We start from the raw sequence: 72,089 nt of genomic DNA, 5'->3' as shown, positions 1-72,089 counted from the left end.
GAGCGCGCCATCGGCGTCGGCGTGGGAGTCTTGGAGGCTCTCGCATCGCCTTCGGGCGGGGCGGTAGCGATCTTGGAAGGCCCCGTGCCACACGCGGAGGGCCTGGCTCCGTCTTTGGATTTGGCGGCGTGCGGCCCGTTACCAGGCGCACGAACATTGCCGCCTCCCAAACTCCGGCTGCTGGGACGGTGTTGGTGTTCGCGAACGGCGCCCTGGGTCCTTTCTGCGACCGGTCCGCTGCTCGCCCGCGTTAGGGCGGGATGTCCGGCCTCCGACAGGCCAACCGCCACCGTCATCTTCTTCTTGGGCGCCATGACGATGAGGAAGCGTCGAACTAACTGCTAAAGCCGATTCTCACAACTGCGCCCCCTACCTGGCGCGCCAAAGATGTCGGTGGGAACAACACCTATGGGATCACAAGAATCCCTACTACGGTTGCGGGGCGCGGGGTCGTGAGAAGAGCGGATCAAACAGATAGCACACGGTTCGTTTATCCAGGTTCGGGCCGCGGGGATGCGTAAAACCCTACTCCTGCTTTGGTGGATTGTATATCTGTGTTCTTGAGCTAGCTATGGGGCGTGAGGAGCTCCAAAAAGCCGAATCCTCCTCCAGGTCACCTCGGGCCTCCTTGTATAGGAAAGGGGTTGCCACAGTAGCACCAGGAGGTGGAAAGGGAACAGTGATGCGAGGTTATCCATCGCATTACATGACAAGGCGCATTTAATGCGTCTTGCCCAGGTGTCCTTGCTTTATCGGGGACGGGGGAGAGCCCTGTCTCGTCCGTCTCCGCTCCCTCTCGCGTCGACACGCTCCCTGGCCAGCGGCGCCCGCGGTGCCATGTAGGCAGGCAGGCAGCTGAGGTGGCGCAGTGCTGGGTCTCCACGAAGATCTACATGCCGCCACGCAGGTGCCTGCCCAGCTGGTTGGGTCGGCAGCTGCATGCGAACGGCGGTGGAGGTTTGACTGGCATGGGCCTGATGGTGGCCTAACGGGTGTTCTTGGCAAGGGCCTTGCCGGGGCCCCGGCAAGGGTCTTGCCGTGGCGCCTGCTGTCATCCCCGGCAAGGCTCTTGCCGGGGGCCTTGTGGTCCTCCTTGGCTGGGATCCCGCCAAGGATCGTCATCTTCTGAAGGGTGTATCTGATCTCGAATGTCTTCACAAAGATCTGCATGCCACCACGGGGATGTCTCCCGAATCCTTGCCCCATGGGGGTAGTGGACTCAAGGGTGACTCACTCCGTAGGTGTGGGGCGAGCTGCCACGGCAAGGGTCTTGCCGGGTTTGCAAAAACCGCCTCCCGGCAAGGATCTTGCCGGGGGGTCCGCTTTGTCCCCTTTGCTCTTTGTGGTCTTGGTCTTGACATCGTTCTGCTTCTCTTGAGCTTCGGCCTTACCTTGGCTCGCCTCCCTTTCCTTGCTCAGTGTGGTGGTGCCCGTGGCTCAGACCGCCCATGCACAGTTATAGGGGTACAAAAAGCGTACCCCTCTTTTTGTGCACCGACACCCGCCGTTGGTTTCAATTGCCGTCAATGGATTTCTGCCCCTCCGTTGCCGCCATAGCGAACTCCGCCGAATTAGGGTATGAGTTTGATCCTTTGTGCTATTCTTTTAACTCCGATTCGTAGCACATTACTTTGCCATGATCATGACCACGTATGCAATCAATCCCTATGCCTAGATTACCCCAATGTCACCTCAGGAATCCGCGAGTTGAGTGCCAAAACATATATCAATTGAATCGATACGATACCCCATTGTCACCATGAGTATTCATATGCAAGACATATATCAAGTGCTCTCAAATCCATAAAAGTATTCAATATGGTAACAACGAAATCTCAAAGGGAAAAACTCAATTCATCACAACAAGATAGAGAGGGAAAAACACCATATGATCTGACTATATTAACAAAGCCCGCAATACATCAAGATCGTGACATCTCAAGAACACGAGAGAGAGAGAGATTAAACACATAGCTACTGGTACAAACCCTTAGCCCCGAGGGTGGACTACTCCCTCCTCATCGTGGTGGCCGCCGGGATGATGACCATGGCCACCGGAGATGATTCCCCCCTCCGGCAGGGTGCCGGAAAGGGTCTAGATTGGTTTTCGGTGGCTACAGAGCCTTGCGGTGGCGGAACTTCTAATCTAGGTTAACCCCGATGGTTTTTAGAATATTTGGAAATTTATAGGGTAAAGAGGGGGTGCGGGAGGCCACCGAGGTGGGCACAACCCACCTGGGCACGCCTAGGCCCCCAGGCGCGCCCTGGCGGGTTGTGCCCCCCTCGGGGCACCCCCAGGTGCTTCTCTGGCCCACTGGTGGTCTTCTGGTCCATAAAAAATCCACAAAAAGTTTTGCAGTGTTTGGACTCCGTTTGATATTGATTTCCTGGTATGTAAAAAACAAGCAAAAAACAGCAACTGACACTAGGCACTGGGTCAATAGGTTAGTCCCAAAAAAATGATATAAATTTGCTATAAAATGATTGTAAAACAGTCAAGAATGATAATAAAACTGCATGAATACTTCATAAATTATAGATACGTTGGAGACGTATCAGCATCCCCAAGCTTAATTCCTACTCGTCCACGAGTAGGTAAATGATAAAAGAAATAATTTATGAAGTGTGAATGCTAGCAAAGTGCACAAGTTTGATCAGTGACAATTTCAATCACTTTTCCTAGCATCATAACAACAATTCTTTCTTATAAAACTTCTCATGTTAAAGTAGCAACCAATTCACATGTTAAGGTTCAAACAATGAACTCTCTTGAAACTCAACAACCTATGTTCTTAGTCACCAAGCAATTACATTTCAACTTATTCAACGGAGTTTAAGTAAGAGCTCCACATACTCAACCATCTTACAGTCTTCTATGATTGCTAACACTCACCGCGTACACATGAGCAAAACGTTTCAACCGGACACATAGAAAGATAGGGGCTTATTGTTTTGCCTCCCAACGTATTCACCTCAAGGGTGGTGTCAACAATAATAACTCATGCTACCCACATCCAACTGGATATATGTGCCTAGATCTTTCCTCACCACATGATGCTTGCCAAAAGAGAAAAATAAAAAGGAGTAGAGGGAAAAACTTTGACTCTTGCATGAAAATAAATACATAAAAGTAAAAGATAGGCCCTTAGTAGAGGTTGCCATGCGCTTATTTGTTTGTACGCTCAACCCCTTAGTGCAAAAGAATGTCACGCTAAATTTCCCCTTATGATAGCAACCTTTATTATGTACTCTGTCGCTTTTATTCTTTGCCATCACAAGTTCGTACAACACTCAATTTTCTCTTACACTAAATGATCTAACATTTTTAGAAGTAATTTTTATTGCCTTATTGCACCGATGACAACTTACTTGAAGGATCTTGCTCAACCCTTTGGTAGGTATGGTGGACTCTTGAAAATAAGATTTGGGTTTAAGGGTTTTTGGATGCACAAGTAGTATCTCTACTTGGTGCGGAATTTTTGGCTAGAAAAGATGGGGGACAAGCACCACATGTTGAAGGATCTATGACAATATAACTTCTATGTGAATATGAACAAACATAAACCATTATGTTGTCTTCCTTGTCCAACGTCAACAATTTTGGCATATAATATTTTGATGGGGGCTCACAATCACAAAGATTTCCAAGATAGTGTATTTGCATGTGAAAGTTCTCTTCCTTATACTAATTATTCGTGAATTGCTTGTGTGACCAATATTGTGATTGTAAAGCCTCAAAAGATTTCACTTTCTAAACCCAATGTGAAGCTACCGCTAGGCATGATATGATTTCAACTTCATGACATTCAATTTATTCAACAATTTACTCATAGGATATAAGTGAAGCACAATAGTAGATGAAAAGCTACTCCAAAAAGATATAAATGAAGATCATGAGCATAATATTTCTTTCTCTAAAATTAATTTAAGTGAATAAAGAGAGAATTTCTTTAAAAATACTAAAGGACACCGTGCTCAAAAATATATAAGTGAAGCACTAGAGCAATTCCATACAAAAGAGCTTCGTTGACGAGATGTGAATGCCGCTTACCTAGCCTCCCTGGCAACTATTTGAGGACTCTATTTTATTTAAAAACTTTAAGATCTAAGTATTTTATTAAAACATCAAGAAAAATGGAAATAAAATGGCATTTCAAGGATAGCACACATCATGTGAAGAAGCACAAACTTAGGCTCAACCGACACTAACCGATAATTGTTGAAGAAGAAAGGTGGGAAGCCTAGCCTCTATTTTATTTAAAAACTTTAAGATCTAAGTATTTTATTAAAACATCAAGAAAAATGGAAATAAAATGGCATTTCAAGGATAGCACACATCATGTGAAGAAGCACAAACTTAGGCTCAACCGACACTAACCGATAATTGTTGAAGAAGAAAGGTGGGAAGCCTACCGATGCATCCCCAAGCTTAGATGCCTGAGACTTCTTGAAATATTATCTTGGGGTGCCTTGGGAATCCCCAAGCTTGATCTTTTTTGTCTCCTTAATTCCTCCCATATCATGGTTTTTCTAAATCTCAAAAGCTTCATCCACACAAAACTCAACAAGAACTTGTGAGATAAGTTAGTATAAACCAATGCAAAACCTTATCATTCCCTACTTTAGAAAATCACTAAAATTATTATTCAACATTGCATACTAAATGCCTCTGCATATTTAATACTCCTATCCTCAAATAGAATCATTAAACAAGCAAACATATGCAAACAATGCAAACATAACAGCAATCTACCAAAACAGTACAGTCTATAAAGAATGCAAGAGTATCAATACTTACCTAAATCCAAAAGTTATGAAAATTTACCACACTTTTGAAAATTTATCATAGATTTTTTTGCAAAATGTTTCAACATTTTATCGCATTCTGACTTTTCTAGGGAATTTTTGCAGCAGCGGTAAACTTTCTGTTTTCAAACAGCAACATGTAGACTTGTAAAATAAGCATAGTAAAGGATATCAATGCCACTTTTATTGAAATAAAAGATGTAAAACATAATTATAAATAACAGCTAGCAAATCTTAACAAAATAAATTGACGCTCCAAGCAAAACACATATCATGTGACGAATGAAAACATAGCTCCAAGTGAGGTTACCAATAATGTTGGAGACGAAAGAGGGGATGCCTTCCGGGGCATCCCCAAGCTTAGTTGCTTGGATATTCCTTGAATATTAACTTGGGGTTCCTTGGGAATCCCCAATCTTAGGGTCTTGTCACTCCTTATTCTCCTCATATCGACATCTCACCCTAAACATGAAAACTTCAATCACACAAAACTTAACGGAACTTCATGAGATAGGTTAGTATGATAAAGAGCAAACCGTTTCACTTTGGTACTGTCAAAGACAAGATTCATAATTGTTTCCACACAATGCCTAATGTAGCATATCATTTCCACAATTCATATTGAGCAATATAAGCCACAGAAATTAGAAAACAACAAACTATGCATTGAAAACAAAATCTGTCAAAAACAGAAGAGTCTGTAGTAATCTGTACTCCAACAATACTTCTGCAACTCCAAAAATTCTGAAACATAGGAAAACCTGGGTAATTTGTCTATTAATATCCTGAAAAAAGAATCAGCATTTTATCACTCTTCTGTTAAAAATTAGAATTTTTCTCCTGAGTGCAAAAGTTTTTGTTTTTCAGCAAGATAAAATCAACTATCACCAAACATAACCCCAAAGGCTTTACTTGGCACTTTATTGAAATGAAAGAAATAAAACATGATTACTAAACTAGCCTAATCATGTGAACACACAAAAACAGTAGGTAAAAGTGTTGGGCTGTCTCCCAACAAGCGTTTTTCTTTTATGCCTTTTAGCTAGGCATGATGATTTCAATGATGCTCACATAAAAGATAAGAATTGAAACACAAAGAGAGCATCACTAATCATAGGGCAATCACATTTAAGCCTAACCCACTTCCTATGCATAGGGATTTTTGTGATCAAACAATTTATGGGAACAAGAATGAACTAGCATAGGAAGGCAAAACAAGCACAACTTCAAGATTTTCAACACATAGAGAGGAAACTTGATATTATTGCAATATGTGGAAGCATATGTTCCTCTCTCATAATAATTTTCAGTAGCATAATGAATGAACTCAACAATATAACTATCACATAAAGCACTCTTTTCATGATGCATAAGCATAGAAATTTTCTTACTCTCCACATAAGCAAATTTATTATCATGAATAGTAGTGGGAGCAAACTCAACAAAATAACTATCATGGGATTGAAAATTAAAATCATGATGACAAGTTTCATGGTTATTATTATTCTTTATAGCATACATGTCATCACCATAATCATCATAGATAGCAACTTTGTTCTCGTAGTCAATTGAAGCCTCATCCAAAATAGTGGATTCATCACTAAATAAAGTCACGACCTCTCCAAATCCACTTTCATCAATATAATCATCATAAATAGGAGGCATGCAATCATCATAATAAATTTTCTCATCAAAACTTGGGGGACAAAAAATATCATATTCATCAAATATAGCATTCCCAAGCTTATGGCTTTGCATATCATTAGAATCATGGATATTCAAATAATTCATACTAACAACATTGCAATCATGCTCATCATTCAAATATTTTCTGCCAAACATTGTATTGACTTCTTCTTCTAACAATTGAGCACAATTTTTTGAACCATCATTTTCAAGAAAGGTATTATAAATATGATCAATAATATGATGCAACCTCAATTCCATTTTTATGTAGTTTTCTTTTATAAACCAAACTAGTGATAAAACAAGAAACTAAAAGATTCGATTGCAAGATCTAAATATATACCTTCATGCACTCACCTCCCAACGACGCCATAAAAGAGCTTGATGTCTACAACGCAACTTTATTCTTGTAGACTCGTGTTGGGCCTCCAAGCGTAGAGTTTTGTAGGATAGTAGCAATTTTCCCTCAAGTGGATGACCTAAGGTTTATCAATCCGTGGGAGGTGTAGGATGAAGATGGTCTCTCTCAATTGACCCTGCAATCAAATACAAGAAATCTCTTGTGTCCCCAACACACCCAACACAATAGCAAATTGTATAGGTGCACTAGTTCGGCGACGAGATGGTGATAAAAGTGTAATATGGATGGTAGAAATATATTTTTATAATCTGAATAATAAAAATAGCAAGGTAGCAAATAGTAAACGGGCACATAAACGGTATTGCAATGCTTGAAAATGAGGCCTAGGGTCCGTACTTTCACTAGTGCAATCTCTCAACAATGCTAATATAATTGGATCATATAACTGTCCCTCAACGTGCAACGAAGAATCACTCCAAAGTTCCTATCTAGCGGAGAACATAAGACGTAATTGTTTGTAGGGTACGAAACCACCTCAAAGCTATTCTTTCTGATCGATCTAACCAAGAGTTCATACTAAAATAACACCAAAGCAAATTCAGATTCATAATATTCAATCCGACACAAAGAACTTCAAAGAGTGCCCCGAGATTTCTACCGGAGAAACAAAGACAAGAACATGCATCAACCCCTATGCATATATTACCCCAATGTCACCTCGGGAATCCGCGAGTTGAGTGCCAAAACATATATCAAGTGAATCAATACGATACCCCATTGTCACCATGAGTATTCATATGCAAGACATATATCAAGTGCTCTCAAATCCATAAAAGTATTCAATCCAGTAACGAGGGAAAAACTCAATTCATCACAACAAGATAGAGAGGGAAAACACCATATGATCTGACTATATTAACAAAGCCCGTGATACATCAAGATCGTGACATCTCAAGAACATGAGAGAGAGATAGAGAGAGAGAGAGATTAAACACATAGCTACTGGTACAAACCCTTAGCCCCGAGGGTGGACTACTCCCTCCTCATCGTGGTGGCCTCCCGGATGATGAAGATGGCCACCGGAGATGATTCTCCCATTCGGCAGGGTGCCGGAAAGGGTCTAGATTGGTTTTCGATGGCTACAGATCCTTACGGCGGCGGAACTTATGATCTAGGTTAACCCCGAGGGTTTTCGGAATATTTGGGAAATTATAGGGTAAAGAGGGGGTGCGGGAGGCCACCGAGGTGGGCTCAACCCACCTGGGCGTGCCTAGGCCCCCAAGAGCGCCCTGGTGGGTTGTGCCCCCCTCGGGGCACCCCCGGGTGCTTCTCTGGCCCACTGGTGGTCTTCTGGTCCATAAAAAATCCACAAAAAGTTCCACGGTGTTTGGACTCCGTTTGATATTGATTTCATGCGATGTAAAAAACAAGCAAAAAACAGCAACTGGCACTAGGCAGTGGGTCAATAGGTTAGTCCCAAAAAATGATATAAAGTTGATATAAATTGATTGTGAAACATCCAAGAATGATAATAAAATAGCATGAATACTTCATAACTTATAGATACGTTGGAGACGTATCAAGGGAGTACTTGAATAAGAATTTTTCAATGAAAGACCTCAGTGAAGCTACTTATGTATTGGGCATCAAGATCTATAGAGATAAATCAAGAGCTTAATAGGACTTTCACAAAACACATACCTTGACGAAGTTTTTGAAGAAGTTCAAAATGCATGGATCAGTCAAAGAAAGGGTTCTTGCCTGTATTGCAAGGTATGAAGTTGAGTAAGACTCAAAACCCGACCACGACAGAAGATAGAGAGAGAATGGAAGTCATTCCCTATGTCTCAGCCATAGGTTCTATAAAGTATGCCATGCTATGTACCAGACCTATTGTGTACCTTGCCATGAGTTTGGCAAGGGGGTACAATAGTGATCTAGGAGTAGATCACTGGATAGCGGTCCAAATTTATCCTTAGTTACCTAAGAGGGCTATGGAGATATTTCTCGGATATGGAGATGATAAAGAGTTCATCGTAAAGGGTTATGCAAATGCAAGCTTTGACACCGATTCGGATGACTTAGAGTCTCAATCTAGATACATATCGATAGTGGGAGAAATTAGCTAGAGTAGCACCATGCAGAGCATTGTAGACATAGAAATTTGCAAGATACATATGGGTATTAATGTGACAGACCCGTTGACTAAACTTCTCTCACAAGCAAAACATGATCACACCTTAGTATTCTTTGGGTGTTAATCACATGGCGATGTGAACTAGATTATTGACTCTAGTAAACCCTTTGGGTGTTGGTCACATGGCGATGTGAACTATGGGTGTTAATCACATGACGATATGAACTATTGGTGTTAAATCACATGGCGATGTGAACTAGATTATTGACTCTAGTGCAAGTGGGAGACTGAAGGAAATATGCCCTAGAGGCAATAATAAAGTTGTTATTTTATATTTCCTTATTCATGATAAAGGTTTATTATTCATGCTAGAATTGTATTGATCGGAAACTTAAATACATGTGTGAATACATAAAAAAATACCGTGTCCCTAGTAAGCCTCTACTAGACTAGCTTGTTGATCAAAGATGGTTAAGGTTTCCTAACCATGGACATGTGTTGTCATTTGATAACGGGATCACATCATTAGGAGAATGATGTGATGGACAAGACCCACCCGTTAGCTTAGCATAATAATTGTTCAGTTTATTGCTATTGCTTTCTTCATGTCAAATACTTATTCCTTCGACTATGAGATTATGCAACTCCTGGATACCGGAGGAATACCTTGTGTGCTATGAAACATCGCAATGTAACTGGGTGATCATAAAGATGCTCTACAGGTATCTCTGAGGGTGTTTGTTGAGTTCGCATAGATCGAGATTAGGATTTGTCACTCCGAGTATCGGAGAGGTATCTTTGGGCCCTCTCGGTAATACACATCATAAGCTTGCAAGCAAGTGACTAAGGAGTTAGTTACAAGGGGATGTATTACAGAACGAGTAAACAGACTTGCCGGTAACGAGATTGAACTAGGTATAGAGATACCGATGATCGAATCTCGGGCAAGTAACATACCGGTGGACAAAGGAATTACGTATGTTGTCATAACGGTTCGACCGATAAAGATCTTCGTAGAATATGTAGGAGCCAATATGGGCATCCAGGTTCTGCTATTGGTTATTGACCAGAGAGGTGTCTCGGTCATGTCTACATAGTTCTCAAACCCGTAGGATCCGCACGCTTAATGTTCGATGGCGATATAGTATTATGTGAGTTATGTGATTTGGTGACCGAGTGTTGTTCGGAGTCCTAGATGAGATCGCGGAGGAGTCTCTAAATGGTCGAGAGGTAAATATTGATATATAGGATGATGGTATTCGGGCACCAGAAGTGTTTCAGAGAGTACCAGGTACTTATCGGGTCACCGGAAAGGAGTTTCGGGCACCCCCGGCAAAGATATGGGCCTAATGGGCCACAGGGGGGACATACCAGCACCTGGTGCGCCCCTTCTTTGGACAACAGGCCCTAAGGGAAGGAAAGGGGGGAGGGCTATCCCCTCATGCCTTTCCCTCTCATGGGAGAAAGGAAAGGGGGGTGGGCGCCACCCTCCCCTGCCTTTCCCCGCACCTATATAAGGCAGGGGAGCGTGGCTTGGGAGGGACTCCAAGCCTCCTTTGGCTGCTCCCCTCTCCCTCCCACCGGGGCGCCTAGCACACCCCAGATAATTGCTTAGCCGTGTACGGCGGCCCCTCCACCGTTTACACCCCCGGTCATATTTTCGTAGTGCTTAGGCGAAGCCCCGCGGAGATAACTTCACCGTCACCGTCACTACGCCGTCGTGCTGCCGGAACTCATCCACTACCTCGTTGTCTTGCTGGATCAAGAAGTCAGAGGACGTCATCGAGCTAAACGTGTGTTGAACGCGGAGGTGACGCACGTTTGGTACTTGATCAGTTGGAGTGCGAAGAAGTTCGACTACATCAACCGCGTTGTTAAACGCTTCCGCTTATGGTCTGCGAGGGTACGTAGACACACTCTCCCCTCTCGTTGCTATGCATCTCCTTGATAGATCTTGCATGGGCGTAGAAATTTTTTTGTTTTCCATGCAATGTTTCCCAACACATGCGTGGTATCCCTTGTTTGTCTATCCTGAAAGGTTACTAAGAGCAGGCCAATCATTGATGGTGACAAACAGCAACGCATGTAGGTCAAATTCCCGCTGTTTGTGCTCATCCCACACATGTACACCTTTTCCATTCCACAGCTGCAGAAGTTCTTCAACTAATGGCCTTAGATACACATCAATGTCATTGCCGGGTTGCTCAGGGCCTTGGATGAGCACTGACATCATAATGAGCTTCTGCTTCATGCACAACCAAGGATGAAGGTTATAGATACATAGAGTCACGGGCCAGGTGTTATGATTGCTGCTCTGCTCCCCAAAAGGATTAATTCCATCTACACTTAAACCAAACCATACGTTCCTTGCGTCACCTGCAAAGCCCCCCTACTTTCTCTCGATTTTTCTCCACTACGACCCATCAGCGGGTGCTCTCAACTTCTCGTCTTTCTCACGGTCTTCCTTCTGTCATCGCATCAACTTGGCATGCTCTTTGTTTCTGAACAAACGTTTCAACCGTGGTATTATAGGACCATACCACATCACCTTGGTAGGAACCCTCTTCCTAGGGCGCTCGCCCTCAACATCACGACGATCATCTCGTTTGATCTTATACCGCAATGCACCGCATATCGGGCATGCATTCAAATTCTCATACTCCTCACCATGGTAGAGGATGCAATCATTAGGGCATGCATGTATCTTCTGCACCTCCAATCCTAGAGGGCAGAGAACCTACTTTGCTTCGTATGTACTGTTAGGAAATTCGTTATCCTTTGGAAGCTTCTTCTTCATTATTTTCAGCAGCTTCCCAAATTCCTTGTTAGATACACCATTGTCTGCCTTCCATTGCAGGAATTCCAGTGTGGTACCGAGCTTTGTGTTGTCATCTTCGTAATTTGGGTACAACACTTTTTTGTGATCCTCTAACATGCGCTCGAACTTCACCTTCTCCCTTTCACTTTCGCATTCTCTTTGTGCATCAACAATGACCCGGCGAAGATCATCATCAGGCACATCTGGTGCCTCTTGATCTTCAGCGTCCCCCGTTGCAGTATCACCGTATTCAGGGAACATAGGATAGTTGTCATCATCCTCTTCTTCATTGTCTTCCATCATAGCCCCTCTTTCTCCGTGCTTGGTCCAGACATTATAGTTTGGCATGAAACCCTTCTCAGGCAGGTGAAAGTGAAGGGTTTTCGGGGAAGAGTAATCATTCGTATTCCCGCAGACAGTACATGGACAATACATAAAACCATTCCGCTTGTTTGACTCAGCCACTTGGAGAAAATTATGCAGGCCGTCAATGTACTTGGAGGTGCGTCGGTGCACGTACATCCATTGTCGGTTCATCTGCGTACATTATATAATTAAGTGTATCAAAAGCCATTACAGAACATCTGTTGGGGAACGTAGAAGAATTTTAAAATTTTCTACGCATCACCAAGATCAATCTATGGAGTCATCTAGCAACAAGGGAGAGGAGAGTGCACCTACATACCCTTGTAGATCGCGAGCGGAAGCGTTCAAGAGAACGGGGTTGATGGAGTCGTACTCGTCGTGATCCAAATCATCGATGACCTAGCGCCGAACGGACGGCACCTCCGCGTTCAACACACGTACGGTTGGGAAGATGTCTCCTCCAACTTGATCCAGCAAGGGGGAAGGAGAGGTTGATGGAGATCCAGCAGCACGACGGCGTGGTGGTGGAAGCAACGGTGATCTCGGCAGGGCTTCGCCAAGCTCAGGGAGAGGGAGGAGTGTCACGGGAGGGAGAGGGAGGCGCCAGGGGCTAGGGTGCGGCTGCCCTCCCTCCCCCCCACTATATATAGGACCCCTAGGGGGCAGCGGCCCTAGGAGATGCAATCTCCAAGGGGGGCGGCGGCCAAGGGGGGTGGAGTGCCCCCCAAGCCAAGTGGGGCGCCCCCACCCCTAGGGTTTCCAACCCTAGGCAGAGGGGAGGCCCATGGGGGGCACACCAGCCCACTAGGGGCTGGTTCCCCTCCCACTTCAGCCCATGGGGCCCTCCGGGATAGGTGGCCCCACCCGGTGGACCCCCGGGACCCTTCCAGTGGTCCCGGTACAATACCGATTACCCCAAAACTTTCCCGATGGCCGAAACTTAACTTCCTATATATAAATCTTCACCTCCGGGCCATTCCGAAACTCCTTGTGACGTCCGGGATCTCATCCGGGACTCCGAACAACTTTCGGGTTACCATATGCTAATATCTCAACAACCCAGGCATCACCAACCTTAAGTGTGTAGACCCTATGGGTTCGGGAGACATGCAGACATGACCGAGACGACTCTCTGGTCAATAACCAACAGCGGGATCTGGATACCCATGTTGGCTCCCACATGCTCCTCGATGATCTCATCGGATGAACCACGATGTCGAGGATTCGATCAATCCCGTATACAATTCCCTTTATCAATCGGTATGTTACTTGCCCGAGACTCGATCGTCGGTATCCCAATACCTCGTTCAATCTCATTACTGGCAAGTCACTTTACTCGTACCGTAATGCATGACCCAGTGATCACATTGAGCTCATTATGATGATGCATTACCGAGTGGGCCCAGAGATACCTCTCCGTCATACGGAGTGACAAATCCCAGTCTCGATTCGTGCCAACCCAACAAACACTTTCGGAGATACCTGTAGTGCACCTTTATAGTCACCTAGTTATGTTGTGACGTTTGGTACACACAAAGCACTGCTACGGTATCCGGGGGTTGCACAATCTCATGGTCTAAGGAAATGATACTTGACATTTGGAAAATCTATAGCAAAGGGAACTACACGATCTTTAAGCTATGCTTAGGATTGGGTCTTGTCCATCACATCATTCTCCTAATGATGTGATCCCGTTATCAACGAGCTAGTCAACTAGAGGCTCACTAGGGACGTGTTGTGGTCTATGTATTCACACATGTATTACAATTTCCGGATAACACAATTATAGCATGAACAATAGACAATTATCACGAACAAGGAAATATAATAATAACCATTTTATTATTGCCTCTAGGGCATATTTCCAACAGTCTCCCACTTGCACTAGAGTCAATAACCTAGTTACATTGTGATGAATCGAACACCCATGCAGTTCTGGTGTTGATCATGTTTTGCTCTAGGGAGAGGTTTAGTCAACGGATCTGCCACATTCAGGTCCGTATGTACTTTACAAATATCTATGTCTCCATTTTGAACACTTTCACGAATGGAGTTGAAGCGACGCTTGATATGCCTAGTCTTCCTGTGAAACCTGGGCTCCTTGGCAAGGGCAATAGCTCCAGTGTTGTCACAGAAGAGAGTCATCGGGCCTGACGCATTGGGTATGACTCCTAGGTAGGTAATGAACTCCTTCACCCAGATTGCTTCTTGTGCTGCCTCCGAGGCTGCCATGTACTCCGCTTCACATGTAGATCCCGCCACAACGCTTTGCTTGCAACTGCACCAGCTTACTGCCCCACCATTCAAAATATACACGTATCCGGTTTGTGACTTAGAGTCATCCAGATCTGTGTCGAAGCTAGCATCGACATAACCCTTTACGACGAGCTCTTTGTCACCTCCATAAACGAGAAACATATCCTTAGTCCTCTTCAGGTACTTCAGGATATTCTTGACCGCTGTCCAGTGTTCCATACCGGGATTACTTTGGTACCTTCCTACCAAACTTACGGCAAGGTTTACATCAGGTCTGGTACACAGCATAGCATACATGATAGACCCTATGGCTGAGGCATAGGGGACGACACTCATCTTTTCTCTATCTTCTGTCATGGTCGGGCATTGAGCCGTGCTCAATCTCGTACCTTGCAATACAGGCAAGAACCCCTTCTTTGACTGATCCATATTGAACTTCTTCAATATGTTGTCAAGGTACGTACTCTGTGAAAGACCAATGAGGCGTCTCGATCTATCTCTATAGATCTTGATGCCTAATATGTAAGCAGCTTCTCCAAGATCCTTCATTGAAAAACACTTGTTCAAGTAGGCCTTTATGCTTTCCAAGAATTCTATATCATTTCCCATCAACAATATGTCATCCACATACAATATGAGAAATGCTACAGAGCTCCCACTCACTTTCTTGTAAATGCAAGCTTCTCCATAAGTCTGCGTAAACCCAAACGCTTTGATCATCTCATCAAAACAAATGTTCCAACTCCGAGATGCTTGCACCAGCCCATAGATCGAGCGTTGGAGCTTGCACACCTTGTCAGCATTCTTAGGATTGACAAAACCTTCTGGCTGCATCATATACAATTCTTCCTTAAGGAAACCATTAAGGAATGCCGTTTTGACGTCCATTTGCCATATCTCATAATCATAGAATGCGGCAATTGCTAACATGATTCGTACGGACTTCAGCTTCGCTACGGGTGAGAAAGTCTCATCGTAGTCAACCCCTTGAACTTGTCGATAACCCTTAGCGACAAGCCGAGCTTTATAGATGGTTACATTACCATCCGCGTCTGTCTTCTTCTTAAAGATCCATTTATTTTCTATGGCTCGCCGATCATCGGGCAAGTCAGTCAAAGTCCATACTTCGTTTTCATACATGGATCCTATCTCGGATTCATGGCTTCCATCCATTTGTCGGAATCTGGGCCCGCCATCGCTTCTTCATAGTTCGAAGGTTCACCGTTGTCTAACAACATGATTTCCAAGACAGGGTTGCCGTACCACTCTGGTGCGGAACGTGTCCTTGTGGACTTACGAAGTTCAGTAGCAACTTGATCTGAAGTTGCATGATCATCATCATTAACTTCCTCTCTAGTCGGTGCAGGCACCTCAGGAACATTTTCTTGAGCTGCGCCACTTACCGGTTCAAGAGGTAATACTTCATCGAGTTCTACTTTCCTCCCACTTATTTCTTTCGAGAGAAACTCTTTCTCTAGAAAGGATCCATTCTTGGCAACAAAGATCTTGCCTTCGGATCTGAGGTAGAAGGTATACCCAATAGTTTCTTTAGGGTATCCTATGAAGACGCATTTTTCCGATCTGGGTTCAAGCTTTTCAGGTTGAAGTTTCTTGACATAAGCATCGCATCCCCAAACTTTTAGAAACGACAGCTTAGGTTTCTTCCCAAACCATAATTCATATGGTGTCGTCTCAACGGATTTCGACGGAGCCCTATTTAAAGTGAATGCGACAGTCTCTAAAGCATAGCCCCAAAATGGCATCGGTAGATCAGTAAGAGACATCATAGATCGCACCATATCCAATAGAGTGCGATTATGACGTTCGGACACACCATTACACTGAGGTGTTCCAGGCGGCGTGAGTTGTGAAACTATTCCACATTTCCTTAAGTGTGTGCCAAATTCGTGACTCAAGTATTCTCCCCACCGATCTGATCGCAAGAACTTGATTTTTCCTGTCACGTTGATTCTCAACCTCACTCTGAAATTCCTTGAACCTTTCAAGGGTCTCAGACTTGTGTCTCATTAAGTAGACATACCCATATCTACTCAAGTCATCAGTGAGGGTGAGAACATAACGATAGCCACCGTGAGCCTCAACACTCATTGGACCGCACACATCAGTATGTATGATTTCCAATAAGTTGGTTGCTCGCTCCATTGTTCCTGAGAACGGAGTCTTGGTCATTTTACCCATGAGGCATGGTTCGCACGTGTAATGATTCGTAATCAAGGGACTCCAAAAGTCCATCTGCATGGAGCTTCTTCATGCGTTTGACACCTATGTGACCAAGGTGGCAGTGCCACAAGTATGTGGGACTATCATTATCAACCTTGCATCTTTTGGTATTCACACTATGAATATGTGTAACATTACGCTCGAGATTCATTAAGAATAAACCATTCACCAACGGAGCATGACCATAAAACATATCTCTCATATAAATAGAACAACCATTATTCTCGGATTTAAATGAGTAGCCATCTCGAATTAAACAAGATCCTGATACAATGTTCATGCTCAAAGCTGGTACTAAATAACAATTATTGAGGTTTAAAACTAATCTCGTAGGTAAATGTAGAGGTAGCGTGCTGACGGCAATCACATCGACCATGGAACCATTCCCGACGCGCATCGTCACCTCGTCCTTCGCCAGTCTCCGCTTATTCCGCAGCTCCTGCTTTGAGTTACAAATGTGAGCAACCGCACCGGTATCAAATACCCAAGAGCTACTACGAGTACTGGTAAGGTACACATCAATTACATGTATATCGCATATACCTTTAGTGTTGCCGGCCTTCTTGTCCGCTAAGTATTTGGGGCAGTTCCGCTTCTAGTGACCACTTCCCTTGCAATAAAAACACTCAGTCTCAGGCTTGGCCCATTCTTTGACTTCTTCCCGGCAGCTTGCTTACCGGGCGCGGCAACTCCCTTGCCGTCCTTCTTGAAGTTCTTTTTACCCTTGCCTTTCTTGAACTTGGTGGTTTTATTCACCATCAACACTTGATGTTCCTTTTTGACTTCCACCTCCGCTGATTTCAGCATTGAACATACCTCAGGAATGGTCTTTTCCGTCCCCTGCATATTGAAGTTCATCACAAAGCTCTTGTAGCTCGGTGGAAGCAACTGAAGGATTCTGTCAATGACCGCGTCATCCGGGAGATTAACTCCCAGCTGAGTCAAGCGGTTATGCAACCCAGACATTTTGAGTATGTGCTCACTGACAGAACTATTTTCCTCCATCTTACAACTGAAGAACTTGTCGGAGACTTCATATCTCTCGACCCGGGCATGAGCTTGGAAAACCATTTTTAGCTCTTCAAACATCTCATATGCTCCATGTCTCTCAAAACGCTTTTGGAGCCCCGGTTCTAAGCTGTAAAGCATGCCGCACTGAACGAGGGAGTAATCAGCAGCACATGACTGCCAAGCGTTCATAACGTCTTGGTTCTTTGGGATGGGTGCGTCACCTAGCGGTGCTTCTAGGACATAATCTTTCTTGGCAGTTGTCTGTGTCAAAACCGGCAGATCTCGGGTAGGGGGTCCCGAACTGTGCGTCTAGGCTGGATGGTAACAGGAGGCAAGGGACACGAAGTTTTACCCAGGTTCGGTCCCTCTCGATGGAGGTAAAACCCTACGTCCTGCTTGATTAATATTGATGATATGGGTAGTACAAGAGTAGATCTACCACGAGATCGAGGAGGCTAAACCCTAGAAGCTAGCCTATGGTATGATTGTTGATGTGTATGTTGTCCTACGGACTAAAACCCTTTGGTTTATATAGAAACCGGGTAGGTTTAGGGTTACACAAAGTCGGTTACAATGGTAGGAGATCTGCATATCCGTATCGCCAAGCTTGCCTTCCACGCCAAGGAAAGTCCCTCCCGGACACGGGACGAAGTCTTCAATCTTGTATCTTCATAGTCCAGGAGTCTGGCTGAAGGTATAGTCCGGCTATCCGAACACCCCCTAATCCAGGACTCCCTCAGTAGCCCCTGAACCAGGCTTCAATGACGACGAGTCCGGCGCGCATATTTTCTTCGGCATTGCAAGGCGGGTTCCTCCTCCAAGTACTTCATAGAAGATTTTGAACACAAAGATAGTGTCCGGCTCTGCAAAATAAGTTTCCACATATTGCCATAGAGAGAATAATATTTACACAAATCTAATCTGCTGACGTATTCTGTAGCGTGGCATCACACCACGTCCAAGCTTTTATTCGAACCGTTTTACTGTTCCATCTCAGCGCGTTATGCGAGGCGGTTTTCTTGGCACGTCTTGTTAAAGCAGAGATCGTGTCCCCTTATTCCAGGAATCTCATCAATACGGGCGTGGGTAACCCAACCGCTTCTAGGACTCCTAGATTATAGGCAAGTCCAAGCGGACACGGAGAGGACACTTGATATTCACCCTCTTTATAAAGGGGACAAGGCTTTTATTTTTCCCTCCCGTGCTCAATCGAACCCTTCCCCCACCTCAAGCTCAAACGCCTGAAGTTCGGGTCAAGTGCTCCAAACCTTCAGTCATGTCCGGATCTAGCCTTCAAGGTCGATGGGTGCCTTCCTCCGTCACAGAAGAAGACATCAAAAAGTTGAGGGAGGCCAGATATCTGACCGCCAAGATTTTGCATCGGCTACCTCCCCGAGGGCAGGCCATCCCCACCCTCGAACCCAACAAGAACGTCGTGTTCGTCTCCCACTTCCTCCGAGGTCTAGGCCTTGCTCTGGATCCTTTCGTAAGGGGTTTGATGTTTTACTACGGGCTAGACTTCCATGATCTAGCTCCGGACTCCTTTCTTCATATCACGACATTTATTGTCGTGTGCGAGGCCTTCCTCCGGGTTACCCTCACTTTGGCCTATGGCTCAAGACCTTTGAAGTGAAGCCGAAGTTGGTCGAGGGGGAGCATGCAGCGTGTGGAGGTGCCTCAATACGCAAGATGACGAGAGTTCCGCGGCCCAAAGGTTCCATCCCAGAGGTGTCTGAATTGTGGCAACAGGAGTGGTTCTACATCACGGCTCCTAGAAGTGCCAAGTGGGCGGTCCCCCTGTTTTCTGCTCGGGCCCCCCACCACAACTGATGTCATGGATCAGCAGAGGTCTGAGCTGGGGGCCAGCCAAGGACGTGCCTATACTGCAAGGCCGCATCCGAGATCTCTTCAATGGAGATTTCAGTTTGGTTGCGGTGATACAGGTTATGCTGGTTCGTCAAGTCCAGCCTTGCAAACGCCGGCCTCTTCGTCTGTGGGAGTTCAATCCCGAGGGACCGCATGCCATTCAAAATTTTCTCGGCCTGACGCACGAGGAGATGTACAAATCATTCTTCGGACCTCAGACGGAGTGTCCGGAAATCACCGAGGACGTGGGCCTGAGTAGTAACCGCACCGCCGAACAGGTAAGGCATCTTCTGGCCGAACATACTTTCTCTACTTTGTTACGAAGTTATCTCTGAGAGTTCGCTTTTTGACCAGGACTGGCTAACAAAGGCGAAGTTTATTCGGTGTTCGGCCCCCCTCCCTGAGGGTTTGGAAAATCCGGTATTGGAAAAGATGCTCCAGACCGCACCTTGCCCGGAGCCCTTGAAGGAAGATACTGTGGAGGATAATGCGGGCGGACACGGGCCCCCAACGCTGCCCATTCTAGCCGAGGGAGCAAGCGTCTCCATAAGGGAAGGCGACCAGAAGAGGAAAAGGACTACGCCTAGGGATTCGGAAGCCGAAGCTTCCAAACAGGAGAAGAAGTCTCCCACAGAGGGTCCCACCTTGGGGGGCGTTGTTGCCGCACAAAGTCCGCGGGGGGATCAATCCTCCCACGAGTCGTAAGTGACCCGAAATACCTTTGATAGTACAGATATGCCATCTTTTTCTTCTGAGAAGATAACCACCGCATATATTTTTGCAGTTCGGGCCTTAGCCCCTCTCAAATGAGCTCATCTTTGGGGGATCTTCTTCCAGATATGATGGAGAGCGAAACGCCTCCTCCGGACTCCTCTGCTCTGGAAGCGAGCGACCCTGAAGTGTCGTCGCGGAGGGCCTCTCCGTGTCCGGTGAGGCTAGAAGATAATCCCGTTGACCCCCGAAGCTCCCAATGTCCGGCTCCCGAAGAGAGCAGACAAAAGAGTCTGGCACCGTCTAGTGTGTGATCGGATGTTCTGAGGGAGTTGGTGGGGCGAGCGGCCATCTCAGATGAACACCCTGTGCTAATGAATACGGCGATGGAATATCGTCCGCCGAAAGCGGATTGCATGAAGCTTTTATGAGTCTACTGACAGGCTTTGAGGTACGTAAAAGAATGTATGATAGTCCTGCACATGCTAGGTGTGCCCTGTGTAGATAGTAGCCCCTGAGACTCTGGTTGTCGTCGGAAACAATGACGAACAGAGGATCATATTCCCAGGTAATAACCATACTGCCTCTATGTGTAGGTGATGGAAGCTCCGGTGGCTAGCCAGACTAGCGAGTTTGCCCATTTAGAACGGTAGTTGGATGCGGCAGACGCCGACATCGAGCTTGTTAACAAAAGGCTTGACGAGGAACAGGGTAAGTGTCAATATCTGGTAAATGCCACATAGGAAGAGCAGCATGATGCCAGTATCTTAAATATGTTGTGACTGCAGATGGAGCTGCCACCGTTGAAGCCTTGCGGGCAGAACTTGCCCGAGCCAAGGAACAAGCGAGGTTAGGTAATGCGGCTGCTGTGAAGGCGGCCGAAGAGTTGCAAGCCGAGAAGGCCGCGCATGGCGAGACCCGAGACAAGATGGCCAAGATGGCTGTGGAATTAAAAGCCACCGCCGACCGTTGTCGGGTTCTCGAAAAGGAAAACCAAGCGAAGGCATCGGACCTTGAGAAGGCTGCTGCGACGAAAAAGGATCTCCGCTCTGCTATGAGGGCAAAGAAGGAGGAGCTGCGGGAAGCCGGGGATATTGTAGCTGGGAAATCCTTTATGTTGCAGAGGAAATTCGGAGATCCATGGTATGCCCCTCTGGATCGGCTGTGGAGTTCGGAGGATGTGTATATGGATTTGGCGGCGAGCGCTGCCGATGCGGCCAAGTACTTCCAGGGTCAGACGGGCCGTGGAGTTGACCAGCTGTTTTGGAGACAATTCCATTCTCCCGAGCGTCCACTTTCATTGACTGACCAATTAGCCGAATGGGCCAAACTAAACAGGTTGTCCGGACTCTCTATGAGGTCTATTGTGGATCAGCTGTGGCCGGGAAGGTCAAAACCGAACAGCTATTTCAGCTTGGTGCAGAAGTTCCTTGATGTGGTGCCGCGCATTAATGCGATGAAGAGGTCGGCATGCATAGAGGGCGCACGGATGGCCTTTGCCCGTGTTTAGGCATACTGGGCGGAGATGGATGCTACCAGTGTTGCAGTGCGGGATTCGGCTATAGGTCGAAAGGCTGTTGAGCACTATTTTGAAGAAGTTCTTGAGGGTGCCCGTTTGATAGAGACCCAGTGCTCGAAAAATATTATGTTTGAGTGATATGTAATCTCATTGTAAGCGAAATGCTTTTATAAATTTTTATAAGGCTATTTTTATACTTTTGCCTGAAAGTAATATGATGCCTCCTGGGCGGCCGTTTATGTATACATGTGTATAACCTGAAAGATTGCAGTCGTTGGCTTCAGCCCCCATGCATATAATGCGGAGGTGCTCGCAAAAACACGCGTTCACACTTAACCCAACGTCTTGGTCCTATTAAGGAGGTGATAGCGGAGCGAGCGAGGCAACCAGACTATAATGCTTTAGCACTTTCACTTAGCCATAGGAGTTTGACAGTGGGGCTACTAGATAGCCCCTGGTAGCTCCGCACTCTCCCGGTTCCGGGGTGTGTACATGCCTGGCCGGAAATGGCCCTTTCATTAAGGCGGAGGAATTCTAACATTCCCACAGGTCATCGAGTGGTTGACCAGTCTCACGCTATATCATGACAGTCAGTTTTTGGCTTTCTCTACTGAGGTGCTCATCCGGATGAACCAGGGCACAATCGCAGTAGTTCTCCTGGTGCTACCTTAGCCGGTAAAGCGAAACGTAAGGCACCAAAACACAGGAGCCGGGAAAACCCAACATTTGACCAAAGACAATGATTCGGAGATGATGCATATAGGGCCAAACTCACGACGCCGAACACTCCCTAAGGTATTCGGTCTTTGTGGTATAAACCGGGCCTAAATAATGGCCTTTGTAAGAAGCCCCTTGTGTCCAGGTACATGCATTGTTCTAGCGTGGCCACATGCCAAGACGCCAACATCCTTCTCAATGGTGGATATGTATCAACAAGAGACAGTAAAAAGGTTTACGCAGGGTCTTAATCTAAAAAGAATCCTTGGAGCGGGTCCCTGCTGCACGTCTGCGCCTGTGTCTCCGTTATGCCGTATCCTGGACGGGTGTAGCACGATGATCGTCTGTAAAAGAGAGGAAGTTAAGTGAAAAAGTTGTCGTGCAAAAAGATAGTTTTTAAAGAAACCATGTGTAATTCAAGATGATAAGAAATTGCCACTTGTCTGCGTGCGTTGAGCCCCTTGTATTGACAAATAGGGGTGTGACCACTTATTTCCGTATAAATAGCGGCGCCGGACTTGATTAGTTGTATCTGAGGTCTTGACGACCTATTGGATGCTTTCGTTTGTCCGGGCGCCTTTAGTGTGCGGTGGCCAAGGCAGCCTCACTCTCTTCGGCGCGCAGAGATCGCTTGATATTTCCGTGCACTGTAATGATGCCACGTGTACCGGGCATCTTGAGTGTGAGGGAGGCGTAGTGCGGTATTGCATTAAAGCGAGCGAAAGCTTCGCGTCCGAGCAGTGCTTGATAGCCACTTTGAAACGGAGCGATGTGGAAATTTAAATGCTCGCGACGGAAGTTATCGGGGGAGCCGAATATAACTTGTAGTAAGAGGGAGCCCGTACAATGAGCCCCTGGGCCTGGCGTTACTCCTTTAAAGGTAGTATTGCTATGGCGAATTTGTGTTGGGTCTAACCCCATCCTGCGGATTGTATCCTGATATATTAGGTTTAGGCTACTGCCGCCGTCCATCAAGACCCTTGTGAAGTGATATCCGCCAATTACTGGGTCTAATACCAGGGCAGCCCATCCTGCGTGTCGGATACTTGCTGAGTAATCACGATGGTCGAAAGTGACCGGTTGAGATGACCAGTGGCAGGACTTCGTAGTGATAGGCACTTGGGTATACTTTCCTGGGGGCGCCGTATTGTTTGTTCCCTTGATTATGTGTAACACGTTTACTGTTTTGACTTCTGGTGGAAATTTCTTTTGTTCCGCCGTGTCTTGCTTGGGAGGCTCGTCCTCGTCTTCACTTGGTGTATCCTCCCCCTTATGTACGGCGTTGAGCTTGCCGGACTGCTTGAAGACCCAACATTCTCTGTGGGTATGATTAGCAGGTTTACCAGGGGTACTATGGATCTGACATACTTGGTCCAGAATTTTGTTGAGGCTGGACAGTTCATCCCTGGTGCCTTTAGGCGGCTTTTGACCTGGCCGAGAGCTTTTGAATCCGGCATTTACTGCCGTGCCCTTCGTGTTGTCTTCTTTATTCCGGCATTTGTTATTGTTGTTGCGCCGTGATTTCCCATTTCCATCTCTAACTTCAGATGTACTGGGGTCGCTGGTGCTGCATCTGGCTAGCCAGCTGTCCTCCCCCGCGCAAAAGCGGGTCATGAGGTTTGTTAATGCGACCATCGTTCTCGGCTTGTTTTGGCCGAGGTGTCTGGCGAGCCACTCGTCACGGACGCTATGCTTGAAAGCTGCTAAGGCTTCAGCGTCCGGACAATCGACAATCTGGTTCTTTTTAGTAAGAAACCTGTTCCAAAGCTTTCGGGCTGACTCTCCGGGTTGTTGAGTTATATGACTCAAATCGTCCGCATTCGGAGGTCGGACATAAGTCCCTTGAAAATTTGCCCGAAAGGCGTCTTCGAGCTCTTCCCAACTTCCGATGGAGCTTTCAGGGAGTCCTTTGAGCCAGTGACGAGCTGGCCCTTTGAGCTTGAGGGGTAGGTACTTGATGGCGTGGAGATCATCTCCTCGGGCCATATGGATATGAAGGATGTAGTCCTCAATCCAGACCCCAGGGTCTATTGTTCCGTCGTATGCCTCTATGTTTACGGGCTTGAATCCTTCTGGAAATTCATGGTCCAGCACCTCATCGGTGAAACATAGGGGGTGTGCGGCACCCCTGTAGCTGGGTGTACTACGTTGTTCGGATGTTTGTTGTATTGCATTGTATGCTGGGGCGCGCTTGCGTGGTCCATAGATGGATCTTGTTACACCGTCCTTTGGGTGCGAGCCCTCGCATTGGTTGCGTGTTGTGTGGTGAGCGATGTTGTATGCCGCTCTGTATTGGTAGAGGGGTCGTCTATCCGACCAGGTGGCTGCTTCGATATTTGGTTGTGGGGGTTCTGAGGCCTCCTCATCGAATTCGGGTAGCAGCTTCCGCTTCGGGTAGCTCTTGAAGGGGCGATTGTCGCCGTACCTTGCTGCAGTGTTGAGTATTTTACTCCATCTGAATTGGAGTGTGTCTTGCGCGGCCTTGAGCCTTTGCTTCTGCTTTTTCAGGCTCCTCGCGGTGGCAACAAGCCTTTTACGGGCAGTCTGTTGCTCCGGGTGACTGTCCGGCGTTATGTCGTCCGGACCATTATCCTTGATAGGATTTGTTTGTTCGGTTTGATTATCTGGATTGCCGTTGTCCGGCAGCGGTTCACCCTACTCCAGCTGGGTCTGTGTGATCGCTATTTCTGTCGAGGCGGGATTTGGGGCGGCGCTTGCGTCGCTGCTTTGACTGATTTTCGAGGGAACAAGCCTTCGGTGCGTCCTTCCGCTCCTCGTCGTCATCTTTTGGTGCGTCCACCATGCATACGGCATATGATGAGGTGGCGTTCCAGGGCCCAATAGGCGCTGGTTCTTCATCGTCTCCTTCATCGGCGTCCATACCGTCGATGTCTCCGGAGTCGAAGTCGAGCATGTCGGTTAAATCGTCGACGGTGGCTACAAAGTGGGTGGTGGGTGGGCTTTGAATTTCTTCATCGTCCGCATCCCAATCTCGCTGACCATAGTCCGGCCAGGGCTCTCCTGATAAAGAGAGAGACTTCAATGACTTCAGGATATCGCCCAGAGGCGAGTGCTGAAAGACGTCCGCGGCAGTGAACTCCATGATTGGCGCCCAATCAGATTCGATCAGCAAGGACGCGGAGGGTTCGGAGTCCGGAGAGGAGTCCGGCTCCTTGGAGTCATGAGTCTCACAGAGTACGGGGCTGGTGCTTGGCTCAGTCGCCGTTGGGGTCGCAGCCCCCGAGGTGGCGTCCAACCGTCCATCCTCGATCGGCGCAGTTGGCTCCGAATTAAGAGTCGGAGCCAATGCGGGTGCGGCCTCCAGGGCACTGTTCGGCGGCAGAGCTAGATCATGCTCGTCGTGACAGTGCGGCGCGCTCGGCAGTGGCTCGAATCCATCGAAGATCAAGTCCCCGCGGATGTCAGCCGTGTAGTTAAAACTTCCAAATCTGACCTGACGGCCAGGGGCGTAGCTATCGATCTGCTCCAGATGGCCAAGCGAATTGGACCGCAGTGCGAAGCCGCCGAAGACGAAGATCTGTCCGGGGAGGAAGGTCTCACCCTGGACTGTATCGCTATTGATGATCGTAGGAGCCATCGAGCCTGACGGCGACGACACAGAGGAACTCTCAATGAAAGCACCAATGTCGGTGTCAAAACCGGCGGATCTCGGGTAGGGGGTCCCGAACTGTGCGTCTAGGTTGGATGGTAACAGGAGGCAAGGGACACGAAGTTTTACCCAGGTTCGGGCCCTCTCGATGGAGGTAAAACCCTACGTCCTGCTTGATTAATATTGATGATATGGGTAGTACAAGAGTAGATCTACCACGAGATCGAGGAGGCTAAACCCTAGAAGCTAGCCTATGGTATGATTGTTGATGTGTATGTTGTTCTACGGACTAAAACCCTTCGGTTTATATAGACACCGGGTAGGGTTAGGGTTACACAAAGTCGGTTACAATGGTAGGAGATGTGCATATCCGTATCGCCAAGCTTGCCTTCCACGCCAAGGAAAGTCCCTCCCGGACACGGGACGAAGTCTTCAATCTTGTATCTTCATAGTCCAGGAGTCCGGCTGAAGGTATAGTCCGGCTATCCGAACACCCCCTAATCCAGGACTCCCTCAGCAGCTATGAGGATGATCCTCAGGTTCCGGACCCAGTCCGTATAGTTGCCGCCATCGTCTTTCAGCTTGGTTTTCTCTAGGAACGCGTTGAAGTTGAGGGAAACATTAGCGTGGGCCATTTGATCTACAAGACATAGTGTAAAGATTTTAGACTAAATTCATGATAATTAAGTTCATATAATCAAATTATTCAATGAACTCCCACTCAGATAGACATCCCTCTAGTCATCTAAGTGAAACATGATCCGAGTCAACTAGGCTGTGTCCGATCATCACGTGAGACGGACTAGTCAACATCGGTGAACATCTTCATGTTGATCGTATCTTCTATACGACTCATGCTAGACCTTTCGGTCTTCCGTGTTCCGAGGCCATGTCTATACATGCTAGGCTCGTCAAGTCAACCTAAGTGTATTGCGTGTGTAAATCTGGCTTACACCCGTTGTATTCGAACGTTAGAATCTATCACACCCGATCATCACGTGGTGCTTCGAAACAACGAACCTTCGTAACGGTGCACAGTTAGGGGGAACACTTTCTTGAAATTATTACGAGGGATCGTCTTATTTAATCTATCATCGTTCTAAGCAAATAAGATTCAAAACATGATAAACATCACATGCAATCAAATAGTGACATGATATGGCCAATATCATTTGCTCCTTTTGATCTCCATCTTCGGGGCTTCATGATCATCGTTGTCACCGGCATGACACCATGATCTCCATCAGCGTGTCTTCTTGAAGTTGTCTCGTCATCTATTACTTCTACTACTATGGCTAACGCTTTAGCAATAAAGTAAAGTAATTACATGACGTTTATGTTGACACGCAGGTCATAAATAAATTAAGACAACTCCTATGGCTCATGCCGGTCGTCATACTCATCGACATGCAAGTCGTGATTCCTATTACAAGAACATGATCAATCTCATACATCACATATATCATTCATCACATCCTTTTGGCCATATCACATCACACGGCACATGCTGCAAAAACAAGTTAGACGTCCTCTAATTGTTGTTGCAAGTTTTTACGTGGCTGCTATAGGTTTCTAGCAAGAACGTTTCTTACCTACGCCAAAACCACAACGTGATATGCCAATTTCTATTTACCCTTCATAAGGACCCTTTTCACTGAATCCGATCCGACTAAAGTGGGAGAGACAGACACCCGCTAGCCACCTTATGCAACTAGTGCATGTCAATCGGTGGAACCAGTCTCACGTAAGCATATGTGTAAGGTCGGTCCGGGCCGCTTCATCCCACGATGCCGCTGAATCAAGATAAGACTAGTAACGGCAAGCAAATTGACAATATCCACGCCCACAACTGCTTTGTGCTCTACTCATGCATAGAAACTACGCATAGACCTAGCTCATGATGCCACTGTTGGGGAACGTAGCAGAATTTTAAAATTTTCTACGCATCACCAAGATCAATCTATGGAGTCATCTAGCAACGAGGGAGAGGAGAGTGCATCTACATACCCTTGTAGATCGCGAGCAGAAGCGTTCAAGAGAACGGGGTTGATGGAGTCGTACTCATCGTGATCCAAATCACCGATGACCTAGCGCCGAACGGACGCCACCTCCACGTTCAACACACGTACGGTTGGGAAGACGTCTCCTCCAACTTGATCCAGCAAGGGGGAAGGAGAGGTTGATGGAGATCCAGCAGCACGACGGCGTGGTGGTGGAAGCAACGGTGATCTCGGCAGGGCTTCGCCAAGCTCAGGGAGAGGGAGGAGTGTCACGGGAGGGAGAGGGAGGCGCCAGGGGCTAGGGTGTGGCTGCCCTCCCTCCCCCCACTATATATAGGACCCCTAGGGGGGCGCTGGCCCTAGGAGATGCAATCTCCAAGGGGGGCGGCGGCCAAAGGGGGTGGAGTGCCCCCCAAGCCAAGTAGGGCGCCCCCACCCCTAGGGTTTCCAACCCTAGGCACAGGGGAGGCCCATGGGGGGGCGCACCATCCCATTAGGGGCTGGTTCCCCTCCCACTTCAGCCCATGGGGCCCTCCAGGATAGGTGGCCCCACCCGGTGGACCCCCGGGACCCTTCCGGTGGTCCCGGTACAATACCGATTACCCCCGAAACTTTCCCGATGGCCGAAACTTAACTTCCTATATATAAATCTTCACCTTCGGACCATTCCGAAACTCCTCGTGATGTCCGGGATCTCATCCGGGACTCCGAACAACTTTCGGGTTACCGTATGCTAATATCTCAACAACCCTAGCGTCACCGAACCTTAAGTGTGTAGACCCTACAGGTTCGGGAGACATGCAGACATGACCGAGACGACTCTCTGGTCAATAACCAGCAGCGGGATCTGGATACCCATGTTGGCTCCCACATGCTCCTCGATGATCTCATCGGATGAACCACGATGTCGAGGATTCGATCAATCCCGTATACAATTCCCTTTGTTAATCGGTACGTTACTTGCCCGAGACTCGATCGTCGGTATCCCAATACCTCGTTCAATCTCGTTACCGGCAAGTCACTTTACTCGTACCGTAATGCATGATCCCGTGATCAACCACTTGGTCACATTGAGCTCATTATGATGATGCATTACCGAGTGGGCCCAGAGATACCTCTCCGTCATACGGAGTGACAAATCCCAGTCTCGATTCGTGCCAACCCAACAGACACTTTCGGAGATACCCGTAGTGCACCTTTATAGTCACCCAGTTACGTTGTGACGTTTGGTACACCCAAAGCACTCCTACGGTATCCGGGAGTTGCACGATCTCATGGTCTAAGGAAATGATACTTGACATTTGTAAAAGCTATAGCAAACGAACTACACGATCTTTAGGCTATGCTTAGGATTGGGTCTTGTCCATCACATCATTCTCCTAATGATGTGATCCCGTTATCAATGACATCCAATGTCCATAGTCAGGAAACCATGACTATCTTTTGATCAATGAGCTAGTCAACTAGAGGCTCACTAGGGACGTGTTGTGGTCTATGTATTCACACATGTATTACGATTTCCGGATAACACAATTATAGCATGAACAATAGACAATTATCACGAACAAGGAAATATAATAATAACCATTTTATTATTGCCTCTAGGGCATATTTCCAACAACATCATGAATAGAGAAGTGACCAAATTAACACAAGTTAATCATGACATTAAAACCAAAGTACACTAGTGATCAAATGTTATTACTGAAAAAATAAATACATAAAGTTCATACATAGTTCTCAAAGAACAACATACAGCTCTCTAGAGCATCTAATTAAAACATACATTGGAACTAACATAGAACTATGTAAAACATTTAAATGCAACAACAAATGCGATCAAAATCGCAACTAAGGTAACAATTGATCCAACAACACAATGATACCAAGCCTCATTATCAATGGCATATTTTCCAATCTTTCTAATCTTCAAGCGCATTGCATCCATTTGGATCTTGTGATCGTCGACGACATCGGAAACATGCAACTCCAATTTCATCTTCTCCTCTTCAATTCTTTTCAATTTTTCTTTCAAATAATTGTTTTCTTTTTCAACCAAATTTAACCTCTCGACAAGAGGGTCGGTTGGAATTTCCGGTTCACATACCTCCTAGATAAAAACATCTATGTCACATTGGTTGGCATAATTGTCATAAACACTAACTGAAACAAATAGTTATAAAAGATAATATAACACATCCGAATCATAGACCAGACAAGAGCCGACGGGGGCGGATACCAAAACCATGGCACTATATAATAACAAACAATAATAAAAGTAAGAAAATTATACAAGCAGCTATCTAAACCATACAAGTAAGAATGTTTTCTTTTACAAAGAAGATAAGAACAAGAGGCTCGCCACGGTGGTGTCGGGGATGAGATCAGCGCGGGCAATCAACGATGGTGAGGACGGGGATGGGACGGGACGGACCGCCAAACCTAGACAAATCTTGGGGAAAATGGAGCTTGGAGGTCGAGCTTGAAGAGGAGAAAGCTTAAGTGTGGATCAGGCATTTCATCGAACACCTCATGTGCATAGGAGGTGAGAGCAGAGCAGCACACAGCTCCCACACGCCGGCCGGCCAAAAAACAGAGGAGTGAGCGGGCAGGGGCGAGCATATATATAGGCATCTCTTTAGTCCCAGTTGGTGGCTAGAACCGGGACAGAAGACAGACCTTTAGTCCCGGTTCCAGCCACCAACCGGGACTAAAGGGGCTGCCGTAGGAGCGAGGACCTTTAGTCCCAGTTCATGTCTAGAACCGGGACTAAAGGGGCCAGACGAACCGGGACTAGTGCCTGCCGTGGCCCTGCCGGCTCCCTGGCCGCTTGAACCGGGACTGATGCACCCATTAGTCCCGGTTTGTAACTCGACCAGGACTAATGCTCTGATTTGACCAGGACCAAAGCCCTGTTTTCTACTAGTGATTGCCAGATATGGTCTGCCCCTTCTACTTTAGGCAACAATGTGATCACCCCATAGTTTAGCCGCTTCACATCAATCCGCCATGTGTGAAATCTAGGACCAACGTGAGGAATTGGGGACCCGCAATATTCCATAACTTCTTATAGAAGGTGACTAGAAAGCCGTCTAAGCTAGGGGCAGTATTAGAATGCATGGAACCAAGGTTATTAGCAATCTCATTCAAGGAGAACGAAGCGATCAGCGAAGGTTATCCCCACTATAAACCCTCCTGTCATGTTCCCATACTGATAAGAGCAGCGGTGCCATAGTTGGTTCAATCGATCCGAGAAGATTGCGATAGAAACCATAAATGTGTCCTCGAAGGTCACCCTCATCCGAAATAATCACCAAATCATCCTGAAGGAAATGAATCATGCATCGACGCCTCCTCCCATTGGCCACGACATGAAAGAACTCAGAACTAACATCCCATTCCACCACCCATTTTTGTTGGCCCCGCTGCTGCCAATACATTTCCTCGCACCTAAGAATGAAAATCATCTTGTCCTCCATTGCATATCTTCGAGCCCACTCATCATGTGTGACCCCCCCCCCCCGGGGTCAGCTATGCAGTTTAAATCTGCCAGCTTAGCAAGCAGTGTCTGTTTGCGGGCCTTTAGAGCACTCCCCACATTGGCCCCCACCCATCCCCTCGGTTATGTCGAAGTTGGCGAATACAATGTTGCCACATGTCCAAGGAATAACAAAAAAGGACCGCAACAATGCGGCGGGCGCGACCTAGCCCGCAACCAAATATCCACTACGCTGTCCACAAATCCCGGTTGTAGTAACCATTGTTTCTTGAAGAAGAACCTTTTCGATGATTGTCATGGTATTTCACCAAAACATAGGATTAGAGGACAATGATCGGATCCTAGGCGGGTTTCTACCGTGAGAGAGTACCTCGGGAACTTGCTCTCCCAATTGGTAGACACAAACACCCTATCCAGGACGCACCGCCCCACGTCGTCCCGGTTATTCCACCAGATGAACCTAGTGCCAATCATATGTAGCTCGATTAGCCCGAGTTCCGCAACCCAATCATTAGACATATCCACACTCCTCTGATTATTTATATGAAGATTGCTCTTACCCGTCGTCCCTCGGGTTAAGTTAAAATCCTAACGATCACAAAAGGGCATGTCACTGCTTGAATTTTTGTGTAGAGCTCACCTAAGAACTCGGCAGATCGGGCACTATCCACCAGTCCATGTACCAACAACAACTCCCATCTGAAGGCAATATTTTTTTTTTGAATTATCTATGCCAAGAAAAATTCTCCCCTGGTAAGTTTTTTGATTAAGTGCTGATAACTGTGGTCTTTAGAGGATGGAGAGAAGAGAGATTTTTGGGATCTTCAGAGAAACCTATCATGGTGGTGAAGCAGCTTCTGGATTGGGAGACAAGAGAATTTTGGCGGTCGTTGAAGCTGGTAAGAAATCCTTTCTTACGGGGGTAAGAGACAAAGAAGGGTGTGGTGGTGTGGGTGGCGTGGGGGGTTAATTGCTCGGCGCTTTTGGTTCGAGTGGTGGTGGTGCGGGGTCGTGGTGGGTTAAGTTTGAAGCACGTGACGGCTCGGCATCGCGATATGGGAATTGTTGATATCTATCGCTATACACATAATGATCGTCAGTTAGTCCGGTCCTCAAATTATATGATGAAATATTTGTGATGTTGTGTTGTATCGATATGGGGGGTATGTTGTGTACAACTAAGGAGGGAGACTTGTCGATGTTATCTCTAACTCAGACCCAAATAGTACTATATTTCTAACACACGGCAGCATCAGTGTGACCAATTGTCTCCTTAATCCTAACCTCCAAGGGAAACCCTGAGAAGCAGGCGATTGCCTCGGATACCACCATACCGATACGTGAGTAGCAGCTAGGGACATGGCGCGCGCACACGCCCAAAGCGGCTGGGACTGAGAGCATCAGCATCGTATGCTAAAGCCGGCTTTCGCCCCCCTCACATGCATGGGAGGTGGGTGCTTTCTGGGAGATTTGGAGATAGCAGCAGTGGCAATAAAGGGCCGGAGCAAGCATGATGTAATAAGCCGCTTTTTCTAGGGGCCAGCAAAGGCGACGGTAGAGCTGACCGACTGACCCCCACACCAGAGCCAGAGCCACATACTACCTCGTAATCTAATCCTGCCTGCAGCTGCTCTGCAGGGGAGGGTGCCTGCAGAAACCCGGATATCTCCTCGCTTTCTAGGATTCCTTTTCGGGAATTCGGGCGAGAATGGAAAATCCGCTCTTCTGTCCGTCCTCCCACGGGCATATGGTTGGCTGCGTATCTGCGCGCCCGAGATAAATAAGACCAGACGCGACCGTGATTTTCAAGTCAGTGCTACTCGACGGCTCAGTAAAGAAGAAATGATAACTGTACATTTCATCATTCACTCAATCACCGGGGTAAAGTCCTCTCAGTTGATTTTACAGATAAGCGAGATGGACTGTACGAAGATGCCAAGGACAGTGGAGAAGAAATGATGAATAGATAACCGAGCAATTCATCATTCGTTCAGTAACCGGGAAAGTCCTTTCAGCTGATTCTACAGATAAGCGAGACGGATCGGACGAAGAGGACAAGGAGAGAAAAGGAAATGGACAAAGTCCACTCCATTTCAATTTTATCCTCGTCTCCCCACAGGCACACGAACGCAGCGCAAAGCAGGAGCATGAGCTCGGAGGAGAATAAATTCTTCGCTTTGTTCTCCTAGCTCTGCTTTGCTCCTCCTTTCTTCTCCGCCCGAGCAGGCGAGCACCCGAGAGAAGGGCAGCAGCTCCCCCCTCCCGGCGGAAAGCTGGCCTTTGTACCCATCTTTCGTCCCCGAAAGCCTACGCGCCCCGCGCGCCTCTCCCATCGCCATGCTAGCTAGAGCTCCGCCTGCTTCCCGGAAGCTTCTCCGGTCGATATCTAGCCATGCACCGGCCACCACCACCAGCACCACGTACGTACGCCGGCACGCCTCCCGACGCACGCGCCGGGCGAGCGCTAGCCCATCTCCAGCTCCACCACCATCATCATCTCCATGATCTCCATGCATGCACAGCTCGCCTCGCCGCTTTGCCGCTTTCTGACAAAATTCCGCGCCCTTTTTGTCGACGGGCACTGAAAGAGAGGAGGAGGGGAGGGAGGAGGGGCGGGGAGGAAAAGGCCCAAAGCCCCGGGTGGGTGGGCGTGCCCGAGCCGAATCTTGGCATTTCTAGGGATTCTGATGAGGCTTTACGGTCTTTTGGCTTGCCGGCGAGGGGAGCGTGTCCTTGACGAGACCGACCCGCCACCACCCTGTGGGGAGGGGGAGAGAAGCTTCGGCGCTGCTTCCTCTGCTCATTGCCGCCGCTATTTATAGCCCACGTACGTAGTACGTGGTCATCACTTGCACAGCCAGCTCAGACTCCTACGCCGCCCACGTACCTCACTCACCTCAGGTGAAGCTAGCTAGTGAAGTGAGCTTAGGCAAGTCAAGTCCGTGATGGATTTGAAGAGGGTGCTGGACATCGTGGAGGAGGAGGTGGTGGACGGCGACGAGGAGGAGCTCGCCTCCCCGGACGCCAAGCGCCGGCGAACGCTTCTCAAGTGAGTGCATTCTTGCTTCTCTACAGAATGGTGTCAGGCTTTGAGTTTGCTTGGTTCTGACGATGCTTGGCACCTTTTGCTCTGTGCAGTAGTAGCTCGATGCAGGAGGCCATTGGCGCGCAGTACATGCAGAAGCATCTGCCCAAGCTGGAGCCCTTTCTGCGCCGAGTTGTAAGCACATTTCTCTCCATGTTTGTTTACTCTGCAGAACTCGCTTCTTCGGCAGCAATGCGCTGACTCTGTTGCGGATTCAGGTGCAGGAAGAAGTGCACAATGTTCTTATCCGCCACATCGATTCGGCTCACAGGTTAGTGCCTAAATACTACTGCTGTGTTTAGTGATTCAATCTTCTGTGAACAGTTACATGCTTCATTTACATGCTATCCAAGGTTACTACTAAGCACTACTAGCGACAATATTATGAAGCAGATATAACTCTGAAGATCATTTTCACTGTTGAATTTGCAATTTTAACAAAGTCGTTGCAAATAATATGGACCTGAATATACTACCCGTAATGCTGTTGAAAATCCTTTAAATTGCCACCATATGGTTGTTACAAACATTAGGCAGTGCAGTAGCGGTAGTCCCTTTTTAAACTTTATAGGGCTGCTAATTCTACTTTGGCCGAAAGTGTTAAGTTATAGGCTCCTTCCTGTTTTTCTGGCTAAATTTCTGCTCTGCATTACTCAGGCTTCCACTTCAGTTAAAGACGAGCAGCAAAAGATACAAGCTGCAGTTCCAGGGCAACCTGCCTCAGACCCTTTTCACGGGCAACAGGGTAGAAGCAGAGAACAAGCAGCCACTTCGAATTGTTCTCACCGACGCCGTCAACAACCAGCTGATCACCTCAGGCCCCTTGTCCTCCATGAAGGTGGAGCTCCTCGTTCTCGACGGCGACTTCAACGCCGACGAGCGCCTTGAGCACACCGAAAAGGAGTTCAGCGAGAGCATAGTCTTCGAGAGAGAAGGCAAGAGGCCGCTGCTGTCCGGTGAGGTGGTCATTGTGCTCGAGAAAGGCGTGGGCTCTGTCCGCGACATCTCCTTCACGGACAACTCTAGCTGGATCAGAAGCAGGAAGTTCAGGCTCGGCGCGAGGATGTCTCGCGCCAGCTCCATCGAAGAGAGGGTGCAGGAGGCTGTCAGCAATCCCTTCCTGGTGAAGGATCACCGTGGTGAAGGTTTGTGATTATTGATACTACATATTTTAACCAAACGAAATTATTGCAATCTTTTTTTCCCTTGTAGTCTAACTGACTGGTTGAACTTTTTACTTTTCAGTGTACAAGAAGCATCACCCTCCTGCGTTGGCTGACGACGTATGGCGTTTGGAAAAGATTGGGAAAGACGGCGTTTTCCACAAGAAGCTCGCTGACTTTGGCATCCACACCGTTCAGGACTTCCTCAGGAACTTGGTGATGGATCAATATGGACTGCGCGGCGTAAGAACCTGGACTGCCTCTTTTTTACAGAGTTTCACGTACTCTACAAACTATATATTCTCATCACGTGTGCCATTTTCAGTTGCTCGGCAGTGGGATGTCGAACAAAATGTGGGAGTCAACCGTGGAGCATGCCCGGGAGTGCGTCCTGGACGACAAGCTCTACTCCTACTGCAGCGAGCACGGGATCATCCTGCTCTTCAACTGCATCCATGAAATCATCGGGGTGGTGGTCGGGAGTAACTGCTTCTCCGTGAACGCCCTCACCGCAACGCAGAAGGTACTGCACTTCATTTCGGTCTGTGTCTCTCATGAACAATATGTGGGTCGTTCGTAAACATAACAGCATCGCGTTGCATGCAGGCGCTGGTGGTGAAGCTGCAGCAGGACGCCTACAAGTTCCCCGGCCGCATCGTGGAATTCAAGGTGCAGTCGCAGAGCGCCGACCAGTCGCCGACAGCGCCGGCGCCGCCGGGTCCAGCGAGCGCGCAGATGCCGGGCATTCCTCCTCAAGGTGGTCAGTCTTCTCCCACCAGGTGTTTGTTGGTTGGTTCCGTCCTAAGGCCGTAGCCCCCCATCATCTCACTCTTACTTTTGTTTCTTGTGTCTGATCAGGCGAGGCGAACCCACAGCCACAGGACCATGGCCTGCTGCCCCTCCACGATGCCGCCCTGGGCCTGGAGGATGTTCTGCACCAGCACCACCACCGCCACCACCATAGCGAGCCCTGGATCACCAATGGCTTCGACGCGACGAGGGACCCTTTCGACATGCTGCAGTTCAGTGGGCCGTCTCAGCCGTGCGGGCTGCTGCTCTCCAGCACCGGGGCGAGGTTGTGATCCATGCAGAGCCTCGCTAGCTGTGACTAACTGTCTGCTAAGTGCTAACACGTACTCGCATGTCGTTGCTGTTTCGTGGGTTGGGGTGATGCATGCAGAGAGAGAAGGCAATAAAAGTAGGTAGCGTGATAGGATTTGTAGGACATGGGGGTCTTGTAAAATGTGATATTACAAAGGCACTAATCTGGATTTTCTCCATGCTAGGAGCCTCGATCTCCTGTATGTGTAAAAGGTGCTTGCTGCTTAGACTTTATTTGGTTGTGTGTCAATTTTTCCCAAGGCAAAGGATGCCCCACTTGTAAGTTGTAACCTTTCTCTGTCCGCAAAGGACAGTGAAATGAAATAAACTTGTAATCTTTCTCAGCGTACGGAGGACATTTAAATGAAGTAAGCCTGAAATCTTTCTTGGAAACGACCACAACGGACGTGCCTATACTTGCTTTAGCGTACGGCGCCTCGCAGCTTTGCTCTCGTCCACGTGCCCGAGGTAATCCTAAAATTATTAAGCTCCCTAGGAATAGAGGCATAGAAGAGCTCCAAAGTCTTTCTTAGAAGTGGACCCCACATGTAAGGGTATGGTAGGGTCATGGGTCCTGCATGACAGTATCGAAATCCACATCCCATTAAAGCATTTTAAAAAGAATATTAATGTATTTTTGTGAATTTCCAAAAATGTTCACAATTTTAAAAACATTCTTGAATTAAAATAAATTTAATAAATTTTAAAATTCTTCATGATTAATAAAAAATATTTATGAGTTCTAAAAGACTGTTCATGAGTTTTATAATTGTTCATGATTTTTAGTAATAGTCAGAATTTTTTTAAATTTTTTTTAAATGTAAAAAATCATGGATTTTAAAAATATATTCACAATTTTTATATTTATTTTGAATTTTAAAAAATATTCAAGATTTTGAATTATGTTCCTGAATTTTTAAAATATTCATAAATTTATAAAAAAATCATGAATTGTATAAAATAAAAATAAAATAAATATAAAAATGAACAGGAAAGTAAAACATGGACAAAAGGGTAGACAAAAAAATAAAAAATAAAATGAAACCTTCCTACCTCAAGGACTGTCCTACATGACCAACCCAATACAGCCCGCGGGGGTCCGTGTTTGCTTGACCGCCTCCACAGTAAGCACGGAATGTGAATTGACATAATAAGTTTTGGGAGAAAATAGGCTTAATTTCAAAACCAAAGGACGGCGTTGTAAAGCGCATGTTATCCTCTAGTAGCTATGAAGTATCAAGTTATTAGAGTGACAATTGGTACAGATAGGGTCATTGCATACGGTTTAAAACCACACGAGCAGTCATGCACATGACTGGAGAAAACATGTGAATGGGTAGTCCGCTGCACACAAATTTCTAAAACAATGTGTGTGCGATGATTAAACAAATGCACATGGTCGAAAAATAAGCAAACATTTGTGACCAGGGATCTATCGCTTACATGTGTGTGATTGTTTGGACCATTACACACGATCACGAAAGGGGAAACGTTTGTGATTTAGGTCCTATTGGACACGGTTCAGAACACCTAAATGTGTGAGATTGTTTCAACCCCCACACACGCTTCATCTAAGTCTATGATGGTTCATTCCATTGTGCGTGTTGACCTTCTACTTTATGAGTGAGATTGCGTTTAGCATCGGACAAGGTTGATTTAAAGCTCATGTGTGGGACTAGGAGCTATCGCACACCATCCAAAATCATTTCGGGGGGGGGGGGGGGGGGGGTCTGTTGTAGAGTCCAAGCACACTTGTTTCGTTGTTCCATACCATGTGCGATGATTGTGCAAACGCATACAATTTGATTCTCGACAACGTGTTTCTTATCCTATCATACACACTCACTTGTAGAGAACCGTGTGCGATTTAACTAAGCACAGCCAAATAAGATTGTCAAATTGAAATAGTTATACAAAAAGAAAATTCGCGAGAATATGCACAAATATTGCCCACGTTATTGTAGGATTGAAAGGCGTCTAGAGGGGTGATGGATAGAGATTAGCAAGGACCAATTAGCGATTATAATGTTTCATAACTTTTAGGTAGATTTTGGCATCAGCTAAATAGCAACAAGTATAGCCTACACATGCATATCTAGAGTATGGGCAGTGAAAAATAACAATCATGCAAATGTTAGTAGTTAGGTACTAGAGTTTGAGATTCGAAAACAAAGGTTGACCGGGAAGATTTTTGGCCCGTGGTTCCGATATATGGTGCTATCATACGTCCATGTTGATAGTGGCTTCAATCTCCCGGATCAATGATCTCAGGGATAACGGTTGCGAGATTCCACGAGGGAATCGAATCCATAAAGGGCTCCACCTACAAAGGGTCCACGAAGAAGCAACTTTGCATATCCCATCATGGCTTACGCCCAAGAGGGACTAGCCTCATTTCGGGTAGATCTTCACGAAGTAGGTGATCTTCTTGCCCTCACAAACTTCTTGGTTTCTTCACGAGATTTGAAGACTCCCAAGAACACCTAGTCAATCTAGGAGGCGCCACCCTCTAAAAAGTAATAGGTGGGTTTGTTGATGATGTACTTATTGCTCTTGTGCTTCAAAAGATAATCTCCTCAACACTCAAACACTCTTTCACGGATTTTGGCCTTGGGACGGGAGAGGGTTTGGGTAGAAAGCAATGAGATGACTAGAAGTCAAGGTTCTATGGCTGGAGTGGAACCCCTGTGATCTCAACAGAAGGATGCGGAAATCTCTCTCAGAAATATGGGTATGGAATGTTTATGCTTCCCTCTAGTTGCTCTTTGAGAGTTTGGTGGAGTGGGTGGGGTATAGCAGCACCAAATCCAACCATTACACATCTTTATGCACTATTCAGTGGGACCGGGTGAAACCACTCGGTGAGACCAATCAGTACAAAAGGTTTGAACTTTAGGCGTTTTCAATCAATGAGACAGGGTGAAAACGTTTGGTGGCTCTGAGTTGTGATGACCTAAGCACCTTCCATACTTCAGTGTCACCGACTGAAACCGCTCGGAAATTCCGAATGAATTTCAGTTGAAAACAGAAGGTTGGCAAGTGCTCTTCGTGGGAGTGAAGTGTCAACTCGGTGGAACCGAAGTTCTAGGGTTTAGGCAACGACTATGTCATGAATGGCTCAATGACTCTAGGTGTGTCTCTTTCAGTGAGTCTGAGTTTCACTTAGGGTTTGTGACATAGTAGAATGTGAGAATTTGAATGAGGCTTTTGGAGCTTGATGTCTAAGCGCTTGAGTAGTGAGTCCATGATCACAACTTCATCCCCTTTCGATATGGCATACCTATGGACTCAGTGTGATCTTGGATCGCTGAAACATAAAATGGAGTCTTGGGGCTTGGCCAACACTTGTACTTAGTATCTTGAGGGGTCCACATTCACTTTCCAAAGTTTTGCCTAAGTTGAACTTCCTGAAATACTCTCAAGGAAAACATTAGTCCAACAATATGTGTGTTGACATGAATTACCGAACGATCAAGGGGGTGAATGTGCTTTTAACCTCTCCCTTTTTTGTAATTGATGACAACATAAATCAAAGCTGTAATGAAGAAATATTAATTGAAGAACAATATGAAGTTTTGACAAACCTGAGATATATAGGAGCTCCCCCTAAGATTAGGCATATTTAGAATTTTTCTTTTGAAATGCAAATGCACAATTGAATAGGTACCGGAGACTCTTCTATATCACATGAATCTTGGTGGAGTGCATCAGAGCATAGGGACATGAATCCTAGCTAAATACATATATTTACAACAAGAAAGAGATGACATTAAAGTGAAAGATACACACACAAAACTGAAATACCAAGCAGAGATTCATGAAGAGATAAACTTGTGAAAATAAGGTCAGAAAACACAAGGATCTCACTGAGAACATGAAAAGTACTGCAATTAACTAAGATAGGGAAGACATGCATAAGAATGAGTACTACTTGTATGAAATTTAATGTTTCCAAAGAATTTGACTGAAACAAATTCAATAGGATCTTAATAAGATCCACCCCCACCCCCCTCCTATTGGATTTCTTCTCCCCGTGTATCATGAGACTTTTATTGGGAGTAGGTTTATGAGGTAAGAGAAAATCTTGATAAATATCAAATAACAATTTCAATACCAGTTTCTCCCGATGTGCATATCACTTTTAATAGATAAGTTCTCACCCCTTTAGATATAAGCTTTGATGTGCATATCTCTTTCCCTTTGACATCAATTTCCAAGAAGGGTTAAGTCCTCTTGTTTGTATATGTCAAATGGTAAGGATTATAAATTTGCACAAGAAGTGTCATGGTAATTTGGAGAGTTTGTAATAGAGGGTCATTGAGTAAAGCCCGGAAAGTATAATTAAGTATAATTCAATAGAAAACGTTTGGCAAACTTTCTCTTATATGTGCAGTTTGGAGTCTCCAAGCAGAATCAATTGGATTTTTCGATGGCTAGTTAATGATAAGGAACATGCTTCGATGTTACCTTAGCATTTTTCGTCGGTCTGACCGACGTGCCATGGAATAGTCGATTGAATATTTCGGTTTCACCAAGTGAGTGAGTTTCATTCGGTATGACCGAGAATTAAGATTGTAGAAGGTTCAACTCTGGTGTCTCTGAAATTTTTCCTTTTGAAGGGACTGATTACACTTAGATAGGGGAGGGAGGGGGGGTTTGTACTGTCACCGGCGCCAGGCGCCAAATAGGGTTTGGGACTTCCCTGTTTAGATTACAGTTCTTTATTTGCTCAAAAAGAACAGCTGAGGGAACTAGGTTTGAAAAAAAAACAGCTCAAGGAAGTAAGCCTGTAATTCTTTGCTGATATGGGCATAGCTGGCAGCGGCAGCTCTATAAATTAACATGACGATATTTGGATGCTTCAGTGCTCAAGGCCAGGAACGGGCACTTCAACAAAAAGGAAGAAAGCGATCTACCATATGTCAATATTCGTAGTATGCTTTCTGTTATCCTCACCTTGCAGTCGGAACGAGATCCTCTGACTCAAGGGAAGTTAGTATACGGGAAAATATCTGGTGCTAACTTGCCTTCTCTATTTTAAACATGAAGGCCATTGTACCTACCTAACTTGCCTCCTAAATGTCAGAGGATCCACAGTCATCAGAACACAGCGGGAAACAATTGTACATCATTTGGATTATGAGATCAATCAATCTCCAGTCAAGAGTTTTATCTTACCGCCAGACAAGTTGCGCCGTTGTCTCCCTGCTGATCAGATTTAGTAGTGAAATTACATGACAAGCGCAACAAAAACCAACCCAGAATGCAGTAGTAGCTTCGATAAGGATAGCATCAAACATTAGTCAGTTCGGTTCCATACAAGGTACATTTCAGAGCAGCAACGAGGAGCTTTGCCGTCGCTTCCTGAAACAGTTTTAAGCTAGTCATTTCACTTCACAGACTAAGGTACACAGAAAAACCTAGTGCTGAATTTCTGGGAGCCATCTTCTCAGAGCAAATGGAAATTTCATCAGCGCTCCTGATAGACAACAAGCTTGTTAGTGGCCCAATTTGTTCAGTTCAGGCCAGAACACAGTTAGTTTCACCCAAATAATTCTTCGATCCAGTGACAAACAGTTTATTCTCCCCTCTCTTCACATAGAGCAGAAAAACTGAACCAGAATACTAGTTCTCATGGACGAGCACCAGTCAGTGCTACTGGTACTTTCAAGTGCATGCAGTCGAGCGATTAGATCTTTTACCTTCCATTGCATCCTTCTTTTTTCTACAACCGGAACAAAGATAAGGACAGCTCGATGGTGTTGACGGGGCAGAGCAGTAACCTCCCCCATTATCTGTTATTAAATCTTCGAATGGCACTTGGTCCACTTGACAGATCGCACAGCGAAATGGGGGCAAATTTGCTTTTGACAGGGAATTCCTACCCAACCTGCAAAAGCCAGGGGACAAGATGTTACTATGCTGTCAAAAGGCTTAAAATGAACACGGTGAAGTAGAATACCAGATGGCATTCCTCAAACAAACAAAATGTCAATCAGCAATATATCTCAACAGCCAAGTGGACAAACTGATAAGAGAAGCATGTAATGACTGAGGCCATTAATTTATTATACAGCAGATTGTATATGGCTAGATGCTGCGGTGGAGGTTGATTCCTCTTCCCAGATCTGGTCGGGGCCTGGTAGCGGCCGGCAGCATCCCGGTCCGATGCGCATCGGGCGTGCGGCAGCAGGACTCGGCGGCCAGCGAGGGTTGGATCCCGGGGCGGCGGCCCCGGACGTCGGAGGACTGTGTCGGCGGCTGTGGACTCGCGACGGGCGGCGGCCGCGGTGGTGGACGATCCGTGCACAAGACGCTTGATGGAGGCCATTGGAACAGATCTGGGTGAAGACCTGCTCGCGGTTGCTGCCGAGGCCGGCGATGGCGGCACTATTTGGTGTCGTTCCCTTGTTGAAGGCATCGCTGTTGAGAAGTTCCAAGCCACTATCTGCTACCTCCGGGGGAAACCCTAGATCAGTAGATCGGATGACGGCGGCATTATTGTGTCGTTTACCTCTTGGGGCGTCATTCTTGGAGGTGTACACGGGCTCGAGGGACCAGTGGACGGAATAATTGGTGGAGCGGTGATTCATCCTGCACATTAATGGTGACGATTCTCGGTGGCGTGGCGCAGTGGAGACTCGGCGCCCGATGTGTGGCGTGGGACTCGCGCAGGAGGGTGACGTTATCAGGCGTCGTGGTGGTGTCGATGGCAGAGAGACCGGGCAAGGTGGTGTAGCAGTACAGCACTGAAGATGGACTGGAGGCAGGTGGATGCGGCGGCCTCATACCCGGCAGGCGTCCTGGTTGAGAAGTGCGCCGGACTGGTAGGTGCCCCATACCCGGCAGGCGTCCTGGTTGGGACCTCAGGTCTTAGATGTTTAGGTTTGGCTGCGATGTATGGTATTAGGCCCAGACTATCAGCGCCCCTTCATCAATTGGATAGGAGTAGCGACAATTGTTGCTTAGATGGTGGCTTTAGTCTTACTGTTGTATGACTTTGTAAGGTCTTGTGAGAATAATTAATAAAGTGGCCGTATGCATCGCCCAGATGCAGAGGCCGGGGGTCCTCCTCCTTTTCTAAAAAAAAAGCAGATTGTATATGGAAGAGCCAAAGTGAGATGCTCCTAGCGGCAGATGAAGTTTGCTCATTCCAGTGCTAACCATTCTTGAAAACCTGATCTTCTACTGACAATGAGAAAAGTAGGGTCCGTATTCAGGCGCTGTAGCGGCATACAAGATAAGAATCCTATCTTTCCAGACCACCTACTAGTCTAAAGAAGTACTACTGCAAGAGAAATGCAAACTAACAAAGGTGATATTCTAACATTACCTATGTTCCGTTACTAGAAGAAGCACAACAACTCAATAAATGACTACACAAATAGAAGTCATCTCAAAATCCTCGTTGTCCATCTCCAGTCAGAATGTGACGAGCAAAATATTTTTCGTGTATTACTTGGCTCTTTTGACCTTGGTCTACATTCTAATTTTCAACTAGACGGCATATTTAAGTAATGTTTAAAGGACGATGCCACCACAAGAGAAATGGACAATGCCACCACAAAGAACAGAAAACAGTCACCATTTGCGTGAATACATATCTGGCAAGTACACCAGCTATATGCACCTAACCAAGAGAGTGGAAAAATAGGTCCAGTAATTCAACAGCACCAAACATAAAGGCATGTCTGGTACCCAGGACATGGTACATAAGACCAATTCATGGAGAGCTTGTGCAATGTTGCTTTACTACTTTTCATGAAATATTAAATACAGTAGCTACAGATGATTGAACAACTGACGCCCAAAAAAAAAGACTACCAGTGCTAATCCAGAAACGTTCAGTTAGGGGGTGGATACAACCACTTGTTCTTCACCATCCAAAAGATGTATTGTATATCATCAAACTAAACCAGGGATAAGGAGATAAAAGTGAAGCAAAAGGAAATTATCCAATGACAAACACAAAATTCACATATGACAAATAAATGCACGACTAAAAACCATGTACTTTACTGATATGCATAGTATATAAAACAATATGAAGTGTAAGAGAAAAATAAGAACATGCCTTTCTTCCAACAATGCAGAGCCTTCTTCAAATAATTCCTCCACAAATCCAAATGAAGTAGACTTCTTTTTGTCACCAAGCTTTCCAACAGAGCTATGGGACCTCCTACCAAAAAGAAGAAACCTCAACTTGTTCTGATTTTGCTTTGGAGACGATGGTGGCGGTGTTGAACAATGATCAGATGGGATGATATCAACAACTACACAAGTTGTATCATCTTTCAATCCAGTTGTCTTTAGAGCTTGCTGTACAAGCAAAATTGATCTCAGTTAGATGGTCAAGACAATCAAGCATACTGCAGAAAGTATGGGACAATTTAACAACTGCAGTGAAATGCATACTGACCTTAACAACAAGCTTTGCGGCCAATTCTGCAGGCAAGCCTCTGCACGCCTGCGCTGCAATCTCTGAGGACACTGCATCCCATATTCCATCTGATGCAATTATTAGCCTTCCTCCAGCACTAGAGAGCTATGGCAAACCCAAAACACACATGTCAGTCAAGATACACTAGAATAAGGTACGCTCATGGCATTTGATCAAACTTCCAAAATTCACCTTCACTTGCTTGACATGTGGAATTGGCACGATGAACTCCCCAACATCGGTATCCCCAATTGATCTTGAAAGGCACAGTCCACCTGGCCAGCATCGGAGAGGGCCAACCTATATAAAAATAAACATAACAATTTACCCCCAAAGTTTATATCCAAATATGCAGTTGCATCCCCAAACTGATCCCAGTAGAGCGGTACCTGCTGCCCACCGCAAAGGTTCAGCCGGCTGACCTCCCCTCCACTCGCCGTGACACGCTCCCGCTCCTCTACATTCTCCTCTAGCCTGTGGTCAACGGTTAGCAGAGAGACCACACCACCTTGAGTGTCAAGGATGCACCTGGAGTCTCCGACTGACGCCACAGTCACGGTGAACCCATCGATGACGACCAACGTCGCCGTCGTCCCTGACATTTCCCCTGCACCAATTCCCAGAGTTAACAACATCTTAGTGATGAGATTCGCCGGGGAATATAATGGCATTGCAAGGACCTCTCTCTGAGTCTCACCCTTGCGCTGGAAGTCAATATCTGTCTTGACGAAGCCTGCCACAAGCGCGCGCGGCAGCACCTGCAGCCAGTCCTCGCGGCTGATACCCTGCGGCACGGCGCTCATCACGTCGTCGAGCAAGTGCTCCTTGCTGAACACCGCCGCCGACACGCCATTGTGGCCGTCGAACACCTACAGTCAGCAGATCCGAGAAACAAACACGCCCTCACATGGCCGAACCCGAGAGAGAAAAAACAAAAGGGGGCCTGCGAATAAGACAGTGCGCGTACGGCGAAGACGGAAAAGGCCGAGGAAGGGTCGCCGGGGACGCGGAGGCAGTCGGGCTTGACCAGGAAGTAGTCCTCGCCGCGCTTGGCGAAGCCGGAGTGGCCGTACCGCACGAGCGGGCGCTCGGAGCCGCCGCCGCGGAGCTCGCGGCCGATCAGCGTCGCCAGAGGCAGCGCCGGGGGCAGCGTCTCCTCATTGGAGGCGCTCTCCATCACAGCCCCCTGCTGCGGTCCTAGCGAAGAAGCGTCTTCCCAAGAACCCGCTCGAATGGCGCCATTTCTTGCGGGGAAAAGCTCTGGTCGGCGGCCCCGGCGGGGAAGGCTCCGAGCTGGATCTGAGACGACGCGACGGGTCCTCGTATTCCCGGGCCGGCGTCGCAATGCGGGCGGCGGCGAGCTGGGGTTTGGGGAATTCGGTGAAGGGAGTAAAGGCAGAAGGGACAGAGGAAGTCCGCCGACTCTAGAGTGACAAGGTGGAGAGGAGTAGAGTATTATGATTTGGAGAAATAGTGGGGGGTTTGGTTTGGTCCAAATTATTCAAGCTAAAAAAAACTTACTAAAATGAAGAGTACTTGCAAGCTTTTTATAAATAAATAAAGAGTAGTGGGATGGCTAGCCCAGTTGGGCTACCTAGGACTAGTGCTGATTAGCTTAGCTATAGGAGGTCAATGGTGGTTTACAGCTTTAGATTAAGAAACATGTGTCTGCCTGGATTTGCTCCGCTTGTCGTACCGTCGAGTGTGTATGTCTTTTTTCTCTGCGGAACCATGTTGCCGGCTAAACTGGATGTCATGTTGACCATCGATGGTTTTGGTGTGAAGTCATGGACCCATGTGCTATTATTGCAAATCTTCAGATTCTCGCTAAATATACTTCTTCTGTTTTCTGAATAGGGTGCATATACATATTTTGTTGTTCAGGCCATACCGGGCCAAACGGGTCGGCACGGCTCGGCCCGCGGTAAACGTGCCTAGCATGACACGGCCCGTGACGGCACGACTAATAGCCAGGCCGTGTCGTACCGGCCCACGGGCGGGAGGTCCCAACCTAGGCACGGCCCAGCTACTAATCGAGCCGGCCCACTAGCACGCCAGGCCCGCTAGTTCGTCTGCTATTTGACGCACTGGGCGTTTTTAGCCTATTTTTACCTGTTGAGTCATATATAGATGTATAAAAAAACATAATCGGATCGTGTCGTGCCGGCCCGCGTGCTCAAGCTAGCAGCCCAAGCATGGCCCAGGGCATGTCGCGTGCCGGGCCCGGCCCGTTTAGCCCGTGCCGTGTCTGGCCCATGGCGGGCCGTGCCGGCGTGCTCACGGGTCGGCCTGGTTAACCCGACCCATTTGGCCAGCTATAGTTTAGGCATGGTCATCAATCAACTATGAGCATGTTTGGTTGCTTGTATCTTTTTTCTCCTTCATATGTGTCTCACCTGGGACATTCAAATACTTGTGTTGATGGACTGCGTGATATTTGGTTGCGTAAATTTGGCCAGGTCTGCTTACTTTGTACCCCATGTGATGATCTTATCATATATACCTTACATACTATCAGAACAATCACGTAAATAAAACCGTGTTACAATCATCTCACACGGCCCAAACTGAACATGAGACTTGACTGCTTCAACATTGCTTTTCCATTTGAGCACAAACTTGGAATAAGCATACTGTGCCTTCTATCTACTCTTAGACCCTTTGAAGAAGTTGACTGTGTAATGAGGCACTTATTCTTGGTTGTTTGTCATGAACTATAAACCCCTAGAACATTCCCTCTCTACACCACATACCACTTCACCTAGCATTGACAAAAGAGTAACAATTCAAGCAACAAGCAAAGGAATACACTACACATGGAACAAAAAAAACTTATGCATGCACCATCATATACCCAAAAGGCAAAACAACTTCATCATAACTACTATTGTTACATCTTACCACCACATCCAAAAAGAGGGTGTAACTGTTGGAAATATGCCCTAGAGGCAACAATATTTGTATTATTATATTTCGATATTCACAACTAAGAGTTTATATTTCATGCTATAACTGCTATGATCCTAGAATATGTGATTCAGTGGAAAACTCATATGCACGTGTGGAATGATAAATGGTTAAATAAAAGGTTCCTAGTCTTGCCTCTGGGACTAACTCAAGTGTTGTGGGTATACCTGGCCATACCTCGGGCCGGGCCTAGCCAAGCCCGACGCAAAAAACCTAGGCCCGAGCCCGGCCTGGCCCGGCCATCGGGCCTGTTTTCTGGGCCCGAGCCCGGCCCGAACATGTAAAAGCCCGTCGGTCTCCGTGCCGGCCCGGCCCGACCTTCAGAAAAGTGCAAAAAGACGGGCCCGGGCCTGGCCCGGCCCGGCCATCAGGCTCAAAATCTAGGCCCGAGCCCGGCTCGGGAGCATCGTCGGGCCGGACCGGGTCGGGCTTTTTCGGGCTGGGCCGGGCTGGCCGGGCCGGGCTTCCCATGGCCAGGTATGGTTGTGGGTGATCACGTTTTCCGGACCTTAGGATAGCATTAAGTGTAAATATAGTCCTAAAACAGCATTGAGATTATGACGTTGGAAAAATGATCATATTGAATCAACCCAAACTTGTTTGTTTTGAATTGAGTTAATATCGCCTGTATTCAATTGTAATAACACGGAGTGTTAACATGTGATTTTGCTCCTTAGACCATGAGAGTATCATGGTCACTTCTTACCATGCGGTGGGCTTTGGGGTTTCTCAAACGTCACATGTAACACGATGATCATAACGACAACTTACAAGTTCATCGGAAAGTTTGACAAGTGGACGGATAGCTCAAGAGTGGGATTTGCTCCTCCAACAATGGGGAGATATTCTTAGGGGCCTCTCGGTGTGACTACATCCATCATCGTATGGCCAGAGACAGGTGACTATGTCACGGGGATGCCGGAACACATTAATGAGAAAGAAGAACAAAACCGGTAACGGGGGCAATGGTATAGTGAGCATGGTGATGACTCAGGAGGATAACCAATGCAAAGCGGGTTTTGTAAAGTATCGCGAAGCAAAGGGAACATCACATGATAACCTAAGATTCACTCGAATATCATTCGTGTACTCATAGGGACCGATATGGACTTCCACGGTCCTGCTGCCGGTCATTGAATGAACTGTTTCGTTCATGTCTATGAGTTACCGAACCTACGGGGTCACAAACTTAAGGAAATCATGATATTTTGAGTGTTAGTAGGACAGGAGTGATGATAATATATTTGTGGAATTGTTTCATTAATATTTAGAATAGTTTTGAGAGGATCCGAAAGCGTTTCGGGGTCACCCGAAGGGTTTCGGTGAATATCGGGTAATATCAGGTATTACCGATATATTATTGAAGGAAATATGCCCTAGAGGCAATAATAAAGGTATTATTTATTTCCTTATATCATGGTAAATTTTTATTATTCATGCTAGAATTGTATTAACCGGAAACATGATACATGTGTGAATACATAGGCAAACAGAGTGTCACTAGTATGCCTCTACTTGACTAGCTCGTTGATCAAAGATGGTTATGTTTTGCTATCCATAGACAAAGAGTTGTCATTTGATTAACGGGATCACATCATTAGGAGAATGATGTGATTGACTTGACCCATTCCGTTAGCTTAGCACTTGATCGTTTAGTTTGTTGCTATTGCTTTCTACATGACTTATACATGTTCCTGTGACTATGAGATTATGCAACTCCCGTTTACCGGAGGAACACTTTGTGTGCTACCAAACGTCACAACGTAACTGGGTGATTATAAAGGTGCTCTACAGGTGTCTCCGAAGGTACTTGTTGGGTTGGTGTATTTCGAGATTAGGATTTGTCACTCCGATTGTCGGAGAGGTATCTCTGGGCCCACTCGGTAATACACATCACTTAAGCCTTGCAAGCATTGCAACTAATGAGTTAGTTGCGGGATGATGTATTACGGAATGAGTAAAGAGACTTGCCGGTAACGAGATTGAACTAGATATTGAGATACCGACGATCGAATCTCGGGCAAGTAACATACCGATGACAAAGGGAACGACGTATGTTGTTATGCGGTTTGACCGATAAAGATCTTCGTAGAATATGTAGGAGCCAATATGAGCATCCAGGTTCCGCTATTGGTTATTTACCGGAGACGTATCTCGGTCATGTCTACATAGTTCTCGAACCCGTAGGGTCCGCACGCTTAAAGTTCGATGACAGTTATATTATGAGTTTATGTGTTTTGATGTACCGAAGGTAGTTCGGAGTCCCGGATGAGATCGGGGACATGACGAGGAGTCTCGAAATGGTCGAAACGTAAAGATCGATATATTGGACGACTATATTCGGACATCGGAAAGGTTCCGAGTGGTTCGGGTATTTTTCGAAGTACCGGGGAGTTATGGGAATACGGGGGAAGAAGTATATGAGCCTTATTGGGTTTTAGGGGAGAGAGAGAGGCAGGCCGCGCGCCCCTCCAATGACTAGTCCGAATTGGACTAGGGGGAGGGGCGGCGCCCCCTCCTTCCTTCTCTTCCCTCTCCCCCTTCCTTGTCTCCCACTCCTACTACTTGGAAGGGGAGGAATCCTACTCCCGGTGGGAGTAGGACTCCTCCAGGGCGCGCCATAGGGGCCGGCCCTCTCCCCCCCCCTCCACTCCTTTATATACGTGGCCAGGGGGCACCCCATAGAGACAACAATTGATCTCTTGGATCTTTTAGCCGTGTGCGGTGCCCCTCTCCACCATAGTCCACCTTGATAATATCGTAGCGGTGCTTAGGCGAAGCCCTGCGATGGTAGACCATCAACATAGTCACCACGCCGTTGTGCTGACGGAACTCTCCCTCAAAGCTCGGCTGGATCGGATTTCAAGGGACGTCATCGAGCTGAACGTGTGCTGAAATCGGAGGTGCCATGCGTTCGGTACTTGGATCGGTTGGATCGTGAAGACGTACGACTACACCAACCGCGTTGTGCTAACGCTTCCGCTTACGGTCTACGAGGGTACATGGACGATACTCTTCCCTCTCGTTGCTATGCATCACCATGATCTTGCGTGTGCGTAGGAATTTTTTTGAAATTACTACGTTTCCCAACAGTGGCATCCGAGCCAGGTTTTATGCGTTGATGTTATATGCACGAGTAGAACACAAGTGAGTTGTGGGCGATACAAGTCATACTGCTTACCAGCATGTCATACTTTGGTTTGGCGGTATTGTTGGATGAAGCAGCCTGGACCGACATTACGCGTACGCTTACGCGAGACTGGTTCTACCGACGTGCTTTGCACACAGGTGGCTGGCGAGTGTCAGTTTCTCCAACTTTAGTTGAACCGAGTGTGGCTATGCCCGGTCCTTGAGAAGGTTAAAACAACACTAACTTGACGAACTATCGTTGTGGTTCTGATGCGTAGGTAAGAATGGTTCTTGCTCAGCCCGTAGCAGCCACTTAAAACTTGCAACAACAAAGTAGAGGAAGTCTAACTTGTTTTTGCAGGGCATGTTGTGATGTGATATGGTCAAGACATGATGCTATATTGAAAGTGCGTTATATCGACTAGAGGGGGGGGGGGGTGAATAGGCGATTTTTATGAAAGTCTTCAAAACATGGAAGTTTCGAAGACAAACGATAGAAATAAACCTATTACCATGCAGCGGAAGGTAGACTACACTAGGCAAACCATAGTCAAGTATTCAATGAAGTGAAAGCGCAATGACTAATAGCAGCAATGTAGTGAGGATTAGGTAGGAAGATATTATGAAGCCAAACAGAACAAGCAGTCACTTAGTGAAGACAAAAGATAGTGCAATCATACAATGACTTCACAAGGACCAACAGTAAGTAAAGGGAAGGGAAGGATGAAACCAGCGACTCGTTGAAGACAATGATTTGTTGGACCAGTTCCAGTTGCTGCGACAACTGTATGTCTGGTTAGGGTGGCTAGGTATTTAAACCTGAGGACACACAGTCCCGGACACCCAGTCCTGAACACGCAGCTCAGGACACCCAGTCCTCACCGTATTCCCCTTGAGCTAAGGTCACACAGACCTCGCCCAATCACTCTGGTAAGTCTTCAAGGTAGACTCCCAAACCTTCACAGACTTCGTTCACCGGCAATCCACAATGTCTCTTGGATGCTCAGAACGCGACGCCTAACCGGCTGGAGGATTCACAATCCTCAAGTGTAATAAGTCTTCAGATCACACAGACAAGAAGACTTAAGTGATGCCTAACACTCTTTGGCTCTGGGTGGTTAGGGCTTTATCCTCGCAAGGAATTCTCTCTCAAAGGCTTCGAGGTGGGTTGCTCTCAAACGACAAAAGCCGTACTCTAACTCTGAGCAGCCAGCCGTTTATGGTTGTAGGGGGTGGGCTATTTATAGCCACTAGGCAACCCGACCTGATTTGTCCGAAATGACCCTGGGTCACTAAGGAACTGACACGTGTTCCAACGGTTAGATTTCAAACTCACACGGCAACTTTACTTGGGCTACAAGCAAAGCTGACTTGTCCGACTCTGGACAAGATTCGCTCTCATAGTCTTCACTCGAAGACACAGGTTTTGGTTAAGCATCACTTCAGTCATTCTGACTGGTTCTCTTGGACCCCACTTAACAGTACGGTGGTTCCTATGACTCAACAGAGAAGAAAAAGAACTACGAAAGATCTAAGTCTTCGAGCTCCATAGGCTTCATGCGATGTCTTCTCTTGTCATAGTCTTCAATGAGAATATCTTCATAAACCACCTTTGACATCAATGTCTTCATACATTTTTAGGGGTCATCTCTGGTAGGAAAACCGAATCAATGAGGGACTTCTACCTGTGTTATCCTGCAATTCTCACAAACACATTAGTCCCTCAACTAGGTTTGTCGTCAATACTCCAAAACCAACTAGGGGTGGCACTAGATGCACTTACAATCTCCCGCTTTTTGGTGATTGATGACAAACTAGTTGAAGTTTTCAACGGGGAATATAATATGTGAAATTGTAAAGGATAAGGAATTGTCTTCATAGGTTGCAAGGGCTCCCCCTGAAGATGTGCATGTAAGTAATTTGCTTTTGGAATGCAAATGCACATGGCAGGTTGTACTTGTGGAGATCCTCTTCAACTTATGATGACAATCCATTATGCATGAGAAGGTATGTGAAGATAGTGACATGCATAATGGAAAATGGACGTCTGCCAAAATGATCTAAGTGCGGAATTTATCGCCGCACATGCGGAATTTATCATCGCATCACAAAGTGGCAAATAAGTAGCAGACGACCATCGAGTTTAAGTGTTACAACTCAAAGAACCAAATGTATCAAAACGAGAGTTGTAAACACGAGGCAAAATATAAAGCAACCGCCCATGTGGACCCACTTGAAGACTATCAAACTCATATGCTTCTCCCCCTTTTGTCAGTAAGGACCAAAAAGGTTTGAAGACATAGAGCATCTACTCGTCCCCATGAAGAGTAGGTGAAGCAGCAGGGTCGTCGGTGGTGTTCGGCGGTGCAGACGAACTTGGAGCAGTGTCGAAGCGTGCTGAAGGAGGTGGCGGTGAAGTAGCATCGTCTTCATCCTCGATCACTCTGGCATTCACAGTTGCAGCAGAGGAAGAGAACTCAAAGTCTTCAAGAGATGGAGTTCGTCGCAGCACTGCCCTTCGAGGAGGTGTGGAGTCAAACTTGAAGCGTTCAGAGAAGCCATCCTCTTGAAGATCATCTTCAGAGCACATAAGCGTCAGCCCTTTCCATGTGCGTCGAGAGGTTTCATGTGCAAAAAAGGCATTCTTGGTGGCAAGATTGCGAATGCGGTTGACATCCACCAAGAGGCTTTGCATTTGGCGCTTCAGCCAGTCATGATGCCTATCCTGTTTCTGATGGAGAGCCACCAGAAGCTCTCGGTCATTGAGAACACGAGTGCGCTTCTTGGGTCGTTGGGCAATTGTGCTATCGGTGGCTTCAGTAAGGGCAGGATGTGGTGCACGTGTAGTGCCAGCCAAAGGATAAACACGAGTTACTGCTTCAACTCCTTCAATGTTCTGAGAAAAACTTTGATGCTCCGCATTCTGAAGACTTAGAGGTTCCTTGGCAGGCTTAGGATAAATGGCTTCAATGGACATATCCACATCAGGCAGAAAGATCCGATGATTGCGAGCAGATGGCTGATATGAGATAGCGGAGTGGAGTTTGATCAGCCGCATTATCCATGGAGCATAGAACTTCAAGCCAAAAAGATCAGAGCCTGATGCAACAAGTTGGTGGATGAAGAAGTCCTGTGCATTGAAGCATTTGCCATGAAGAATATAGAAGACCAAAGTCTTCATTGCACCTTCCAGCTTGGCATGTGGAGAATGTCCTTTGATGGGCCAGAGAGTTCGCCTTATGATGTGATAAATAGTTCTTGGCAGATACTCAAGGTCTTCAACGAAGAACTCCTTGGGATATGCAGCATCTTGGGGCAATGGCTTCATCATACTGAGCATCTGACTCATATTTGGTTCAGGCTTTTGAAAGATGCTCTCCACAGCTTCACTGTGAAGCTGACAGCCATGTTCGTAGAGATCGCCAGGAGTGGGGAGACCAGTGAGCTCAATGATATCAAAGGCTTTGGCTTCGTGATGAACATTTCCTGTCATCCACTCCAGGACCCAAGTCTTCGGATCTCTGTTGTACCCACGGATGTGAAGTGTGCCATAGAATTGGAGCAGCAACTCTTCATTCCAGTGCTCTTGGTCGGTGACAAACGACAGCAATCCAACCTCTTTGAAGCAATCCAGAGCTTCTTCCAGACAGGGCAGACCAGCTATTGCTTCAATGTCAAGATGCTTATGTGGGAAGATGCAACCTTGATTGTATAGAATGCAGGAGTAATAGCTTCGCTGCGAATAGCTCCAGAACCGATCAGAAGATATTCTTTCCCTTGAGTAGGGGTTCCTGGAGCTATTGAAGAAGGTGTTGTCTACTTTGAAGCCATTGACATTGAAGGATCCAGGTGCTGATGCAGGACCTGGAAACCTGGGCAACCTTGGGATTGGCTTCTGTACCTGAGGCCTGTGCTCAACATGATAGTCAAACTGAGGACCAGCAGCATGAAGGAAATATGCCCTAGAGGCAATAATAAAGTTATTATTTATTTCCTTGTATCATGATAAATGTTTATTATTCATGCTAGAATTGTATTAACCGGAAACATAATACATGTGTGAATACATAGACAAACAGAGTGTCACTAGTATGCCTCTACTTGACTAGCTCGTTAATCAAAGATGGTTATGTTTCCTAACCATGAACAAAAGAGTTGTTATTTGATTAACGAGATCACATCATTAGTTGAATGATTTGATTGACATGACCCATTCCATTAGCTTAGCACCCGATCATTTAGTATGTTGCTATTGCTTTCTTCATGACTTATACATGTTCCTATGACTATGAGATTATGCAACTCCCGTTTGCCGGAGGAACACTTTGGGTGCTACCAAACGTCACAACGTAACTGGGTGATTATAAAGGAGCATTACAGGTGTCTCCAAAGGTACATATTGGGTTGGCGTATTTCGAGATTAGGATTTGTCACTCCGATTGTCGGAGAGGTATCTCTGGGCCCTCTCGGTAATGCACATCACATAAGCCTTGCAAGCATTGCAACCAATGAGTTAGTTGCGAGATGATGTATTACGGAACGAGTAAAGAGACTTGCCGGTAACGAGATTGAACTAGGTATTGGATACCGACGATCGAATCTCGGGAAAGTAACATACCGATGACAAAGGGAACAACGTATGTGTTGGGGAACGTAGCATAAATTTAAAATTTTCCTACGTGTCACCAAGATCTATCTATGGAGAGACTAGCAACGAGGGGAAGGAGAGTGCATCTACATACCCTTGTAGATCGCTAAGCGGAAGCGTTCAAGAGAACGGGGTTGATGGAGTCGTACTCGTCGTGATCCAAATCACCGGAGATCCTAGTGCCGAACGGACGGCACCTCCGCGTTCAACACACATACAGCCCGACGACGTCTCCCATGCCTTGATCCAGCAAGGAGAGAGGGAGAGGTTGAGGAAGACTCCATCTAGCAGCAGCACAATGGCGTGGTGGTGATGGGGGAGCGTGGCAATCCTGCAGGGCTTCGCCAAGCACCGCAGAAGAGGAGGAAGAGGTGTTGGAGAGGGAGAAGGAGGCAACCAAAGGTATGGATGAAAAGCCCTCCTTCCCCCACTATATATAGGAGGGCCTAGGGGGGGCGCCGGCCCTAGGAGATCCAATCTCCTAGGGGGGCGGCGGCCAGGGAGGTTTCCCTCCCCCCCAAGGCACCTAGGAGGTGCCTTCCACTATTGGGACTCTTCCCTTTTGTGAAACCCTAGGCGCATGGGCCCCTTGGGGCTGATGCCCTTGGCCCATGTAGGCCAAGGCGCACCCCCTATAGCCCATGTGGCCCCCCGGGGCAGGTGGCCCCACCCGGTGGGCCCCCGGGACCCTTCCGGTGGTCCCGGTACAATACCGATAACCCCGAAACTTGTCTCGATGGACGAAATGGCACTTCCTATATATAATTCTTTACCTCCGGACCATTCCGAAACTCCTCGTGACGTCCGAGATCTCATCCGGGACTCCGAACAACATTCAGTAACCACATACAAACTTCCTTTATAACCCTAGCGTCATCGAACCTTAAGTGTGTAGACCCTACGGGTTCGGGAACCATGCAGACATGACCGAGATGACTCTCTAGTCAATAACCAACCGCGGGATCTGGATACCCATGTTGGCTCCCACATGTTCCACGATGATCTCATCGGATGAACCACGATGTCAAGGACTTAATCAATCCCGTATACAATTCCCTTTGTCTATCGGTACGATACTTGCCCGAGATTCGATCGTCGGTATCCCAATACCTTGTTCAATCTCGTTACCGGCAAGTCTCTTTACTCGTTCCGTAATACATCATCCCGTGATCAACTCCTTGATCACATTGTGCACATTATGATGATGTCCTACCGAGTGGGCCCAGAGATACCTCTCCGTCACGCGGAGTGACAAATCCCAGTCTCGATTCGTGCCAACCCAACAGACACTTTCAGAGATACCCGTAGTGTACCTTTATAGCCACCCAGTTACGTTGTGACGTTTGGCACACCCAAAGCACTCCTACGGTATCCAGGAGTTGCACAATCTCATGGTCTAAGGAAATGATACTTGACATTAGAAAAGCTTTAGCATACGAACTACACGATCTAGTGCTATGCTTAGGATTGGGTCTTGTCCATCACATCATTCTCCTAATGATGTGATCCCGTTATCAACGACATCCAATGTCCATGGTCAGGAAACCGTAACCATCCATTGATCAACGAGCTAGTCAACTAGAGGCTTACTAGGGACATGGTGTTGTCTATGTATCCACACATGTATCTGAGTTTCCTATCAATACAATTATAGCATGGATAATAAACGATTATCATGAACAAGGAAACATAATAATAACTAATTTATTATTGCCTCTAGGGCATATTTCCAACAGTCTCCCACTTGCACTAGAGTCAATAATCTAGTTGACATTGCCATGTGATTAACACTCACGGGTCATATCGCCATGTGACCAACACCCAAGAGTTTACTAGAGTCAGTAGTCTAGTTCACATCACTATGTGATTAACACTCAATGAGTTCTAGGTTTGATCATGTTATGCTTGTGAGAGATGTTATAGTCAACGGGTCTGCATCTTTCAGATCCGTATGTACTTCGCAAATCTCTATGTCATCTTGTAGATGTAGCTACCACGTTCTATTTGGAGCTATTCCAAATAACTGTTCTACTTGGAGCTATTCTAAATTGTTGCTCCATTATATGTATCCGGCATCTCTACTTAGAGCTATCCGGATAGGTGTTAAGCTTGCATCGACGTAACTCTTTACGTCGAACTCTTTATCACCTCCATAACCGAGAAAATTCCTTAGTCCACTAGTTACTAAGGATAACTTTGACCGCTGTCCTGTGATCCATTCTTGGATCACTCTTGTACCCCTTGACTGACTCATGGCAAGGCACATTTCAGGTGCGGTACACAGCATAGCATACTGTAGGGCCTATGTCTTAAGCATAGGGGACGACCTTCGTCCTTCCTCTTTCTTTTGCCGTGGTCGAGCTTTAAGTCTTAACTTCATACCTTACAACTCAGGCAAGAACTCCTTCTTTGGCTGATTCATCTTGAACACCTTCAAGATCATGTCAAGGTATGTGCTCATTTGAAAGTACCATTAAGCGTTTTGATCTATCCTTATAGATCTTGATGCTCAATGTTCAAATAGCTTAATCCAGGCTTTCCATTGAAAAATACTTTCCAAATAACCCTATATGCTTTCCAGAAATTCTACATCATTTCTGATCAACAATATGTCAACATATACTTATCAGAAATTCTATAGTACTCCCACTCACTTATTTGGAAATACAAGTTTCTCATAAACTTTGTATACACCCAAAACTTTGATCATCTTATCAAAGCATACATTCCAACTCCGAGATGCTTACTCCAGTCCTTAGAAGGATAGCTGGAGCTTTGCATACTTATTAGCATCTTTCAGGATTGACAAAACCTTCCGGTTTGTATCACATACAACCTTTCCTTAAAAATGTCGAGGAAACAATGTTTTGACATCCTATCCGCAAGATTTCATAAATAATGCAGTAATCGCTAATATAATTCCAACAGACTCTTAGCATCGCTACGAGTGAGAAAGTCTCATCGTAGTCAACTCCTTGAACTTGTCGGAAAACATCTTAACGACAAGTCGAGCTTTCTTAATGGTGACATTTACCATCATTGTCCGTCTTCCTTTTAAAATCCATCTGCACTCAATAGCCTTACGACCATCAAGCCGTTCCACCAAAGTCTACACTTTGTCTTCATATATGGATCCTCTCTCGGATTTTATGGCCTCGAGCCATTTATCGGAATCCAGGCCCACCATCGCTTCTCCATAGCTCGTAGGTTTATTGTTGTCTAGCAACATAACTTCCAAGACAGGATTACGTACCACTCTGAAGTAGTACACATCCTCGTCATCCCATGAGGTTTGGTAGTGACTTGATCTGAAGTTTCATGATCACTATCACAAGCTTCCACTTCAATTGGTGTAGGTGCCACAGGAACAACTTCCTGTGCCCTGCCACACACTAGTTGAAGAGACGGTTTAATAACCTCATCAAGTCTCCACCATCCTCCCACTCAATTCTTTCGAGAGAAACTTTTCCTCGAGAAAGGACCCGATTCTAGAAAACAATCCCTTATTGCTTTCGGATCTGAGACAGGAGGTATACCCAACTGTTTTGGGTGTCCTATGAAGATGCATTTATCCGCTTTGGGTTCGAGCTTATCAGCCTGAAACTTTTTCACATAAGCGTCGCAGCCCCAAACCTTTAAGAAATGACAGCTTAGGTTTCTCTAAACCATAGTTCATACGGTGTCATCTCATCGGAATTACGTGGTGCCCTATTTAAAGTGAATGTGGTTGTCTTTAATGCCTAACCCATAAACTATCGTGGTAATTCGATAAGAGACATCATGGTATGCATCATATCCAATAGGGTGCAGTCATGATGTTCGGACACACCATCACACTATGGTATTCCAGGCTGTATCAGTTGTGAAACAATTTCCACAATGTCTTAATTCTGTGCCAAACTCGTAATTCAGATATTCATCTCTATGATCATATCATAGATATTTTATCCTCTTGTCACGACGATCTTTCAACTTCACCCTGAAATTACTTGAACCTTTCAATAATTCAGACTCGTGATTCATCAAGTAAATATACTCAACATCTACTCAAATCATCTGTGAAGTAAGAACATAACGATATCCACTACATGCCTCAGCACTCATTGGATTGCACACATCAAAATGTATTACTTCCAACAAGTTGCTTTCTAGTTCCATTTTACTGAAAACGAGGCTTTCAGTCATCTTGCCCATGTGGTATGATTTGCATGTCTCAAGTGATTCAAAAACAAGTGAGTCCAAACGATCCATTTGTATAGAGTTTCTTCATGCATATCTACCAACAAACATGGTTCGCATGTCTCAATCCTTTCAAAAACGAGTGAGCCCAAAGATCCATCAACATGGAGCTTCTTCATGCGTTTTATACCGATATGACTTACGTGGCAGTGCCACAAGTAGGTGGTACTATCATTACTATCTTTTGGCATGAACATGTGTATCACTACGATCGAGATTTCAATGAACCATTCATTTTAGGTGCAAGACCATTGAAGGTATTATTCAAATAAACAGAGTAACCATTATTCTCTTTAAATGAATAACCGTATTGCGATAGACATAATCCAATCATGTCTATGCTCAACGCAAACACCAATCTCGATGGTAGAGGGAGCGTGCGATGCTTGATCATATCAACATTGGAAATACTTCCAACACATATCGTCAGCTCACCTTTAGCTAGTCTCCGTTTATTCCGTAGCTTTTATTTCGAGTTACTAACACTTAGCAACCGAACCGGTATCTAATACCCTGGTGCTACTAGGAGTACTAGTAAAGTACACATCAACACAATGTATATCCAATATACTTCTATCGACCTTGCCAGCCTTCTCATCTACCAAGTACCTAGGGTAATTCTGCTCCAGTGGCTGTTCCCCTTATTACAGAAGCACTTAGTCTCGGGTTTGGGTTCAACCTTGGGTTTCTTCACCAGAGCAGCAGCTGAATTGCCGTTTCATGAAGTATCCCTTCTTGCCCTTGCCCTTCTTGAAACTAGTGGTTTCACCAACCATCAACAATTGATGCTCCTTCTTGATTTCTACTTTGGTGTCAAACATCGCGAATATCTCAAGGATCATCATATATGTCCCTGATATATTATAGTTCATCACGAAGCTCTAGCAGCTTGGTGGTAATGACTTCGGAGAAACATCACTATCTCATCTGGAAGATCAACTCCCACTCGATTCAAATGATTGTTGTACTCAGACAATCTGAGCACAAGCTCAACAATTGAGCTTTTCTACTTAGTTTGTAGGCTAAGAAAATCGTCAGGAGGTCTTATACCTCTTGACGTGGGCACGAGCCTGAAATCCCAATTTCAGCCCTCGAAACATCTCATATGTTTCGTGACGTTTCAAAAACCGTCTTCGGTGCCTCAATTCTAAACCGTTTAACTGAACTATCACGTAGTTATCAAAATGTGTATGTCAGATGTTCGCAACATCCACAGACAACGTTCGAGGTTCAGCACACTGAGCGGTGCATTAAGGACATAAGCCTTCTATGAAGCAATGAGGACAATCCTCGGTTTACGGACCTAGTCCGCATAATTGCTACTATCAACTTTCAACTAATTTTTCTCTAGGAACATATCTAAACAGTAGAACTAAAGCGCGAGCTACGACATAATTTGCGAAGACCTTTTGACTATGTTCAGGATAATTAAGTTCATCTTATGAACTCCCACTCAGATAGACATCCCTCTAGTCATCTAAGTGATTACATGATCCGAGTCAACTAGGCCATGTCTGATCATCACGTGAGACGGACTAGTCATCATCGGTGAACATCTTCATGTTGATCGTATCTACCATACGACTCATGCTCGACCTTTCGGTCTCTTGTGTTCCGAGGCCATGTCTATGCACATGCTAGGCTCGTCAAGTTAACCCTAAGTGTTTTGCATGTGTAAAACTGTCTTACACCCGTTGTATGTGAACGTAAGGATCTATCACACCCGATCATCACGTGGTGCTTCGAAACGACGAACTTTAGCAACGGTGCACAGTTAGGGGGGAACACTTCTTGAAATTTTAATGAGGGATCATCTTATTTACTACCGTCGTTCTAAGAAAATAAGATGTATAAACATGATAAACATCACATGCAATCAAATAATAGTGACATGATATGGCCAATATCATATAGCTCCTTTGATCTCCATCTTGGGGCTCCATGATCATCTATTACAAGAACATGATCAATCTCATACATCACATATACCATTCATCACATCCTTTTGGCCATATCACATCACATAGCATACCCTGCAAAAACAAGTTAGACGTCCTCTAATTGTTGTTTGCATGTTTTACGTGGTTGCTATGGGTTTCTAGCAAGAACGTTTCTTACCTACGCAAAACCACAACGTGATATGCCAATTGCTATTTACCCTTCATAAGGACCCTTTTCATCGAATCCGATCTGACTAAAGTAGGAGAGACAGACACCCGCTAGCCACCTTATGCAACTAGTGCATGTCAGTCGGTGGAACCTGTCTCACGCAAGAGTACGTGTAAGGTCGGTCCGGGCCGCTTCATTCCACGATGCCGCCGAATCAAGATAAGACTAGTAACGGCAAGAATATTGAACAAAATCAACGCCCACAACTACTTTGTGTTCTACTCGTGCATAGTAACTACGCAATAGACCTAGCTCATGATGCCACTGTTGGGGAACGTAGCATAAATTCAAAATTTTCCTACGTGTCACCAAGATCTATCTATGGAGAGACTAGCAACGAGGGGAAGGAGAGTGCATCTACATACCCTTGTAGATCGCTAAGCGGAAGCGTTCAAGCGAACGGGGTTGATGGAGTCGTACTCGTCGTGATCCAAATCACCGGAGATCCTAGTGCCGAACGGACGGCACCTCCGCGTTCAACACACATACAGCCCGACGACGTCTCCCATGCCTTGATCCAGCAAGGAGAGAGGGAGAGGTTGAGGAAGACTCCATCTAGCAGCAGCACAATGGCTACTTAATAGTTTAGTGCACCATGCTTAACAGCTTAGAATCGGGACTTCAAAGACGTTTTGAACGTCATGGACCATATGAGATGTTCCAGGAGTTGAAGTTTCAAGAAAATACCCGAGTTGAGAGATATGAAGTCTCCAACAAGTTCTATAGCTAAAAGATGGAGGAGAATCGCTCAACTAGTGAGCATGTGCTCAGATTGTCTGGGTACTACAATCACTTGAATCAAGTGGGAGTTAATCTTCCAGATAAGATAGTGATTGACAGAATTCTCTAGTCACCATCACCAAGTTAGTAGAACTTCGTGATGAACTATGATATGCAAGGGATAACGGAAACGAATCCCGAGCTTTTCATGATGATGAAATCAATGAAGGTAGAAATCAAGAAAGAGCATCAAGTGTTGATGGTTGACAAGATCACTAGTTTCAAGAAAAGGGCAAAGGGAAGAAGGGGAACTTCAAGAAGAATGGAAAGCAAGTTGCTGCTCAAGTGAAGAAGCCCAAGTCTGGTCCGAAGCCTGAGACTAAGTGCTTCTACTGCAAAGGGACTGGTCACTGGAAGCGGAACTGCCCCAAGTATTTGGCGGATAAGAAGGATGGCAAAGTGAACATAAGTATATTTGATATACATGTTATTGATGTGTACTTTACTAGTGTTTATAGAAACCCCTCAGTATTTGATACTAGTTCAGTTGCTAAGATTAGTAACTCGAAACGGGAGTTGCAGAATAAACAGAGACTAGTTAAAGGTGAAGTGACGATGTGTGTTGGAAGTGGTTCCAAGATTGATATGATCATCATCGCACATTCCCTATACTTTCGGGATTAGTGTTGAACCTGAATAAGTGTTATTTGGTGTTTGCGTTGAGCATGAATATGATTTGATCATGTTTATTGTAATACGGTTATTCATTTAAGTAAGAGAATAAATTGTTGTTCTGTTTACATGAATAAAACCTTATATGGTTACACACCCAATGAAAATAGTTCGTTGGATCTCGATCGTAGTGATACACATAATCATAATATTGAAACCAAAAGATGCAAAGTTAATAATGATAGTGCAACTTATTTGTGGCACTGCCGTTTAGGTCATATTGGTGTAAAGCGCATGAAGAAACTCCATGCTGATGGGATTTTGAAATCACTTGATTATGAATCACTTGGTGCTTGCGAACCATGCCTTATGGGCAAGATGACTAAAGACTCCGTTCTCCGGAACAATGGAGCGAGCAACTGACTTATTGGAAATAATACATACTGATGTATGCGATCCGATGAGTGTTGAAGCTCGCGGCGGGTATCGTTATTTTCTGACCTTCACATATGATTTGAGCAGATATGGGTATATCTGCTTGATGAAACATAAGTCTGAAACATTTGAAAAGTTCAAAGAATTTCAGAGTGAAGTGGAAAATCATCGTGACAAGAAAATAAAAGTTTCTACAATATGATCGCAGAGGTAAAACATTTGAGTTATGAGTTTGGTCTTCAATTAAAACAATGTGAAATAGTTTCACTACTCACGCCACCTGGAACACCATAGTGTAATGGTGTGTCCGAACGTCATAACCGTACTTTATTAGATATAGTGCGATCTATGATGTCTCTTACCGATCTACCACTATCGTTTTGGGGTTATGCATTAGAGACAGCTGCATTCACGTTAAATAGGGCACCATCTAAGTCCGTTGAGATGACAACAATCTGAACTGTGGTTTGGCAAGAAACCAAAGTTGTCGTTTCTTAAAGTTTGGGGTTGTGATGCTTATATGAAAAAGTTTCATCCTAATAAGCTCAAACCCAAATCGGAGAAATATGTCTTCATAGGATACCCAAAGGAGACGGTTGGGTACACCTTCTATCACAAATCCGAAGGCAAGACTTTTGTTGCTAAATTCGGAGTTTTTCTAGAGAAGGAGTTTCTCTCGAAAAAAGTGAGTGGGAGGAAAGTAGAACTTGATGAGGTAACTGTACCTGCTTATTGGAAAGTAGTTCATCACAAAAATCTGTTCCTGTGACTACTACACCAATTAGTGAGGAAGCTAATGATGATGATCATGTAACTTCAGATCAAGTTACTACCAAATCTCGTAGGTAAACCAGAGTGAGATCCGCACCAGAGTGGTACGGTAATCCTGTTCTGGAAGTCATGTTACTAGACCATGACGAACTTGCGAACTATGAGGAAGCGATGATGAGCCCAGATTCCGCGAAATGGTTTGATGCCATGAAATCTGAGATATGATCCATGTATGAGAACAAAGTATGGACTTTGGTTGACTTGCCCGATGATCGGCAAGCCATAGAAAATAAATGGATATTCAAGAGGAAGACGGACGCTGATAGTAGTGTTACTATCTAGAAAGCTAGAATTGTCGCAAAAGGTTTTCGACAAAGTTCAATGTGTTGACTACGATGAGATTTTCTCACTCGTATCTATGCCTAAGTCTGTCCGAATCATGTTAGCAATTGCCGCATTTTATGAAATCTGGCAAATGGATAAACAAAACTGCATTCCTTAATAGATTTATTAAGGAAGAGTTGTATATGATACAACCAGAAGGTTTTGTCAATCCTAAAGGTGCTAACAAAATATGCAAGCTCCAGCGATCCATCTATGGACTGGTGCAAGCATCTCGGAGTTGGAATATACGCTTTGATAAGTTGATCAAAGCATATAAGTTTTATACAGACTTGCGGTGAAGCCTGTATTTACAAGAAAGTGAGTGGGAGCACTACAACATTTCTGATAAGTATATGTGAATGACATATTGTTTATCGGAAATAATGTAGAATTATTCTGCAAAGCATAAAGGAGTGTTTGAAAGGAGTTTTTCAAAGAAAGACCTCGGTAAAGCTGCTTACATATTGAGTATCAAGATCTATAGAGATAGGTCAAGACGCTTGATAAGATTTTCAATGAGTACATACCTTGACAAGATTTTGAAGTAGTTCAAAATGGAACAGTCAAAGAAAAAGTTTCTTGCCTGTGTTACAAGGTGTGAAGTTGAGTAAGACTCAAAGCCCGACCACGGCAGAAGATAGAAAGAGAATGAAAGTCATTCCCTATGCCTCAGCCATAGGTTCTATAAAGTATGCCATGCTGTGTACCAGATCTATTGTATACCCTACACTGTGTTAAGCAAGGGAGTACAATAGTGATCTAAGAGTAGATCACTGGACAGCTGTCAAAATTATCCTTAGTGGAATAAGGAAATATTTCTCAATTATGGAGGTGACAAAAAGGTTCGTTGTAAAAGGTTACGTCGATGCAAGTTTTGACACATATATGGATGACTCTAAGTCTCGATCTAGATACATATTGAAAGTGGGAGCAATAAGCTAGAGTAGCTCCGTGCAGAGCATTGTTGACATAGAAATTCGTAAAATACTTATGGATCTGAATGTGACAGACCCGTTGACTAAAATTATCTCACAAGCAAAACATGATCACACCTTAGTACTCTTTGGATGTTAATCACATAGCGATGTGAACTAGATTATTGACTCTAGTAAACCCTTTGGGTGTTTATCACATATCGATGTGAACTATGGGTGTTAATCACATGGTGATGTGAACTATTGCTGTTAAATCACATGGCGATGTGAACTAGATTATTGACTCTAGTGCAAGTGGGAGACTGAAGGAAATATGCCCTAGAGGCAATAATAAAGTTATTATTTATTTCCTTGTATCATGATAAATGTTTATTATTCATGCTAGAATTGTATTAACCGGAAACATAATACATGTGTGAATACATAGACAAACAGAGTGTCACTAGTATGCCTCTACTTGACTAGCTCGTTAATCAAAGATGGTTATGTTTCCTAACCATGAAAAAAAGAGTTGTTATTTGATTAACGAGATCACATCATTAGTTGAATGATCTGATTGACATGACCCATTCCATTAGCTTAGCACCCGATCGTTTAGTATGTTGCTATTGCTTTCTTCATGACTTATACATGTTCCTATGACTATGAGATTATGCAACTCCCGTTTGCCGGAGGAACACTTTGGGTGCTACCAAACGTCACAACGTAACTGGGTGATTATAAAGGAGCATTACAGGTGTCTCCAAAGGTACATGTTGGGTTGGCGTATTTCGAGATTAGGATTTGTCACTCCGATTGTCGGAGAGGTATCTCTGGGCCCTCTTGGTAATGCACATCACATAAGCCTTGCAAGCATTGCAACCAATGAGTTAGTTGCGAGATGATGTATTACGGAACGAGTAAAGAGACTTGCCGGTAACGAGATTGAACTAGGTATTGGATACCGACGATCGAATCTCGGGCAAGTAACATACCGATGACAAAGGGAACAACGTATGTTGTTATGCGGTCTGACCGATAAAGATCTTCGTAGAATATGTAGGAGCCAATATGGGCATCCAGGTCCTGCTATTGGTTATTGACCGGAGATTTGTCTCAGTCATGTCTGCATTGTTCTCGAACCGTAGGGTCCGCACGCTTAACGTTACGATGACAGTTATTATGAGTTTATGCATTTTGATGTACCGAAGTTAGTTCGGAGTCCCGGATGTGATCACGGACATGACCAGGAGTCTCGAAATGGTCGAGACATAAAGATTGATATATTGGACGGCTATATTCGGACACCGGAAGCGTTCCGGGTGATTGGAGAAAACCGGAGTGCCGGAGGGGTTACCGGAACCCCCGGGGAAGTAATGGGCCTTATTGGGCCTGAGGGGAGAGAGAGGGCAGCAGCCCAAGAGGTGGCGCCCCCCCTCAAGGGAGTCTGAATTGGACTAGGAGGGGAGGGCGCGGCCCCCCTTTCCCTCTCCCTCTCCCTCTCTTTCCTTCCCCCAAGTCTCCTAGTTGGACTAGGAAAGGGGAGTCCTACTCCCACTAGGAGGACTCCCCCTCCCTTGGCGCGCCCCATAGGCCGGCCGACCTCCCCCTTGCTCCTTTATATACGGGGGCAGGGGGGCACCTCTAGACACACAAGTTGATCCTCGTGATCGTTCCTTAGCCGTGTGCGGTGCCCCCTGCCACCATATTCCACCTCGGTCATATCGTTGTAGTGCTTAGGCGAAGCCCTGCGTCGGTAGAACATCATCATCGTCACCACGCCGTTGTGCTGACGGAACTCATCCCCGAAGCTTTGCTGGATCGGAGCCCGGGGAGCGTCATCGAGCTGTACGTGTGCTAAGAACTCGGAGGTGCCGGAGTAACGGTGCTTGGATTGGTCGGATCGGGAAGAAGACGTACGACTACTTCCTCTACGTTGTGTCAACGCTTCCGTTGCGATCTACAAGGGTACGTAGATCATACTCTCCCCTCTCATTGCTATGCATCACCATGATCTTGCGTGTGCGTAGGAAATTTTTTGAAATTACCGCGTTCCCCAACACAGCAGGCGTAGGAGCAGAAGCAGTAGCATCAGTGGCTTCGCTGACTTCTGGTGCTTGGGTTGGTGAAGGCTCCACATTAGCTTCAGCCATGATAGCATCAGTGGCATCGGTGGCAGCCTCAAGATTCTCAACCTCCAATTGATGAGCTAGAGGGTCGGTCACAGCCACGTTCTCCTCGAGAACATCTTCTTGGTGAGACGGGGGTGTAGCAGCGCTTGGGGTTTCTTCTTCATCGGCTGATGCAGCCGGAATGTCTTCAACAGCTTTAGCTTCAGACTCAGAGACTGGAGGCCTTGGTCCTTTGCGAAGCCTGCGTAACGCTGGCGATGCTTGTGGAGTTGGAGTTGGCTGGGCCTTAAAGTCTTCTTCCTCTTGTGCTTATGGGTGATCAGCCCATGATGCATCCTGAGCAATTGGCATCAGTGGATGACCAATGCTGATGAGTTCGCTGTGCGTTAGCACAGGCGATGATACCTGTTGGTGCTCGAGCTGAGGAAGAACTGCATCATCTTCAACATGGTCATGGTGACCAATGTCTTCAGCAGCGATGGGATCAGCTGCTGGAAAGTCTTCAGCTTCATGAGCCTCTGTGAAAGCAGGCTCATGGACAGTCAGTTGGCGCTCCTGAGGTTTAGCATCAGGCGAACCATGGAGATGGGTTCAACAATCAAGGGCTCTGTGGGAGCAGCCCGTTCCTTCTTGGTCTTCCGCTTCTTCTTGGAGGGGGCAGTAGTAGAGGCTTCAGGATGTTTCCTCTTCCTGGCTTCAGCCTCAGCAGTCCTCGTCTTCAGCTCTGAAGCGGTTGACCGGGCCTTTGGCTTCGAGCCAGTCATGCTAGTTGGGAAGACAATGGGATCTGCTTCCTGCCTTGGTGCATTGGGTTCGGCCATAGCGGGCTTCTTCTTATTCTTTGCAGCCATCCTGGGGTCGATGCCAGGACGCCCAAGGGCCTTGCGCTTCTCAGCCTCATTGTAGGCTTGCACACACTTGTCAGCCAGGCTCTTCATGCGCTCACGAGAACCTTGAGCTTCTTCACGCTTCTTGAGAAAGGCTTCTTTAAGCTCGTGCAACATGATCTTGAAGTTCTTGACCTCTTGCACGCTGAGCTTGGCCATATGCTTCTTGAACTGAGCTTTCTCAAAGTCAACCTTCTGCTTCAGTTCGACGATGTGCTGAGCTAGAGCTAGCTCTGAAGCAATGGCGCCATGGAAGGCGACACTGAGACCAATGGGAAGTTGCAGGTCTTCGAAGCTGAGGTTGGGCGTTTCAAACCACCCATCAATGAAGTCGTGGATGATTGCCACGTCAAAGAGAGGCAAATTGTTGAAGATTTCTGCTTCTTCTTTGCTCTTGATCAGTTGCTCAAGAGTGTCATCTGCAAGATCTTCATCACTGGACAGATCAATGGCATCATTGCGCAGAATAGCAGCAGCTGTTAGTTCTTGGCCGGTGTGTGGCAGAGGCATCTTGACCTTCTAGGGCTTGGAGATGCGTGACAAATCTTCAGACTGCACACTGTCTTCAGGAGGTGCAGTGGCCAGTGGCTTCGCCCGTGAGATTTTTGGTGCAGAGGCATGCTTTGAAGCTTTTGGCTGCTTCAGTTTCTTTGGCTTCGGTGCTGCAGGCGCTTCATCTGATTCAGCGTCATCTGCAGGCTCATTCATGACAGTCCCTTGAACAACGATATGGGTGATGAGACCTTCAAGGTTGTAGAAAGGACCGATGACATTGGGTTCTGCATCGCGTGTGCCGTCAGCCCGGGGAGCAGAAGGACCAGGGTTGAAGTCTAGTCCCAATGACTTCTTGTTTTCCTCGGCCGATGCCTTTGCGTGCTGGAAGTTGTGCTTGAAGAGATTATCGTCATGACACCATAGCAATGATGATGGGTCGGCATCTTCAGGCTGAGGTCCACGGACCATACAGGGATAGAAACCCTGAGCAATAGCTTCAGCTCTGTTCTTGGGTGGAAGGCCTCGGAAGAGAATATCACCCCAAGGACTTTTTATAGCACTCTTCTCAGCATATTCCTTGGTCACGAATCTGTATTTGTACCACTATCCTGCCCAATATCTTCGAATCCACTGGATTCGGGTCTTGCGCTGATTATAATCCTCTTCAGGATCTGTCTTGTAAAGTTCTGAGAGGTCATCAGGCAAATCTCTTGATGTTCCCCCACGACGCTGTCTGCCTCCCTTCCTTGCAGATTTCTTTGAAGCCATGAAATTTAAACTGAAAGGCTTTAATACGTTCAAAGGCTTCAAAGGCTTTCGCTTGCTGGACAAACAGGAACTGGCTTCGGGAGAATTTATATGATGCTGTAAGAATTCTGCAAATGAATGCAGACTATGAGAACCAAGGGATTCTCCCATGGACATGTACCTGTGACAGCATTAAGGTGCGAGGGAAGGGGAAGAGGTCATATGCATTCTCAGAAGATTTTGAAGATAAATAAGTTTAGAAGACATTGACCTCATCGTGTGAAGACATTCACTCATAGATAAGGAGTTGGTTCCAGATTTGTACGAATCCAAAGATCAGTACAAGTGAGGAATCTAACTGCTTTGTGAAGCATCAGTGAATATACTAGGCATGTTATGAGATGCAGTATGAAAGAGATCCAACTTGTGTGAATAGAAACTGCTTGTGGTAGAAAGTGACGAAGCTATAGGATCAAAGGGGCCGTAAAAAGGAAGTTTTATTTACCACACGAAGAACTGCTAGACGGAGTGGAAGAGGAGGCCGAGCAGTTCGATCGTCCGTGCCCTAACTTGGCGACGGAGGACACCTACGGCGACGTCGGAGAGGACGATGTCCGCGGTCGGCGTGAAGACGCGTCGGAGAGGTTGCGGCAGCGAAGCGCTTCGTCGCCGGCGTCGTCGAGAGCTAGTGGTGGCGCTAGGGTTCGTGCGAGAGTGGAAGAAGATATAATGACTGTGGTGAGGCGTATATTTATAGGGACAGGGGCGGCTCAGTGTTATTACATAGGTGCCCCTGGCGATTCACATCTGAGGAACACGTGGCCATCATGCAGCATATCGGGGGTTGTTCCACGTCCCACGCACGCCTGGATTGTCGGGTGGTCGTTCCCACTTCTCCGGGTTTCAAGTGAAGGAATGAGCATTGAAAACGGACTTAATGTTTGTCTCTGTATCTTCTGCTGACAAGGACGCAGAGAAGACATTTGACAGTTTCAAAAGAATGCATATGATTTAGAGAGATAGAGTTTGAGATAGAAAGCATAGAGGTTAGGGTCCGATCACATTCACTTAGTTCAAAAGATTCAACAAGAAGACATAGCTATAAGTGAATGTTGTAGAGGACAGAACACTAGTATATATATATAATCAACATAGCGAAGATAATCATGAAGACCTGTTGAGATTGAAGCCAAACCAAATGTGAAGACATAGCAAATGTAACGCCATGAGTGAAACACTTCAAATAGAAACTTTGGTGGTGGCGTTACCCACCGTATAGGAAGTATTAGACCCAGACACGGCGCACAATTATCGTGGCGCTCCGAAGTCAAATTCCACATTAATGTATTCACACTTAGAATGTATGTCTTCATTGATTGAAGATATA

The 72,089-nt window shown here is 46.1% G+C and overlaps 2 protein-coding genes across 6 annotated transcripts; one reads left to right on the top strand and one right to left on the bottom strand.

Moving 5' to 3' along the window:
- The first annotated feature begins 34,288 nt into the window (after positions 1-34,288).
- LOC125553918 (calmodulin-binding protein 60 D) lies at positions 34,289-37,325 on the top strand. Of its 4 annotated transcripts, none has more exons than XM_048717568.2 (8): positions 34,289-34,653; positions 34,746-34,824; positions 34,908-34,960; positions 35,347-35,834; positions 35,935-36,095; positions 36,178-36,375; positions 36,459-36,612; positions 36,711-37,325. In XM_048717568.2, the coding sequence occupies exons 1-8, from the start codon at positions 34,550-34,552 to the stop codon at positions 36,932-36,934; spliced, it is 1,461 nt and encodes a 486-aa protein (XP_048573525.1). In that variant the 5' UTR covers positions 34,289-34,549; the 3' UTR covers positions 36,935-37,325. The 4 variants fall into 4 exon arrangements, with proteins under 4 accessions (XP_048573525.1, XP_048573523.1, XP_048573527.1 ...); XM_048717566.2 differs by having other exon boundaries at positions 34,294-34,653; positions 34,743-34,824; XM_048717570.2 differs by having other exon boundaries at positions 34,294-34,653; positions 34,743-34,824; positions 36,459-36,631.
- Positions 37,326-42,202: 4,877 nt separating this feature from the next.
- LOC125551934 (putative protein phosphatase 2C 33) lies at positions 42,203-46,852 on the bottom strand. Of its 2 annotated transcripts, XM_048715348.2 has the most exons (7): positions 46,361-46,852; positions 46,091-46,262; positions 45,783-46,000; positions 45,586-45,693; positions 45,373-45,498; positions 45,028-45,272; positions 42,203-42,843 (listed from the first exon to the last, which is right to left on the bottom strand). In XM_048715348.2, the coding sequence occupies exons 1-7, from the start codon at positions 46,568-46,570 to the stop codon at positions 42,621-42,623; spliced, it is 1,302 nt and encodes a 433-aa protein (XP_048571305.2). In that variant the 5' UTR covers positions 46,571-46,852; the 3' UTR covers positions 42,203-42,620. The 2 variants fall into 2 exon arrangements, with proteins under 2 accessions (XP_048571305.2, XP_048571304.2); XM_048715347.2 differs by having other exon boundaries at positions 45,783-46,262.
- Between the last annotated feature and the right edge of the window lie 25,237 nt (positions 46,853-72,089).

Source organism: Triticum urartu, chromosome 4A (assembly GCF_056163025.1).
Source record: "Triticum urartu cultivar PI428250 chromosome 4A, HENAU_Tu73, whole genome shotgun sequence".
Taxonomy (NCBI): domain Eukaryota; kingdom Viridiplantae; phylum Streptophyta; class Magnoliopsida; order Poales; family Poaceae; genus Triticum; species Triticum urartu.
This window is presented reverse-complemented; position numbering and strand designations above follow the sequence as displayed.

Bases quoted from the DNA above. Each gene is read 5' to 3' on its own strand.
- LOC125553918 (XM_048717566.2), top strand. From the start codon at position 34,550: ATGGATTTGAAGAGGGTGCTGGACATCGTGGAGGAGGAGGTGGTGGAC. The intron at 34,825-34,907 runs GTAAGCACATTT...TTGCGGATTCAG, and splicing joins AGCCCTTTCTGCGCCGAGTT to GTGCAGGAAGAAGTGCACAA. The intron at 36,376-36,458 runs GTACTGCACTTC...CGTTGCATGCAG, and splicing joins CCCTCACCGCAACGCAGAAG to GCGCTGGTGGTGAAGCTGCA.
- LOC125551934 (XM_048715347.2), bottom strand. From the start codon at position 46,570: ATGGAGAGCGCCTCCAATGAGGAGACGCTGCCCCCGGCGCTGCCTCTG. The intron at 46,263-46,360 runs GTACGCGCACTG...TGCTGACTGTAG, and splicing joins CGGCCTTTTCCGTCTTCGCC to GTGTTCGACGGCCACAATGG. The intron at 42,844-45,027 runs GCATGTTCTTAT...TGGCTTTTGCAG, and splicing joins TCTGCATTGTTGGAAGAAAG to GTTGGGTAGGAATTCCCTGT.